General features: G+C 44.6%; 1 protein-coding gene across 1 annotated transcript; it reads left to right on the top strand.

Annotated features, from left to right (window-relative positions):
• Nucleotides 1–18,514: 18,514 nt before the first annotated feature.
• LOC136993761 (ankyrin repeat domain-containing protein 7-like) lies at nucleotides 18,515–46,497 on the top strand. The gene is made up of 10 exons (XM_067308705.1): nucleotides 18,515–18,735; nucleotides 20,057–20,171; nucleotides 20,418–20,591; nucleotides 20,684–20,790; nucleotides 21,537–21,674; nucleotides 23,059–23,131; nucleotides 23,720–23,803; nucleotides 24,298–24,382; nucleotides 24,902–25,074; nucleotides 46,447–46,497. The coding sequence occupies exons 1-10, from the start codon at nucleotides 18,515–18,517 to the stop codon at nucleotides 46,495–46,497; spliced, it is 1,221 nt and encodes a 406-aa protein (XP_067164806.1).
• Nucleotides 46,498–71,379: the final 24,882 nt, after the last annotated feature.

Raw genomic sequence — 71,379 nt, 5'->3', positions numbered from 1 at the left:
CAATATTTGCTGTACAGCATCACATACTACTAAGGTCTAGTGGGCCTGTCATTGACCACATCATTTTTTCTCCTTTTCCTAAATGTAGATATTCTGCTTGACGCTCTTCACTCACACTGTCCCACCTTCGGTTTGGAGTCCTAATATTGATGTTCCAATTCAGACCATATAGTTACATGGAATAAAGGCAAATCATGAGGTATTAGAAGATATCCTAGGCAGTGACTAATAAAAATCTGTTTGTATTAGATGCTATCTCATACTTTCTGTTCTGCACAATATGCATTACCTGTGCAGGAGGTCCGACAAAATCTATTGCCCTTATTCTGAGACAACATGGGAGCTTTTTGCCTTCATTCTTCCTGCCAAACAATCCCCAGTGGTGTGTGCATATTTTCCCCCCAAAAAAGTTACTCTCTTTTCCATTAGGAATCATACCTCTGTAACAAGAAATCATTTTGTCCCATTGAGCCCCAAACGTCATATGTTAGCAAAGAGCAAAACCAAAACATTGTCCCTTTTAGTTGTCTCCCTCTTGACTAAAGTGCATAAAGCTTGAGCTGTTTGGATTTGGTTCAGTTTAGTTCATTTAGGTATTCATTAGGCTATGATTTTTTTATTTCCTCATTGAGCTAGACAGATTTTGTTTTCTTCTTAGTTCAGAGAATTTGGAATAGGGCTAGATCAACAAAGTAATCACAGATCTTTCTAGAATTCATTTATCACCATCAAAATAAATGAATACTCCAGTCATTTTGAAATGACACATAATATAGATAATGGGCTTCACAAAATCTGGCACGTAACTAAACCATTATCACTGAACGTACAAGGACTTTACTTTGCTTCCCAACACAAACGAGAACTGCTCCTCAAGAGATTTGCTAATAAATTACTGTGTTGAAAGGAGGTGATTAAGCACAAAGATAGAGCACAGCTATGAATTCCTCTCTGTGTAGTTAAAGAGAGTTTCTAATGAAATACTCTTGCTTGAGTTACTTCTTTAACAACCATATAAATACATTTGAGATTAATACTTTGGATGGAAGGGTTATTTTGGATAAAATAATAACAACAAAAATGTCTAAACTTTTTCAAAAACTCTTAATGAACAAGAAGTTTTAGATGGCTTTTGTTTGTTCGCTTGTATGAAATTTGGATTTTGAGTGAACAAGCTTTTAGATTTGGATGTGTACAGCTCTGATGTAAATCAATTAATTTTTACCATTTTAATCTCTGGGTAAACAGGAGTGTGTCATTAAAGCCAGGCCTGAGTCAGCAAGCGCTTGCGGGAATGCTTATTTCCACAGGGCCACGGGCAAAACAGATGAAGAAATGTGAGTTAAAGATCAAAGAGCGAGTCAGTAGCTGAGCAGTTTGGTGGTGCTGTGTGCATGCTCTCTATCAAAAAAATACAGCTTTCCAGGAAACTGATGCATGAATATATAAAAAGCTGGAGAACCTCTAAGATGAGGTGGCTGAGAAGTCAGGAGGTTAGAGAATCTACATTTTACACCTGTGCAGCTGCACACTGGATAGCTGCGTCCCTATAGGGATCCAGCTGTAAGACCTCTTCTACCTACTAAAGGAAAACACTGCATGTACCTATATAAAAATAGCCAGTGACAGCTATAGCTCCTCATAGCATAATAGCTGTGAGGAACAACATTGCCTTTGTGTCTTCTTCCTCACACTTGACTGTTGATCTTCAATTTGAAACAACCAACATGCTGATTTTCATGAAACTAATCCCAGGAATTAAAGCATGAGAATATGTCTCCTGAGAAGAGAGTTGCTTTTTTGGGTGGGACACTAACCTGGACATTGTACTGCATGTGTAGCCAGAATATCTAGAACTCATGTTTCTGTAGTCCTTCTGATGCTGTCATGAACAAAGACCATCCACCAGATCCTCTCACCCCTCCAGTCTTCATCAGGCTTTTGAGGGCCGTGCTGACAGACTGGGAATCTTCCTTTGCTATTCCTCGTAACATCCGTCTATTCTTCATAAGATCTGTCTATTCCTCATAATATCTGTCTTCATAATGTCTGTGTTCCCTTTTCCCCTCTCCATGATACCACTTGACATTGAAGTCTTATTTGTAGTATTTTGAAGCACACCTTGAATATGCCCTTTTCCTTCTACAATTCTTATCTTCTGCTACCACCACAGCCTTCACTTTGAAACTCACCACTACAGTTAACAACTAAAGCTTCAGCAATTACTCCAGTTCTTCCCTTCACATGGCCCTGTCAGTTAGCTTCAGCACAAACAGCACTTTGTATTGCAACAAGTATTCTGGCCTCTTTTTTTTTTTTCTGAAATTTAAGAAATGTTGTTAAAATTACAAAAAGAAGAGAAACTCTGGAAAAGCCTTTTTTCCACATTTCTGTAAAAGTAACAGTATAGTTTTTCAAAACAGTCTAGGGAATTTTGACACATCTTAATAGTATCTCACTGATTCTTAATAATTTAGACATATTTCTAAATTCCCAAGACTGATCTGAAAAATGTCAGCTTAAGAAAACCTGCAAATGAGTAAACAAAATTATAATGCCTCTTGCCTTTATTCTATATGACAAAATAATCAACTTCAGTCATTACACAGGCATTAAACAGAAGGATAATGATTTCTCAACTATCCCATCATTTCCACAGACTGCAATTTCCTTTGTTCCACTGTAATATTTTCATTAAACAGCAGAACAAAAGTGTTCTGTTTTTACATAAAAGAGTGACCATTTCTGTAATGACGGTCAAACTCCATTAATTCTTTAGAAATTTTTTTAGCTTAATTTTTTCCAAGCAAATAAGATATTTCCCAATGAGGTCATCATGCACTGAGGCAGACAGAAGCATTACAAAACACAGTTCTGCCGAGGCAGCTTTCTTATTGCTATACCTGCCTATGATGTATTTATATGGATGTCTACCATAAGGTGATAAATACATTAAAGATGATGCACCTTTTTAATGTCTTTCCTTTTTTTATCAGGCACCCAAACATCATACACACACACACACACACACACACACACACACACGCACCCCTATACACACACACAAATATATACGTACATGGAGGATAAGACAGTCCTCTTGGCAATGGGGAAACCAGCTGAGCAGCACATACCTGCTGCAAAACAGCACAGTGCGGATCTTGGAAAGGAGAAGGGAAAGTCAGTGAAGTGCCCTAGTCAAAACAGCCTTGCTCGAGTTCTAGCATAAAGGTGATGCCTAAAGCTCCCATCCCTACCCTTTACGCCATGGACTGGCTTGCTTCATCCGCTGGAGCATGGGTGACTGCCAATCCACCCTCTGTACTCAAAGTCACTAAGATCAAAATCCCTGGCAATAACAGCGTTAGCAGCAAAAGGCAGCACAGCTGCTGTAAATCAAATGTAAAGCAGGAGCTGAAGGTATTATTGAGTATGGTATATTTCATGGGTAGAGAAATATTAGGGATGCTAGATGAGTACAAGTGGTACAAGTGAGGTTGTCTCATCTGACCCTGGAACTACAGGCTTTCTGACCTGCCTTCACAGATTATATTGATGTGGCTTTGATGTTCTTGAACCTGATTTCCTCTGTATAGAAGATATTACAGCACTTCCCAACCTGAAAGGATTTTTGAGGAGAAACGCACTACAGATGCGGTAGTGATTTGGAGCTCTCCTTGACTGTAGATCTGTCTGCTTGCAGTTCCTGCTGGCCAGACTCTAACAAGGTGAGGGCTGAAGCTGGATGGGTCTCACCAAGACAGCCTGGGTAATATCTCACACTCTGCGCTGTGCCAAGAGGGGCTTCCAAAGCACACTGGGTGTTCGGCTGGCTAACCTGGAGCCTGGTTAGAGCATTTACAGGACAACATGCCCTTCAATGATTTATATACATCGAAGAAGCGAGGATTAGTGTCAAGATACCATGATGAATTATTTAATTTCCCTACTGTGCTAATGTCTTCTCTTTGCTCCCTCTTCTCTCTACTGACTGAAGTTAGCTGTGACTATATAACTACTATATGCTCTGTTAATGTTGGTGGGTGCTACTGTAAGAAAAAATAACAATTGTGCTGTATCTTCGGAATATATTTCATATTTTCTTTTTCCTTCTAAATGCAGCTAATCTATCTATCACAGCTTACCTGAGAAAGCCTGACATATCTTGGAGTGTTTTTATTGTATGCAAAATGCACAGGAGAAAGGTATTTGAGGGTCTGAACACTAAAATCAAACACAGAAAAAGATGAAGAATGTTGATAGTGTCTCTTGTAGATTGAGAAGACAAGAACACTTACAGCAGCTGAATTGGTTGCAAAACCCAAGAGCTGCAAAGAATGGAAAAGCACAGGTGTATTGGGGCAGAATTCAAGTGGAAAGAGTTTTAAGAATACCCTGAGATCAAAGTTCAAATACATGCTCCAGAGAATAAACTACATTCAAATACAGGAATGGGCATTTTGTCCAGGGGCAGATATAACAGCATTTCCATTCACACTATCCACAGGGACCTGTCCTCCCCGGTTACCTGTACGGTGATGGATTTGCTCAATCACTGTCATACAAATGGTGTCTGAGTGCAGTCATCTGCATCCAGCCTAGATGTGCAACTACTGTGTAAGTCAGATTTATATCTAAAATCTGCTATATTCACAAGTGAAACATGAAGACTGACTAATCACTGCAGCTGACTGAAGCAGAGGAAAGCATTCAATTGCACTAGTCTGAATCTAGTATCTCCCTTTAGCTAATATTTAGTTTTAAATTAGTGTAAATCTAGAACAATTCCTCCTGACTTACTCTGAAATCACAGTGATATAACCCAGAGAGAATTTGGCCAAGGGAAAAAAAACAACAAAACAGAACTAAATAAAGATTTTCTACTGAAAACACTGAGTTAAGAACTGAAACTAGCAAGCAATGGGAGAAAAAGGGTGGGAAAAAAAATGAAATAAATTAAATATTGAAAAGGCACTTTAAAGTAGGCTAACATTCTTTTTTCTTGTTGAAAGTCAAACATCTGATTTGGTTCCATTCCAGCAGTAATGTTTGAAAACAGTGGTACTGCATTCTGCAACAGTCCCATGACTGCAGAGGTACTAACCTTATGTGACTGCACTGCTTAATCTTTATTCAGGAGATGTAAAAGAATGTGTAATCTCTGGTGCTTTCCTGTGATCCCAGCCTTCTCTTGAATATATACAGTATGTCCTATGACAATATAAGTCATGACCTTCCTCCATGAGGAGGACTGAAGGAAGACAGGTCAAGAAAACTGCGGTAGCCCACATTGGGGAATTCTTTTGCTAGGTACAGCCGTAGAAGGAAACAGTGCTTGTCTGGCATGCCGGTCAGGTCTAGAGAGTCTGAACTGGACAAAACAAGAATGAAATATGAATTTCCACTTACTTTCTGATCCAAAACCATTGCTGAGACAGAAAGAGTAGTCAGTGTCTGGTCGGTGATTTTAAAAAACAAACTTCCTGTCAGCACCCATAATTTACAACCTAGCATAGCCTGATGACAGAAACTATTTGCTGATGTAAATGGAGAGGCGCTGCTTGTGCTCCAGATTGACTTGGACACAAGCCCACTCTGAACTGAAAACTCGGCACTCCCGGTGGTGCAGCAGCATACCCAGGCTCCTACACCTTGCTGAAGGGCTCATCTGCTTTGCTCAAGCACAGCCCCACACGAATCGAGCTGTGAGGCTCCTTAGGAGGGACCTTAGCTCTCAGTAGCTCTGAAGTCAGGCAGAGGTTCAGGTCTGCTTCTGTCTGGGTAGCTAGGCCTATAATCTAATCCAAGGAGAAATTACACTCTGTTATTAAGTAACTGTTTTGTCTTGGTAGGCGTGTTCTGACACTTTGCCTGTACCCACTGTATGGTGGATACACAGTTTTCAGTTTACATCCTGTTTACACGTGTTAGTTTGCATAGATAGAGAGTTATTAGTTCCACAGCAGCCTATTCTACATGCCTCAATATTCTCATGCAAACCTCCTTTTCAGCAGCACGCAGGAAGCCCAGAGGACAGCACCAACTATCTTTTATACTCCGCATGGCCATGCAGAGTGGGGGGCTCTTGGAGTCTCACGGGAAGCTACATTTACTACATTTTTACAGCACAGTCCAGCATAGGCACCAGTTCTGGTGCTTGCAACATCAGATGTACGTCATGCAAATCTCCCCAAGGAGCTCTTCCATTGGTAGTTTTCCTTTTTCAGTTTCAGATTCATTTATGGATCTCTTAAGCACCTGAATGCTGTGCTTTCCCAAGCAAATGCATACTGATACCACTAGGACACCCTGCCTGAATCTCCTAAAATTTCCTTAGGCAGAAGACAATACTGAAAACAGTGGTCTAAACTGTTTTCTGACTCAAGAGGTTCACGCTGACCCAGCCTTCCCCCCCTCCTCCCCACAGGCTTATTAGACAGATGTATAAGTTTGCCTAGGAGAAGAATTCCCGTGACTTTGAGATAGTTACTTATATCCTGAGTCCACTGTATGTAGTAGGTCACAGGAGAGCATGCTTTGAAACCATTTTTAAAGCCTATGGAATGCACAATTGGAGATACAACTTGAACTCATCAGTGTTTACATATGCGAGTGCCCCTTGCCTCGCCTAGGACGAGATTTGTTGTGTAAACTAAGGGCTTAGCTAACCTTTTCTGATAAATTGATACAGTTGCATGTGCCAAAGGAAACGACTTGGAGAGCTCAGCTATGTTTGAGAACTGAGAAGCAGTTGCAAAGGGCAGAAATTCCCGACGAAATCCTGGATGCTGTAATACCCTTCGTATGGGCCACAGGGAAGCCTGGACAAGCAGTGAATGCAACACCGGTAAAAACTGATTTAAAACCTGGAGCACAACCGGTAAAAATACCCAACATGCTATTAAGTTAGAGACTAGGCAAGGTTTGGAACCTTTGATAAATACCTTTGTCCAAAATGGAGTATTGCAAGAATGTCAATCTGAGTATAAGACCCCTATTTTACCAGTAAAGAGACCCCAAACCCAGGAATATCGATTAGTACAAGATTTAGGAGAAATCAACTGAATAACTGTTGATGTCCAGTCGGTAGTCCCGAATCCATATACTTTGCTGTCCTCAATACCTGAGAACAATCTCTATTTTACAGTGTTGGATTTAAAAGATGCTTTCTTTTGCATACTGTTGGAAAAGGAAAGCCAAAAAATATTTGCCTTCGAATGGGAAAGCCCTACCACAGGTCGGAAAACTCTACTTTGCTGGACTGTGCTACCACAAGGGTTTAAGAGCAGTCCAAGGCTCTTTGGTAATGTACTTGCTAAGGAGCTGGAGGACTGGCAAGGTAGGAATCCTTCTGGGACTTTGTTGCAGTATGTGGACGATATACTATTGGGATGTGAGACAAAACAAGAGTGTAAAATGGCTACTATAGACTCGCTGAATTTCTTGGGATTGGCTGGATATCAGGTGTCTCAGAAAAAGGCTTAGGTGGTGCAGCTTACAGTAACTTATCTAGGTTTTGAAATGTCTCAAGGAAAAAGAAAATTGGGGATGGAAAGAAAAGAAGCTGTATGTAGAATTGCTCCACCCAACTCAAAACGAGAATTGAGAGGCTTCCTAGGAATGGCCGGATGGTGCCGGCTGTGGATACCGAATTTCAGTCTGATTGCTAAACCATGGTATGATGCTATGAAGGGACCTGGAGAGGTCTTAGAATGGACCCCTGAATGGCGTAAAAGTTTTGACACTATAAAGACTGAATTAATGAGAGCACCTGCGCTGGGCTTGCCAAACCTGACTAAACCTTTTTCATTATGTGTGCATGAGCGACAACATGTAGCATTAGGAGTTTTGACACAGGCCTTGGGAGAATGGAAGAGAGCAGTGGCCTACTTTTCTGAACAACTGGATGATGTGAGTAAAGGATGGCCGGCATGCCTCAGAGCAGTTGGTGCAAGTGTTATTGATTAAAGAGGCACGGAAATTGCCCTTAGGACAACCCATCACTGTATAGGTACCTCATGCCGTTTTAGCAGTATTGGAACAAAAAGGACATCCCTGGCTTTCACCAAGTAGATTGATTCAATACCAAGCCGCCTTCATTGAACAGGCTGATGTTTCTTTAAAAGTGTCTTCCGTTTTGAATCCTGCTACATTGCTCCCGATAAACCAGGAAGGAGAATTGGAACATGAGTGTTTGCAGGCTATTGAGGAAGTTTATTCCAGCCGGCCTGACCTGAAAGATGAGCCCCTGACAAATCCTGAATGGGAACTGTTTACGGATGGAAGCAGCTTTACAGTAAGGGGAGAACGGCAGGCCAGATATGCAGTGGTGACTTTGCAAGGAGAGATAGAATCATCCGCTTTCCCCGCAAATACGCCTGCCCAGAAAGCAGAAATTATTGCCTTAACTTGAGCCTTAGAACTGTCTAAAGGGAAAAAGTCAATACTTTTACATATTTATGCATATATATATTTTTATTCACCATTGCACTCCATTGCCCTCCTCAGCCCCCTCTACCCCCGATGACACCCCTCTGCCCCCTTTGCCCCCATGACACCTCTCTGCTCCCCTTGTACTTCCATTGCACCCCATTGCCCCCCAAATCACTCCATTGCACCCCTCTGCCCTCTCTGCCCCCATGGCACCCCACTGCACTCTTCTACCCCCACTGCCTGCCACGGCACCCCTCTGCTCCCATGGCACCACTTTGCAGCCCTCAGCCCCCCATGGCACCCCTCTGCCCCTATGGTACCCCATTGCACGCTTCTGCCCCCACTGCCTCCCATTTCACCCCATTGCACCAAATGGCATCTACTGCCCCCCATGATATCCCTGTGCCCCCTCTGCCCACTTTGCACCCTGTTGCACCCTTGCCCCCCATGGCACTTCCCTGACCTCTCTGCCCCCCATTGCACCCCTCTGCTTCCTTTGCACACCATTGTGTGCTTCCGCCCCCCCAGGGTGCCCCTCTGCCCCTATGGCACCCCAAGGCGCCCCTCTTTCTCTCCTCTCACCTCCCCTCTCAGCAGAAGGGAACCATGTCCATATGTGCATCTACCTGTGCATCCTAACACACAGTAAAACATGGCGCATGCACAAACATTCCCCCCAGCACGCACGTGCATGCCCCGCCAAACACACAGAGCTTCCACGTCTTGCTCAAAAGGACCCTAATGCAGTCAGCATTGCAAACCATCCCACTGCACACACCCCCCGTCTTGCACAGACACATGCACACACACAACGCACTTCTCTCACAACCCCCACCACGATGCACCCACACGACCACTGCACACAAACACTTCCCCCAGACTCTACGTCCTTCCCAGAGCATGCTGTGGCATTGCGCCAAGGTGATGCTGTGCCTGGGTGGGATGTTCACTAACTTAAGGGGAACCGTACCAGAGCAAGGACTCCAGGTACAGCACGGCTCTCCATTATATGTATTTTATTGCTCACTCCTACATTGCAATCATGCAGTGCAATTTGCTATAGCCAAACACTAAAATATTATTCTGCACATGCTTTGGGTTCGCAACCAAGTTGCTGTGTTAGGGATCCTGATCCTTCGCTGTCCCGTCAGTCATGGAGGAATCGCGGTGCAGGCGTGGTGCCTCAGGCCGTGGACACCCGAGGCGATAGCCGACTATCAGAAATCTCAACCATTTGAAACATTTCGTATTCATTTTTGCACAAACCATTTTTTTGTGGTTCAAATGTCGGATACACTGGGGTGGGAGAGTCACATGACACAGGCTCGGTGTGTTTGAGTCATGACAATTGTTTACTACATGACAAGCAACAGCATATTAGCACAATTAACAACAATTAGCATATTAGCACAACTATTAAACACACTAACAGAGCAGAATGATGATAACAAACATACTTTGTAAAACAAGAGAAGTTCCATATCCAAGTATTCCCGAAAACCACAAGGACCAATTGTCACTTTGATGTCATGGGTTTATTCCGACAAGTATTTTCTGAATATCATGGCACACTTCCTCGTCATTTGGCGGTAGATAGGTACTACATTCCTTACCAATCAGGGTACAAAAAATGCCTTTGACAGCTCGGATGGTCATGATCTTCCTTTTTCATGAGCTACTTAGCCGAGTTATGTATGTATATATGCATGTGGGGAAGTTTTCAGAAGAAAGCAGCCTACAGATGGTCAGCTGCTGTTGGTCCATTCCCAGGCTTTGTGGCTCTGAGAGTTTTCGCGGGTTTGAGTCTTTCTTAACACTGTGTGAGGTAAGGGTTTGCCTCTCGCGTGCTGGTTTGAATGTTTGCTGCTTGATACCCGTCGTGGTGCTTAAGGCATCGGGCAGCAGCACTTCAGATGTTCCTGCCTGAAAGGCGTTCTGCGGGTTAGCTTGTGGAATTGTCTCGGTGCCAAGCGCTTTGTCACCAAGCCCTGGCTGGCATCCTCAGACTGTGGCAAGAATTCCATTCCCCAGCCTCCGAGCACCTTCCCTGTTTAGTGACTGTGGATTCCTTGGCTTGAAGGTGTAAATCCATAAAGTACCTGGAAGGAGTCCCAAGATGCCAAGGTGCGACTAATAAAGGAATCCTACGTCCGTAGGCAGTATTGTTTTGGTGTGCTTGGCCTGACTTGGTGGAGAAAGTCTTCAGTGAGGGGAAACTGCTGGATCACTGGAACAGGGGGTAGACAGTAAAGGAGTAGGGAGATGGAGGAATGTTTGTGGCATTTCTTTTTGGTAATACCCCTTAAATGAGGTGTGAGCTTCAGTCTGGAAAGTGTCAGTGTGGCTTTTTTGCTTCTTTTAATGCTTCCGCAGGTTCAGAATCGCCTGGAGGACCTGATCACTGGCTTATGGACAAGATGCGTGCCTTCGGAAGAAGACCAAAATCAGCACATGCATCAATGGTTGCTGTGAATTTCTTCTTCCAGTCTTTGATTTTTTTTATTATTATTGTGTGCGTGTGTGTGTGTGTGTGTGTGTGTGTGCGTGCAGGCAGCTAAACTGTCCAGGAATTCCGTAACAGTGACCTCTTCCAAGGGCCGTTGCCCACTGATGGCTGAAGATCCCCCTGAAGCTTTAAATTAAACTCTGCTTTCCACTGATGTGGACGCATAAGTACCCCTTGCTAGTAGCAGAGGGACTGAGGAAGCTGTTCTTCAGGGTCTTTTCCACCTTTCCCCCATGGGCCCCTAGTAGCAGGTGGCCTTCACTTTTGGTGGTGGTGGGGAATGGGTCTGGCAGGCAACTGTTTCTGTCCCTCGGTATTGGCCTGTCTGGTGGGAGAACTGAAGCGCCGACCTTTATGTGGGAATTCTGTCCCCTGGAGTTCTGCGGCCCTTGGCTAGCAGAGAGAGACGTCCTGCAACATCTTTGTGAGGAACGCCATCTGCGCCCAGTGCTTATGGATGCCATTACTGAGTTGTGTGTGCCATTTCTTCTTTCTGTTTGGGAAGTGTGAGAGCAAAAGAAAGCCAGCGAAGGAGTTGGTGGAGGGGAAACAGCCAGCAGAAGCCCGACTGGAGCAAGAAATGAGAAGAAACATGGAACTGCAGAGAGAATGCGACAGGTACGTATGGGTTTTTAGTACTTGTAAGAAATATCAGCTGGGCTGGGAGTCAAGCTTCATTTAACTTGACCCTAAGACTATGAGTACGTAACAGTTTGTGAGCAACTTCAAGCCTTGCTTTAGATCTTGCAAGTGGCTTCTGTACGTGAGCGTACAGTTTTAGGTATGTGGAAGAGCAGGCTGCCCTGCAGTTGTCGTGGGGAGGGAGGGTGAGTGGGCGGGCGGGCAGGCAGGCAGAAGTCCCTTCCCTCTGTTTTCAGGCAGAGGGAGTACCTTCATGGGAGCAGCTGAAATTTTGAGCCTGCAAGTGATCTGTGGGAGGGGAATGATTTTTTTTTGCTTGGTTGGTTGGTTTGGTGTTTGGTTTGTTTTTTGGGCCCATAAGTCCTGGTCTATCAGTCAGGTTACAAATGAAGTAAGCCCCGTCCCTGGTGCTCACATAAGTGTGTACGCAAAGGCTGACTGTCCTTGGGCTTCCTATCTTACTTACTAATTTGCTGTGCAGGTCCAAGAGGCTTCTGGAAACAGCTATGAAGAAACTGAGGGCGTATGAGAGGCGAGAGAGTGAGTCCCAGTTGGATTTCCAGGGCAAAATGGAGGACATGCGTTGTGGAAGGGGCAGCGAAGTTGGTAGATTAAGAGCAAAGGTGAGCTTTGGTTGGTTTGGGTTTTTTGCTTTTTTTGGAGGTCTGTATGATTTCTTTTCCTGACTTCTGTTTCGTATTGTTAATTATGTGGTGGCTGTGTTTTGAAATGAAGGGATTTCCCTTATGGTCCCTGAAAATGTCTAACTAATCCTTCCTGAAGTGAAGAAGTGTTGCGATACCAGGGTGCTGGTGTGGAAAAGGTAAATTTCTGAGGAGAGAAGAAGACAACAGAGTTTTAGTTGACCTTTGGGGCCTACCAAAAACCTGGTACTTCCTAAAAGTTCTTGAAAACAAACTACCGCTTTGATCTAGAAGAGAATATGCCTTCTTTCTCCACTGCTTGAAAAGCTACTTTCTGGAGCACTGCTGACGAAGCTTTCGGTGTCACGGAAAGAAGAGGATGTGTTTCTTGTGATTTCTGCCTTGAAGTAATCTGACTGTGTGACAAACCTGCCACAGCCCTCGCACCCCCCTCATCCATCCAAAACACCCCGCGTGATCTATGTTGTTCCTGATGAAAGGAGAAGGTGGCTAGCTCTGTGGATGTTTGATTTCCTGTGAGCGTATGAGGCGCTCACTGTAGAATAGCCCTAGTGCTTTTCAACCCGCCCACAGGGGTGGGTGGAAAGCTGCTAGTTTGTGCTGTCTAGGTGAAGCTTCTGTTGGTTTGTGAACTGTTGGAGAAGAGCTGAGAAGGGCGGGAAACTTGAGGAAGCCTCCTGGAAATCATTTAAAAGATGTGCTTATTTTAGCAGAGGAGCATGGCTCTCATTTGGTTTAAATACTGAGTCAGCTGGTGACAAACACAGTCTCAATGGACACTCTTCACGGATTGTCACAGAACTGCGTACGGTTAGACCTCTCTGTCTGGTTAAGGGAGTCTGTCCTTTCCCTGTCTACAGGTCCGTGAACTTTCCCACTGGCTGGAGACAGAGCGGAGAAAATCGAGGCAGCTAGAAAAAGCAAATGAAGGCTTGCGAGAAGAGTTGGCTTGGATGCATGGGAGCCGTGAAAAACTGTGGAAGAGGAAGCGGCAGCTGGAAGAAGAGGTGGTTGTCCTCAGGTGTCATTTAGAGGCCAAGATGATGGATCGTAACCACGCAGAAGAACGTAAGAGGGAGATTGAACAAAAGACTGGGTAAGAGCTAAGGCAAAGACTGCAGGAAGTCAATCTCTTTCTGCAGGTAAACTTACTTCCCACTTCCCCCACTTGTGCCTTGTCATTCATTCCTTCTTTACTGTTGCCATTTTTCAGTACTTCGTGCTTCTGCCGGTCAGGGCTGTGGGGTCATGGGCTCTTGATATCTTCAGGAGGCTGTTGAAGGGTGTGAGCTGGTTGGATGGTTGTCCTCAACCATTCTGAGATTCTGTGAATAATCTTCTCTACGCACATAGGTCACTGGGGAATCTGGTAACAGCGCTAAGAGAAGAATTGCAAGGAGACTAGTGTCTTGCTGGGACAGAGGTTGCTTAGTCCTAGCTTTGATTTAAAAAAAATAAAAGTTGCGCTAAGAGCAGGTTTCTTTCTGAACAAAAAGGATTATGTAACGTGGTGCTTCTGGGTTTTGCCCTTGATTGTTGAGGGCAGTGAGGGGGCACAGTTGCCTCCCTGCGTGAGGCTGTGCTCTTCAAACTGGGTGTGTGGAAGCTGACTGCGGGGAAAGTTCTCTTCTTCTTTCCTGGGGGTTGAAATTGCATGATCTGCTTCAGACACAGGCAGCCACCCAGCACCGAGTGGAACAAATAAGAGCCGCTACTGAAGCTTCCACAGTCGGCCGACTGCAGCAGCGAATTAGGGATTTAGAATGTGAATTGGCTCTCACAAAACGCCTGCGGCGAGACTGAGCTAATGAGAGGCTTGCGGAAGCCGGCACCGCACATCGTCACGAGCGCTACAGAAGCCACTCTGCTGACGGACCCAGTGGGCAACGCTTCCTCTGTGACAGACAGAGTGGAAGCTCATATGGCTGAGGTAAGGCTCTGTAAATCCATGTTATTCTCAAATTACCTTTGAAGAATATGAATAAGCTAGGTTCAGCTTTTAAGCTGAAAATGAGCATCCATTCCTAGCTCCAGGACACCCAATCTAGTAGTCTAAACGTGATTGCTGACCCTCACAGTTCCCCAAGGACGGTCATCTGCATCACACTGTGAGACTCCATGAGACAATGCTCAGAGCCTGCTGCAACCTCAGCAATAGCTCTGGTCCGAGTGTGCCCCGGAATTAGCAGTCTGTGTGACAGCAGAATAACAGAATATTATGCAGTTGCTTTTAAAAAACAGAGAGAAAAAACAATGTACACGCACATACACCACCCCCCCCACTCCCCCCCCCCCCCCCCCCGGAGCCCTGAATAATCCCACGTCTTTGTGATAATTGTTCCTCCAGAGTCACGGCTTTGCAGTGGCTGGGCCTGTTTCAAAGCAGGTAGCCCCTGAGAGCAATTCCTTCTGTTCCAGTAGTCTTTAATCTCCTAGCGAGTGGCCGCCTCTTGCTTTCTAGCTCTTTGCATTTGCTTGGACGGACACCAGTCCGTTGCATTGAATCCGTCTGCACTGTGAATGGAGTTGCCTGTCTACTAGGAGTAATATGGTTTGTTTGGTCTGGGGACTTGTTAGCTTTTCCTACTGTAACACTAACAAAAGGCATTTTCTTCCCCCTCCCCCTCCCCCGGCTTCCTCAGCAATGGCTGAACTGAAAATTGGATCGGCTGGAGCTTCTGCCTGGGCATCTACTGAAGGATCTTCAGAAAACGTAGACCCAGGAGCCACTTCCCAGGGCAATACATGAGTGCTGCGATGTTTTGACCACAAATGATGGGATCTGATTTGAACAAAAGTGCTAGGGAGCCGCCGCTCTGGCAGAGCTGCGTTTGTCATTTCATACCCGCAAAAGTCGTTAGCGATCAGAAGATGCTGGAGCAGAGGAAGTCCCCATTCCAGAAAGCTAAGAGTGGATACGCTGAGACGAATGAAGCTTGGGGAAACGTGCCTTCTACCTCTTAATGGAGTGGTGTGGAGATAACAACGTGCTGTATTTAACTGAAAGTATCTGTTCCAACTTTGTATTTCATAAATTTTGTTGTCTAGGACGTCTCTCTGTTTTATTCCGTTCCCCTTCCTGCCTTTGCCTGCCCTGACCATACGATTGTACCCTCTTACTCCCTCTGCTCGTCTCTCTCCCAGAGTAGTGCCTGTCGGATTGCTGCCAAAGGGGTGAGTGGCAGCAAGGTTGCGGGATGATTCCAAGGGATCCAATGATACTAGCACTAGAGAAAGAGGGAAAGGGTCGAAATTTGAAAAGGTGTTGTTCCGCTTGTAGTATGGGAAAAAGGTGTTTGAAGTGTGGACGGGAGGAGGAAGAAGATTTGGAATCGGTGGTCGCTCCCCGACAGAGGTTGGGGGGGGATTTCGAGGCTATCGGTGGAGCTGGAGGTGCAGAGGGACCAGGGGAGGGGAGTTATGAACAGGGAGGAGGATTTAGAGGGGCGGAAGGATTTAGCCCGCTTGCGGGGAGAACAAGGGGACGACAAGGGGAAGCGGGGGAGGCTTTACAGGCTCCCCTTCGGCAGGCGGTTGGAAATAACGGACCAGTAACAGTTAAAGTAGCTTTTTCAATAACGGAGTTAAGGTCCTGGAAGGAAATAGCAGGGAACTCTAGAGAGGATCCAGAGAGAGTGGCTAAAGCGTTTGAAACTGTAATTAGGACTCAGGATCCAGATTGGAATGGTTCACAGGTCATATTAGACACACCGCTAGGTGATACTGAAAAGAAGATGGTATTAAACGCTGCTCGGAAACAAGCAGAAGGAGCACGTGCTGGTGGGGATTTGCAGGGAACAATAGACCAGAATTTTCCTGCTGCAGAGCCGGGGTGGGATCCTAAGCAGCCGGGACCCCGGGGACTCTTAGCAAGATAGCAGAGATGGATAAGGTTTGGCATAAGACATGCCATGCCAAAAGCGATTAATTGGTCTAAGCTCTATGAGGTCAGACAAGAGCCAAATGAATCCCCGTCTGCTTTTATGGAACGATTAAAGGCTACTGCCGGGAAATCTACCACCCTGGATCCTGAAAAAGCAGAGGAAGCCCAGCAGTTCACTTCAATGTTTATGGGACAATCAGCCCCAGACATAAGAAGAAAACCTTCAGAAATTAGAAGAGGCGGATTCGAAAGATTTAGGAAAATGTTAGAAGTGGCATGGACGGCTTTTAATAATAGGGAAAAGGAAAAAGAGATGCAAGAGGTTCGAAGGGAAACCCTAACAGAAGGCAGATTGACTGCTGCTTTAACCAGGGCTCCTGGAGGAGCCTACAGAGAAAGGGAAGGCCCAGGAGGGGGTTACCGAGGCGTGAAAGGGAGTAGGGGAAAGGGAACATCACCTCCTTTTGTGCAGCCCCGTCTGGCGAAAGATCAGTGCTCAATCTGCAAAGAAAGGGGGCATTGGAAAAGAAAGGGCTGGCAACCTCAGGCTGGGAACCGACCCAGCCCTGCAAGCCATTAAGCTACTGGCATTAAAGGAGGAATCCGGAAGGGGACCGGAGGAAGCATCCCCAGCCGAACCCCTGGTTACACTAAGGCTGGGAAATGATGGAGTAGAAGTTTTAGTTGATACAGGAGCCGCTTACTCTGTACTTAATACTTGTAAAGGAAACTTTAGCCATGAAACTGTAAGCGTTGTTGGCGCTACAGGCAAACGAGAGGATCGGCCCTTCTTGCAGCCCTTACAACTTAAACTGGGAAAACGGGGTGACTCATCGATTTTTATATATGCCTGAATGTCCCATACCCTTGATGGGAAGGGATTTATTGAATAAGTTGAACGCGCAGATAACCTTTAAGAATGGAGAGGTGCAGCTACTAACACCTGAATCAAAAGCTGTGGAAGCGAGAATTTTTATGTTACAGAGCACGCAAAAACCGGAGGAAGAGATTCCTGCCGAAGCAGACGATGCAGTAATAGCCTTGGTATGGGCTAGCAGAATTCCAGGTTGGTCTAAATTGGCGAAACCAGTGAAGGTTGTTCTAAAATCTGGGACTAAACCGGTAAGACAAAAGCAGTATCCTGTTAAGTGGGAGGCTAGAAAAGGGTTGGAAGAATTAACAACTACATTTTTGAATTATGGGTTATTGATAGAGCGTGAAGCAGAATATAACACCCCAGGATTATCAGTAAAGAAACAAAATGGCAAAGAATATAGGTTGGTTCAGGATTTAAGAGCCGTGAATGGGCTCTTCAGCGACCGCCAGGGACCCCCATAGAAGCCCCCCGGAGACTCAGACTCAGACCGCATGCGTAATGACTCTGTAAATATGATAATTAGTTCCAGGAAATAGAATGAATATGTACAATCATTCCGGGAAATTTAATGCATGGGTATGTAACAAAGCAATAGAAGCTTTGGCTAATGCAACACGCGGCATGCACGTTGGGCGGAGCGATCCCCCGTGCACCCGGCGCCGTAATAAAGAGAACGCCTGCTTCTCAGTGCTACACTGGCGCTAAGGAGTTTTTCTCCCCATTTCGGTGACAACGGGGTGGACGGGAGCGAGTGACTTAGGTGGCAGCCCCCGGAGGCAGCCCTTGGGCCATAGCGGCCCCCGTGTCTGTGGTGCGGGCACCAGCGCCTTTCTGTTTCCCCTGAGCTGCTGGTGCCCGCGGGGGTGCGCGCAGTTCGCTAGCGAACGGCAAGCTGGGCTAGCCGGCGCGTAGGAGGCGCCTGGGCACGGACGGCGGGCAGGCTGAGAGGCCGAGCTGATATTCGAGGGAGCCGCGAGTGCGCGGGGGCTTGGGAGGCTGCGGAGTCTCATGAGGGAGGGCGTTTTCGCTGGTGAACTTCCACCTCCCTGAAAGGAGGCTGCATCTCCTCTCCTCCTGGCGAGTCGCCTGGATGCAAGCAAAGGCGCTGCCTTTGGGGAGGGAAGCCCCGGCCCCGGCCCCGGCCCCGGCCCCGGCGGTACTGCGCAGGCGCGCAGCGGCCCCCCCGCTCCGCTCTGTGACGCTGCTGCGCGACCTTGCCGCGGCCGTTGCGCATCGCGGCGCCCGCGCGGCCTCTGGAGGCGGTTGCTCTCAGTGCTGTGGCCGCCGCTGCCGGAGCGACGGCGCGTGCCTTGCTGGGAGCCTTGCTGCGTCCCTGCTCTCGGCCCGCGCCTCTGCCCCCGGCCCGGGGGCTCCGAGCCCGCAGCCCCGCAGCAGCTGTTCCGGGCCGCGGCCACTGGCCGGCGCTCGGCTCCTCTGCCCCCGCGCGAGGCGGGGCCGTGTCCGCGGGGCCGTGCCCATGCCGGGCCGCGTCCCGTCCCCGCCGCAGCATGAAGAGGCTCTTCGGGCTCTTCAGCAAGGGGCAGGGGCCGCGGCCGCCGCCGTCGCCGTCCGGCGGTGCTTCCCTGCCCTGCGTCGGCGCCGCCTCCGAGCTCCGCGAGAAGGAGCTGGGCAAGCTGTACCGCGCGGCCGCCAGCGGCGACCTGGCGCGGGTGCGGCGGCCGTGGTGGCTGCAGAGACTCGGCATCAACAGGCGGGACAAGGCGAAGCGGTGAGGGGGGCGGCGCCGCGCGCGCCCGCGCGCGCCCGGCCGGGCTCTGGGCCGCGCCGCGAGCGTGGGGGGAGGCGCGAGGGGCGGCCGCGAGGGCCGGGCGGCGGCGGCTGCGTCTGTGGCTGCGGCGCGGCCCCGCAGAGGCGGGCGGAGGGGGCGGCGGTGGCGCAGCTGGGAGGCTCCAGCGGGCCCTTGCTGCGAGCAGAGAGGTCTCCTTGCCTGGTGGCAGCCCGCGAGGCTCGGCTCGGCTCGGCCTGGCTCGGCTGAGGAGGGCGAAACGAGGGGCAGGTTTTGTGAGCGGCTTCTCCCGCAGTGTCACCTGTACTGCGTGCGTGGCAGCAGCCCTTCGGAGGTGGTCGCGTGTTCCTTCGTAGCCGCATCGGCTGCGGTGGTTTGATTGGAGATGCTGGGCAGTTTGAAGGGCCGCCTTTCTTCCAGGCGCGGCGCGGCGCGGCAGGGCAGGGCAGGGCAGGGCCCTTCCTGGAAGGGAGGGAGGAAGGAAGGGAGTGCCGTTTCCTTCAGCTGGCGAGGGCTGGTGGAAAGGCAGCTCTGCTGCCTTGGAGAGGGCTTCCTCCGTGGTTGAGCTTGTAGGAGAAGGGTAGCTACAACTGCCGGCAAGACAGAGCGCTGCTTTGTTGCTGTGGGCGTGGCAGTGTTGTGGGGGAAGGTTTCTGCTGGCTGGTTTGCTAGGTGTTACCGAGGGCGCTTTGGAGCGAGCGTGTCCTCGTGTTTGCTGCAGTAGTGAGCTCAGGGAAAGGACAGAAGGCACGAATTCCCGAAAAGCACAGCACAAAGCTGATGCGATGGTGTTCTAAAAGCCACCTCCTTAGCCTCTGGCACGCTGTTGTCACGTGAGCGATGCTGGCGAAAGCTAGAGGGTCCCTTGCCGTAGGCTTAAGGTGCCCAAGGCTTGGTCGTCCTTGCTGGGCTGTGTGTGTCGTGCTGTTGGAGGCAGTGGCCAGTTGCCTGGGCAGAGGCGTGGAGGGCAGCAGTTTCCCACCGGAAGCCTGAGGCTGTGCGGGAAGAGTCCTGTGGCTGGGCGCAGGAATCCATTTGAAGGGAACGAGGCGGGGAGCTGAGTGACCGTCGTCTTCATAAATGGGTGCTGGGGTGGGGTGGGGTGGTGTGGGGGGCATTTTTCCTAGCCCGCCCCAGGCTTTGGGTGTGCAACTGCTGTCATGGCTGAAGGAATGAGAAACTTTTTCTAAGCTTGTTTTTTGGAACCGGAAACGGGTGGCCCTACCCACATGCCATAGGCAGGAGCGGTGTCTTCAGCTGTGTGCGTGTCTGTCGGTGTTAACGTCGTATATTTAAATTTTAGGACCCCTCTGCATCTTGCTTGTGCTAACGGGCATTCGGAGGTTGTTTCCTATTTAGTAGGAAACAAGTGCAAGCTGGATCCTCGTGACAATTTCAAGAGATCGCCGCTGATGAAGGTACGTGGAGTATGTGATGCTGCTGTAGGTAGGGCTTATAAGTTATGCACTGAGCGATCCCTCCCTTGGGTGATTCTTGACCTAGGTGTGGGTGGCGATTGTGTCGTGCTTGGTGCCGAATAGGCGCCTAACGTTACCTAATCTTTGAACACGTTATTGTTTTCCGAGGTTGGCAAGCTGTGGGAGTTGTGGCAGAGGGAAACGTAGTTGCTGGAAAGGTTTCCTTTTTTCCTGTGTTGTTTCCAGGCAGTACAGTGCCAGCAAGAAGAATGCGTTGCCATTCTGCTAGCGCACGGTGCCGACCCTAATCTGGCCGATGTTAACGGCAGCACTGCCCTTCACCTCGCTGCCATTGCTCCTAACACCTCTCTAGCAGGGCAGTTACTGGAGCACAATGCCCGTATTGATGCACGGAATGAGGTAAGCGCGGAGTTTGGGTAAGGCCGCTCTTGGAAAGAAAAGGTTGCTTCACTTCTCTGTGTTTTTCTAACTGAGGGGATTCATGCTTTCAGATGGGATACACTCCCCTTGCTCTTGCCGTGTCCGAACATCACGAAGAGATGGTGGAGTTCCTGCTTAAAAAGGGAGCTGACGTGCACGCTCGAGATCAGTCTGAAAGGTGAAGGGCTTGTCCAAACAGGGCGTGGGTCTCCTGAGTATTCTTAAAGCTTGACTGATGAGAGGCGTGGGCGTGAGCCTCTAAAAGGCCTAAGTAAGTAGCCACACGGAAGCAGTTGCTTCTGCGTGACTTTGGAAAAGTGATCTGCACTTGGCTGCTGTTGCGCCTCGCTGGCTGGCTTCTGCCTTCAGGACTGCCAGAAAGCATTGTGTCTGGTCACCGCAAGGCAGGGGAGTTGCCGCTAGTTCTCCAGCATTGCTGCTGGGCAGGAGCGGGTTTTTAGAACTCAGGCATGGTTGGTAGGTAAGTGTTGTCTCGCGGGCAGCGTTGTCTCTCTGTCCTGACACTTGCTTTGACAACGGGCACGCGTTGAAACGAGAGAGGTTCCAGCTGGATGTGAGGAGAACCTTGCTGGCTGCGAGGACAGTGACGCGTGGGAACGGGTTGCCCGAGGAGGTTGTGCAGCCTCCCTCCTTGGCGGCTTTGAAGAACCGACCGAGTAAAGCCGTGAGCAACCCGGTCTGGCCTCGTAGCTGAGCGTGCTTTGGGGAGGTGTTAGGCGGAGAGACCTCCTGAGGCCCCTTCCGACCTGAGTTCTCCTGTGCTTCCGTGTAGTTGGCTCTGCTTTCCTTCTGCCTGTGGGAAGGGGGGAAGTAATTGTTTTGGGAGCAAATAGGGCTGCAAATAATGCCAGTGAGATGTCTGTATCGGCCGATAGATTTCCTGTCGTCTTTTGGATGCTCTAGGACCCCTCTTATGCTTGCTGCTTCTGCTGGGGACATGAGCATGATAGAAGTTCTTCTTCGCTATGGTGCTGATCTTTCCCAGGAAGACGTTCTTGGATGGACAGCGGAGGATTGCGCTAGAACTTCCGGACGTGCTCGGTAGGTGCTTTGGGTCACCGTTAGAGTTGCTAAGTTGTCCGAACGTCCGTGTTGGTTTATGGGCATGCTTGGTAACAGCAGCAAGGTTTAATGGTGTGTGGAGACCTTTGTTGCAGCTGGGCGAAAAGGACTCTTCTGGTACGTATTGTTCCCGTGTCAAGTGCGACTTGGGAAATTGTCCTCGACTTCCACCCAAATGCTCCGTTAGGTTTCACGTTTGTGGTGCTGAGCTCGCATCAAATTGCTCGCAATGCAAAGTCTGAAAATCAGTGTGTTTCCTTTCTTTCTGTATACAGTGTTAGTCAACACCTGGTAGACTCTGCAGTCGGGAAAAGGCGGGAGAAGCTTCTGCAGGCGGCGCAAAGGGCGTGCCAGCGCTTAGCACGCCTCCTGGAGCAGGAGCTGCTGGCTTTGCATTGGGTGCCTGCGCTCTGGCCAGCAGAGGTAGGATCCTTAACCGTGGAGGAGCTGATGAGGAAAATCCCTACGGCCTTTTCTTTTGGTGGCTTGTATTGTTGAAGCTTACCGTGTTCACCACTGACTTCAGTGGAGGTCTCGGATGGAGTAGCGCACACAGTTTTGTAAAATGCGCTTCTGTGTTGCCGACTGGACACGTGTCTTGCAAGGCCGTGAGGGTGCTTCTGTAATTAGCGTGTTAGCCGTCCGTTCGGAGGGTTGTTGCCTATTGGATCCCCCATGTTTATAGATGGGGGCTTTCCTTTTTTCTTAAAAAAAAAAAAGAAAAAAAAAAAGGAAAGAAAAGAAAAGAAAAAGAAAAAAAATTACAAATACTGTGCAGTACCTGGCATTTTCAACCACAGGTTGGTGGAGGGGGACGGGACAAAGAGAGAATGAGAGAGAGAGAGAACAATCTCTGCCTGTGGCGTATGCTCGCCTGTGTGGTATGAAGAGTTCAGCAGTTGAGTCACTTCTTATCCTGTTCAGCCCGCGCCAGCATTTGCTAACTGTCTGCTCACATAGCATCTTGGCGCCATGCTAGTTTTTCGGTTAGGAACGTTAGAAGGAAATATGAGGACAGTGTTGAATTTGCTTGCTTACTTAGTTTGGGGGGGAGAATTCAGTATGATGAGAAAAACCAGTGGTTTGGGGCATGCTTTTGTTCGTGCTGTCTCGCCTGAATGTTCCACTCCAGTGTGGCCTGTAGAACTGTCCGTGTTACACGCTTGTAGGCATTGTTGACGTTGGAAGGTCTGACATGCTAAGAATTAATCATGTCAATTAATATTTGAACAGTGAGAGACGACGTTTCCCACGGATACTTTGCAAGGTGAGACTTGAACAATACCTTTTCCCAAATCCTTTAACCTGCCTAAAAAGAGGAAAGATTGGAGAGACAGGGTCCTTCTTGCCTTTGCTTTTCAAGAATGTTGGAGGAAGAGGAGAGTGATGACAGCTGTCCTGCTTCTGAGGAAGAAAACCGCAGTTCAGCTGCCAAGGTAAAGTGCCTCAACAGGCAACACTTGCCATGGGACGACTCATTTGCAGGGAAGACCTGTCTGGACTTCAGTCTCCAGGCAGGTGGTTTTCTCCGGCAGAGCGGTCTCCTGCCTGCCACCCTTTCTGCTGCTGTGAGCTGTTTCCTCAAAGACTTGTAGCCGTGGCAGAGCATGCAGCAGCCTTGTGGTCGGGGGGGGGTGAAAGAGCAGTAGGTGACAAGATAAATGGCCACGTGGTTTTCTTCCTGTGAGTCAGATCTCGAGACCATAAAAGTTGATCAGCTCCTGGGTTGCCTATTCTTTTGTCCTCCAGAGCTTGCTCTTTGTTTCCAGTGACTTTGGCAATAGAATTCTGACTGATATGGAGGAAGGGCATTTATTGTTCAAAATCTGCTGAAATGCTTCATCCCCTGGCTCTCCTTTCCTCCTTGTCAGGTTCCTCAAGTGTGCTTGGCGGGGAGTTGCTCAGGCGGGTCTTTTTCTCTCGTGCCGGATGCGGATGACATTCCAGGCTTGCATGTGATCTCACGCTGCCTGTTTCAACTCTGTGGGGTTTTTTTGTTTGTTTTTTTGTTTTTTTTCCCCCAGTTGCGGTGTATGGCGTTGGGACTGCGCTGTGATGAAGACTCCGAGTGTGGTGCTGGAACCCAGGCTGTACTGCTGGAGATGCAGGCATGTTTGATTTTTAAGCTGGTTCCGTTTTTTTTTCAGTGACCTTTGAGAGATTGTCGCAAATGTTGCTGCAGTAGCTCTTCAGAGACATAGTAAGATGTGATTGTGGTTTGAAGAGTGAAAGTGAGGAAAGAGAAGGAGGTTTGACTAAGGTTGTTTGAGAAGCAGGCAGCTGTTGGTTTTCCTTGGCGCAAAGGAGGGGGAAAGGGTGCGTGCGCTCCTGGATGTTGTAACGTAGGTGAAGCCAGGGTCAGCCTGTGTGCAGGCAGTGCTTCTCAGGAGCTTTGCAGAAGCAGAGCCGGGCGTTTGTGACGTTAGGTATTGCTGTCTGCTCAAAGACGTTCCCGAGGAAAAACTGCAGGCCTGGTAGAGGAGAAGTGAGAACGTTTCCCTGTGTGGGTACAGAGGAGAGAAGTACTTTGCAAGGTGTCGCCTGCCTGTGCAGAGGCTGCTTGTTTCTGTTCTTTCCAACGCTTTTGGCTGGCCTCTTTTAGGAAGAATCACCTGAACGTCAGGGAGAGGAGGCTACTGGTGGTCCTCAAGTTGCGGATGCTGCAGAAGCCCCTGCTGGTGTGAGAGGTGAGTTAATAAACATTGATCCGCTTTGTTTCTTTGCTAGTTGTGCCGAGTCAATGACCGGAAATGGTGATCTGCATGTGAGACGGTACGGCACCCCCTTTTGCCCTTGCCAGCAAATGCCAGGGGGGAAGGTTGAGGGTAGCGAGTGTCAGTTGAGGGAGCTGTTTTGGGGTAGTGCTAGGTAAGGAGCGTTGTTTCTTGGTGACTTGCTGCGCGTGTGAGGATGTTTTGGCTAGCACTTTGAGGGTTCCTCCTCTACCGTGCAAAGTGCTTGTGAGTGCCAAACTCTGGAGCCCTAGTTTGGAGGGGAGATGCCCCCGAAACCTCCCTACTCCGTGACTCCGGCCTGCCTGAGCCTGGTTTGCATGCTACCCGACCATCTGTTGGGCGTTTGTTGTAGCCGTGTGAGCTGCCGTGCTGGGCTTGGGCATCTTCTGCTGCAGAGAAGGCCACGGGAAGTGGCGAGAACACGGCGGTGCGGCTGGGGCTGAATGACACGGCTTTGTTTTTCCTCTGTAGTTGAACCGTTCTCCGTCTCTTGGCTGCAGGGCTTGCCTGATGGAGGAGAGCAGCAGAGTGAAAGAAGGACTCATGGCGTGTCGTTTCTTACTTCCTTTGTAGGTGTTACGTCGGCAGCAGGAGTGGAGCGGGAGGAAGACAGCAACTCTCCCTGGGACTCCGAGGTGCTTTCAGTGAGGGGCGCAGTGGGGTCCCCGTGGGGGGGAGCGCTCGGGAGCTTGCTTTGGACATGGGCCCCATCAGTGGCCCTTCCAAGGCCCCAAGGCCCCAGGGCCCGGGACACAGCACGGGCCGTCATGCAGCTACAGGTTTTGAGGGATGCTGCTGAGGAAAGAATCCATCTCTCGGGCACCCAACAGGACAAGAAGAGTTACTTTGCCTTGAAAAATGCCTGTTAGTTATTCTCGTGCACTTGCAGTGACTGGCCCCACACCACACTCATTTTTCCTTTCCAAAATGCAGGTGTGGGCAGCAAGCAGCACGACACCCACGCATGATGACCCCAGCGCTGGGGGGCTTCTGCCACGTCAGCATGAGCAGGACACAAAAGGCATCTCCGGGAGTCACCGTGGCCCTCGCCACCTGCCTCCCAGGTCCAGGAGAGCTGCAGAGCTCCTCCAAGCCCTCCCCGCAGACTCCCCCAGACAGCCGGGTGCTGCCTGGCACAAAGCCTTCCTGGCGGTGGGCGAGGGGAGGCAGCTGCTGGCGCCCAGCTCTGGGCTCCAGGGAACAGGCCAGGGCTCGGAGCGGGGAGCTGGCAGCAGGCTCCCGCGAGGCTGCTGCTGGCAGCGCAGCCGCAGCCTGGTCCTTGCCCTGGGGACGTGTGCTGGTGGGAAGGGCCTGGCCAGGAGGGAGCCACGTGCCTGGGGAGGCAGCAGCAGCATTGCCCAGCTTGGTGCAGGAGGGCAGAGCAGGGGCTGCTCTTGCGCTGACTTCAGGAAGGCACCACGCTGTCTCCCGCAAGGTCTTTTTATTGTTTTTATTATTTCTTTTTTTAGGGAAAGCTGATTGAGTGTTTTCAACTGTAACTGTTTGCCCTCTTCCGAGTATGTTGTTGAGTAAAGAATGCTCTGTGGTGCCAGTTGTTTTTCCCAGGGGAAGGGGGGCCTTCTTCAACAAACGGTGCTTTGACAGAGGTCTCCTGCTGTCGTTTCTTTTGTGGCTGTGCCATTCAGAGCACTCCACTCTATGCTGTTTTCATTCTTTCCCTCTTGCCTGTGGGGTAATGCTTGAAAGCGCACAGTGCACCAGCTTAGTTGACTTCCAGTACAAGGTTGCAACACATGTTTAGTCTGCTCTTCCGTGTGTTGTGAGATATGTGGTGCATCTCTTGGATTTTCAGCTGTGATAAGGACTGAGATGAGAAATACAAGCTTAACCATGGAAATGAGAACTATCATGAGAACTCAATCTCAGCTGAAGAGCTATATAGGAGGCTTTGCTGAGCTTCTTAATGCTTGTGTAAACTCAGCCAACGCTGTGGCTTTCTTGGATCTATTTGGCTTTGGATTCAGTAGCAGACGGGTGCACAGTTTGAAAGCGGCCTTCCCTAAAAAGGCACTTGGGAGTTTGGAAAGGGAGGAATTGGCTGGTTGATTGGTTGTGTGTACAAAATATCCTTCTTGCACTTTTATGCATGAGCAAGACTTTTGTCGTTGTGTGCTAGTCGAGCAGTCTGTCCTTACTTGCTCCAATCTGGCTTGGAAAGGACTAGCAAAACAAGGGTTTACTGAAGCCTGCAGAGTAATGCTACAATCTGAGGGAAAACGGTGGTTTCTGAATTTTGTGAACCCAGCCTCAAGCAAGAAGGAGGTGCTATTGCAGATCAGAGTATTTTATGCTAACAGGCCCATGGTTTCTTTGCCTTCCTTAAGCAGACTTGGATGCCAGCAGCCCTACTGCAGCGAGTCAAACGCCCGGCGTGGACTTCTGATTGCCTGAACTCCCGTGTAGTGACGTCCATTTGCCCTTGTGTTGTCAGCTCCATTCCCTTTGAAGCTCACCACCTTCAAGTTCTTCCAGGCTCCTGTGTTAGGTGCCTTAGTGTGGAGAATGCCTGCTGCGGTGAGCTTAAAGCTCAGTGTTGTGAGGGCTGCAGCCTGATGTGGGAGAGGAGGCTCTTGCTGTTCTTGTGTTCGTTCCTCAGCCGTTTCCTTGTGTTTGCTAGCGCTCATGTTTTCTGTCAGCTTCCTCTCTTGCACCTGTCAGCACTGATATGAAAACAGATTGAAACAACCCTGCCCTTCCAAATTAGGACTCTGAAAGGAAAAAAAATCCCAGGCTGCTGTTGCTAACTGAGCAGCAAACTGAGGAAGCCAGTGATCCGATGCTCCGAAGCACTCCTGCTGTTTCCAAGCTGTAGCTTGACAGGCTTTGCAAGGCCTTGTTTCAGCTGACTGCTGCACACAGGTGGTTGTGCTGAGGACTTTGTCTCCTGAGCCCTTTCCCCTGTACCTGTGCTTTTTGCAGGAATGGCGAGAGGGGTCCTTGCTGCATTGGAGGAAGGCAAACCAGAGGAGATGATGAGCAGTGCTGTCAACCTCAGGGTCACCTGTGAGCACATCCACAGGCTAAAGGAGCTTGGCTGGCTGAAGGGTGAGGTAAAACTTGCTGCAGCGCAGTGGTGTTCTCCACCAGTATATATTGAAAAATACCCCTTGAGGGTGTATGTGAGTTTCCTTTTCCCAATTTGTTGCTGACCCCCCCTCCCACTGCAGATCTCCGAAGTATCTGTGTTCAGGTTCTGTTTTTCAGCCTCGAAGGGCGCAGTATTTCTGAAAGCACCTGTCCTTCTTGTCTGGTGCTGCTTCCTGGAGTTTGTCCTACTCAAGTCCAGATTGACTGGAGTGGGTGACAAGTGTTCCTAGCAAACTCTGAAGAGGTAACCATGCGCTAACGTCTGGGAAGAGAAGCTGCGCCTGGAGTTCTCTCAGGCAGCTGCCTGCTGCAGAGTGGCCAGCAGAGAAGTGTTGGTGTACTTTTCCTTTGGTAAAGCAGTGTTGCATTTTTCACCTCAAGCTTTCTTTTTGTTATACAGATCACCAATTGCTACGTGAATCTTGTGGTGTAAAGAAAGAAGAAGGAAGGCTAGCCAGTGGTTCATGCTTTGGGTACTTTGTTCTATCGCAAACTAATTTGTGGGGGCTCCGGAGCAGTAGGAAGATGGAGGGGAGGAGTGTACGTCTTCCAAGAGGACTGCATCTTAGTGCCCATTCACTTGAGAACGCCCTGGGCACTGGTGGTGAGTCAAACTGGCTTTTCTTTAGAGTTGGGTGAGGAGCACCAGCAAGTAAGGATAGTCCATTTTGGTTTTATTGTGTGCAGCCCAAGGCTGTGCTGTGTCTCCTTTAACAAGTGTATCTTAATAACGGGTCAGAAAGAAGGCCAGGAAATGCTTTGATGCAATGGGACCAAAAGGCAGCAAGCTTTGTGAAGCTTTGCTGTAAGTAACTGCTCAGTCAGTGCTTTTCTGCTTTGACTCACCAGAAGGATTTGTCAGGTTCTCTCTGTTTAACACAGGATTAGATGTTGTTGCTTTTCTCTTAGTAGATGCAGACCGTCAATCTTTGTGATTGACTTGTTGCAAGTTGGAGGGAATGGGACCCGAGTTATTGATCTCGTGTGGCATTGTGCCCTCCGTGCGGGGTCTTGGATGCCGAGGTTCTGCCACCTTCCCAGTATATTCAGAGGCAAAACTTTGCTGTCAAATCCATGGTAGCCTCTGGCACAAATGTGCTAACTTTACAGAGCAATCAGTAAAGCTAGGCTTTTGAGCAGAGGGAAGAATGTCAAGGAAGTGCTTCCTAGTAGCAGCCTGAGTGTAAGAGGAAGCGTGCTATCCATGGGAGGCATTGCGTTCTTCCAAGAGCTTTGTAACTGCTCCTGGCCCCCGCTCTCCCCACTTCAAGAGCTTCCAAACTATCACAGCTCTTCAGTGTTAGCAAACATTTCTGCGTGTGTTAGCTGGCATAGCACAAATCTCTAGCTCAGCTGACACCCTTGGACGTCTTGGCCCCTGATGCAGAGGTAGTGAAGATGATTACTCCAACAGCTTTAGAGAGCAGGAGCAGAGGGGCCACTGGGTTGAACGAGATGTTGTTTCAGCCTGATACTCTCTTGGCTAGTGTTGAACAGCAGCTGTCGAGGAAGCAGGACCAGAAGAGGGCAGTATATAGTGACTTTTTTTTTTCTCCTTGGAGTATTCTTCCAGCAGGCTGTGACGGACCTGGGAGCTTCGTCAGGCAGAGGTAGTAGCCCGATGGCCTTGGCTGTATTTGTTCTTCCAGAGGTGCACCCAGTCTTTGGGCTGAAGGCCTACCATGAGTCCTTGGAAGGGCCTAATGCAATTTCTTGCTTGGGTTCTCTGTTCCTTTTCTAATACCGTTTGCTCTGCTTCTTTTGACCTCTGCAGAGCAAGGAGCATGTCTTTTCCTGGCCATCTCTGTTTGAGTGGTTGGGTCTTCTTGACCAATAACCATTAGGTCACAGCCTGTCGCTGTGCATGTAAAGTTAAGATTTGGGGGTTTTCTCCCCCAGATGCTTTGCTTGTCCTGCAGTGACTATCCTCGGACACTTTATTGCCCAGCCAGGCAGTGTCCTTTGATTCTTTCTGTTGGCCTACCATACGGAGATGAGTGAGTGGGGTTTTTTGTGTTTGTGTTTTGTTTTAAGCAGCTGGAGTCACGTGTATGTGAGCATTACTTGGCTTGGGAAGGGGAATGGAATTCCTCCTCGTAAGGCCTGAACCCGTACTAATGAGCGCAAGCCATTAGAGAAAGGCCAAAGGCATCTGGTCCTCTTCTTAATGGACCAGTTGAGAGGGCAAGTGGGCCAGGCAGCCAAGAGAGAGGCAAATTCTCCCTCTCTTTTCCATTCATTAGGAGATTCCACGACACCTGAATGGAAGTGCCTGTGGGGATTTTTCTGTGCATGTAGGCAGATTGTGTGTCCAGGGACAAAGCAGGTGAAGGAAAGCAGAGACTCGCAGAGGTGAGTGCAGCTCCTCATCAGCTGCAGATGTCTTGCCCAAATGGCAGAAGTGGGGAAATGGTGTAGGTGTGAAGTGTCTGGGGCAGGGGCTGGGGTTTTGCAGCTCTCTGCATATTTGGTGTGTAGGACGAGGGCTGGGACTTCCAGAGGCCTCTGCAGGTCAGAGCTGTGTTGTCTGTCTGGATTTCTGACACGTGCTTGCCAGCAGAAGCTGTGCACTTCCTCTTGGGCAAGGGCCTGCAGCCAATGGCTTTGTAATGTATGTGGTCTTTGCGTCTTTTGGGGAGAAATGTGTTTAACCCATTGACCTGTTAAAACAGGAGTTGTTTCGAGGAGCAGCTTTTGCTCAGGGGCTTGCAAGCTGTTGTTAGTGAAGTCGATGTGGTTTTGCTGGGTTGTCCTGTCTTGCACGCATGTAGGAGGGGGATGGGCGAAGCCATGCTGCCCCCAAAGTGGCAGGTGTGGAGTGTTCTTCAGATGAACTTTGTCACCTGAAAGAATTGGCAGCTGAATGCTTAAGTTGATTGGAGAGCTAGGGAGGGAGGAGGAGAGAAAAAAAAAAGCAAAGGCTTTACTGGCCATCTTCCTGCTCTGATTCTGAATGTGTTTAGATTGTATTTCTTTGTTGGGGCAAACATCAAGAGGAGCAGAAAACTGATTTTCACTAATAATTTTTCAGCCTAAGTATTTAAGGCAGCACTCAACTACGTGCCCTGGTTCCCTTTTTAGAAATCATTTTGAAGTGAGAACTCTTGTGGCTGGGCAGATGTAGTGGGGTCCCGAAAGACCCAATCTTCCCTCCCTTTCTTCCCTCTCTGCCCCCTGGTCCTTCACTCATAATCTTCCTGAAGTAAGATCAAGTCACAGAGTAAGATCAAGTCACAGAGTAAGTAAGTCAGGTTATTTCCCTTAAGGTGATTCAAATATGCTGCAAGGAAGGAAGGGCTTGAAAGCCATTTCAGAAGATGACATCTCCAACTACCTCTAACTGCTGAAGGCCAATCCTGGACAAGCAGGACAGGCTTTTCCCTTGCCTTGACTCACAGTTTGATCTTGCGAGGGCAATGATCAGTCATTTCTGTGGACAGGATAAGGGAGGTCTCTCATCACTCCTTTTGAGATGTTAGATGAGAGGGTAGTGACTAGGGTATTCTTCTTTCCGCCCAGTTGTTTCTGCGCTGTCCAGACTGGGAGGAAATACCCACTCATCTTTACAGCACCCGTTCCCTAAAGGAATAGAACACGCCCTAGAAGGTTTGTACAGGACCCTTCTCTTGCTATCACGTGTCTGTCCTGCGGTGTCTGCGTGACAGTCGTGGAGTACAGGCCTCTCTCAAAGCGAGGAGATTCGTTCTTCTTTTTGAATTGCTTTCCCTTCTCCCCGTCTTTGGATCCAGAGCCCAACATTATTCCTGTTCCTTCATATCACTGACTGCAGTGCAGACTGTCTTTTCTCTCTTGACAATACCGACAGTCTGGAAAGCCATCAGAGCCCTCCTCATGGCTGGGGTTTCTGCTTAAGCGTAGAAGGCGGTCAGAAAAGCTGGACTTGTGCTGCAGGAAAGCAGGTTTGAGCGTGTTCCCTGTGAAACCTCGGCCGGGGTGGAAGCAAGCAATGAACAGGCTTCAGTTGTGTCCTCCTGCCACTCTGGGGTACTAGCAAAAATGTTCATGGAGGCCTCTAATCAGAAGGGGAAAATCAGAAAAGAGCAGCACTCCTGACCTTTCTGTGCCGGATAGTTTGTCCTTCCCATGACTTTTTGCCTGCTTTCCGAAATTTAGGGTGTAGAGAGGATGGGGCCAGACTCTTTTCAGTGGTGCCCAGCGATAGGAGGAGAGGCAACGGGCACAAACTGAAACATAGGAAGTTCCAGCTGAACACGAGGAAAAACTTCTTTCCTGTGAGGGTAACAGAGCACTGGAAGAGGTTGCCCAGAGAGGTTTGTGGAGTCTCCTTCCTTGGAGATATTCAGAAGCCGTCTGGACACAATCCTGGGCAGCGTGCTCTAGGGGACCCTGCTTGAGCGGGGAGCTGGACAGGAGGATCTCCAGAGGTCCCTTCCAACCTCGGCCATTCTGCGATTCTGTACTCCAGCGAGAGTGGGTGAGGCTTACGTAGGTTTGCTGCTCTCTGTAAGGGAAGGATGCTTTCTCCTTTCCTGCTGGGCTTGAGGATGATGCTAGTCAGTGAAGCTGCCTGTGCTCTCTCTGCTCCGTGTGGGCAACCTGCAACATGTTTGGTCAGTCACTGCAGAGTCGCACGTAGATGTTCGGGAGCCTGGCGTGTCGGCATCTCTGAAGTACGGATGTGCTTCTTGGCAAGAGCCTGATCTTCCTGGTAGCAGAAAGTCAGCAGGTACTGTGTTACCTTTCAGGGGGATTTCCCCTCAAGTTATGGCAAGGAAGCCTTGTCAGACCTCAGAAATGACAGTGCCATTGCAAGATCCCACAGGGACAAGTTGGCATATACACCTTATGCTGCATTCTCTGAAGGCCCTTTCTGTGATTTTCTTTCTTTTTTTTTTTTTTTTTTGGAATGGACACTCTGTTTACAAACAGCTGTTCCAGGGCCTGCCTTTTTACTCTAAAACTTATCAAAATGATGGCTGGGGTTGAAATGTGCTAAGAGATGGCCTGATGCCTTCCGTTGCATGGGCACAACCAGCTGTTAACGTGTCGTGATTTTCCTCCGCAGTTACTGATTCTTATTGTTCGTCATGCACTGAAGAACGATGTGCGCTTGGGAAGTGTGGTTAGCCTACAGGCTAAAAAGGCAGTGTATTGTTTCCTGTGCTTCTCTCTGAAACTCAGGTTTGGATTCCCGTTTGCCTGTTTTTCCTTGACATCTCATCACCTCCCAAAGAATCTCCTGTGTCCAGTAGTTTAGTCACCTGTTACAGGGCAAATGTATCCTAGAATCATTTTCAGAAATGGACTTAAGCTCCCTCGTGAGATTCCCTTGATTGCGAGCTACTTCCAGAATTTTCTTTTCAGGGATTTGAAGCCTTCTCAAATCCAACTACATTTATTGGTGGCAACTTTATGGATGTTTGTTCTTGTGCCAGCATTTCCCATGAGCTTAAGTGGTTCTCTGTGCCTAGAGCACCTTCGGTTATATGTAACAATCATGTTTCCTCTGTCTTCACTGTGCCCTTCACTGTTAAATTCTCCTAGTGTCCTTTTGAATGACAGGCACTTCATTTCTGGAGCATATTCACAGCCTGCCTTTGTTGCTTTTTGTTTGAATATAAATTCCCTTTTTTTTCCTTCCAGAAGAGACCAGAATTATCCACAATGCTTCATATGATATCTGTCAAGTGCCAGTATGAATACTTCTGTATCCGCTGGTTAAATATGGCTTTTTTTCATGATTCTACTGGTGGATTATTAGTGTGTGATTAGCTGGTGCACTCAGTTTTGTATCTGGATAAGAAATGCATGGTAGCTTCCCCATTTACTGAATGCCAGTTTAGAGCAGAAATTCTTGTGGTCAGTCCTGGATGCCAGAATGATGTTCCTGTTCTCTCCTCCTGGGTGCTCCCTGCGGGGATCACGGCCCTGTTCTTTGAGAACTCTAGGATAAAAAGGAAAGAGAGATTCATATACTCCAGGAATCTCTGTGGATGTCCTGCTTTTTGTTTTGCTAATCATTTCTTTTATTAAAATACGCTTCCAACTTCTCACCACTATTAGATGGAAGGCTACAAGCCTAAATTGGAATTTGCCTACTGTGAAAATAAGTAAAACTAGATGGTTGGTTTCCAGGGATTCTTTCTTGCTTTCTGCATAGTGGAACTGTATGCTAATCTTTTGTGTATATGCAGAGCCTTGATAAAGTTCCTATGTAGGCACCAAGTGTGCGTGTCAGATTTTCTGCATGTTTGTGTCTGAGCCGCCTTGTTTCTTGCAATTAGGAAAACCTTGGTACGTACTCCCGAGGAGGAAAGAACAAGAAAGAAACTTAAAGAACGGATGAGGAAATCGCTGACACTCAGGATGGCAGTGTAGGTTTGTTCCGGCTTTCAGTTTTCTTTACCATGTTCCAGCCAGAACCTCATCTTAAAGAAATGAGCTGAACTACTGGATACTCTTCATCTCTTCATATTTCTGTAGAGCCAAGGAGCTTAAAAGCCATAGTCATGGACTCCAAGGCGCCGCTAGTAAGCTCAGGACCTAGAGTCCTCAAAAGGAACCAGTCCTTTTCCAGAATGCTTACAACCTAACACAAGAGAAAAGGTTTGTTTGAGGGCAGGTGGGAATACAAGGAAATGGAGAGTAGTACCCTGAATGTTAAGCACTGCTCTCACTACAGCAGCAGCCTGACAGTTCTTGTGGGTTGTGAGCAGCCCAGCCAGAATATTCAGGAGGTGAGGTAAACTGCCAGATGCATATGAAAAGCTCCTGTGAAGCGTGAAGATGACAGGGGAGAAGAGAAGGTGCTTCTGCATTTGTGTGTTGAGCAGGCAGGCAGTTGGAGCTGCTGTCAGGGCCGGCTTGGAATTCAGAGCTGTCCTCTGGGTACTCCGTAGGAAATAATGTAGGAATGAGGCTAAATCGTGAAAAGCCTTAGCAAATTTATGTTTGCTGTGAGAGAAGAAACTTGAAGGGTTTGGGGAGAATGCTCTTTGTGATTAAGGCACTAAGCTCAGAATATGAGCTTTGCAGCACCTTTCTGAAAGGATGTGAGTGGGGCAAGGCTGTATTTCAGGAGAGAAGAGCATGTTGCAGTAGCTGAGCTGATCAGGCCTTGAGGGAGAGATGTAATTATGCAATACCTCGTGAAGGCGGTTCCTCGCACATGTTCTGCAGGCTGTGCAAAACTTTGAATGAGGGGAACGAAAACCTACCAAAAAGTTCAAGGCAAACGTGCAGGTATGAGGTCTTAGTTAGCCCTGGGGTAATCTTGTTATTAGTCATTAACAGGCCAGGGAAGAGTGCACAGCCATTTTTTATGCGTTAGTTTAGCCATAGCCTGGGCCACCCAAAGAAGCACGTTGGCATCAGGACTCCTTGTAGAACAGTGAGAGACCATTGAGAGGGGAGGAGGAAGCTAGGGAGGGTGGCGGAAAGAAATGGAGGTAGTAGGGCAAGAGATGCCTAAAAAGAAGCATGGTGAAATGTGCCAAAGGCAGTAGACTAGTAAGGAAGAATGAGAGTTGACTAATGGTCTGGAAGTCTAATTCAGAAAAGTTACCCTATGATTTTAAGCAGAGTGGCTTTAGTACAAGGCCTGGGCGATCCAGAGAGTGGAGCGGTGTGACTTGGTTCAAGTGTGTGGATTTCAGGGAGGTGGACGGGAGAAAGTTGCATAAAGGCACTATAAACAGTGTGTCAAATGGGAGAAAAGAGTAGGGGGCGGCATTCCGTTAAGGTGCAAAGTGAAAACTGTGGAATTTGAAATGGGGAGAAAAACTGAAGTATGCTTTCCTAGTGGGAAGAGTGCCAGAAGAGAATGTATGATTACAGGGAAGCATGTGTGAGTGTTGGTGTAAAGGAAGTTAGATGGCATCACTGGACCAAGTGGAGGGATTCAAGGAACAGGAGAGTAAAGAACAGAAGAGGAGAGAAGTTCATGCCGTTGTGATCAAAGAGAAGAGTGCTGGAGGAGTGAGGCGTGGGCTTGGCAGTGCTCACAGACTCATTTCTCAGTTTTCCATGTGCTCTGTCTCTATACTCCATATCATTTATCTTGCATTCAGAAAGCAGGACCAATTTTCTTTTCTTGAGAAATTTTTTTTTTTTTTTTTTACTGAGAAATAATATGAAATTATTCTTAGTTGGCAGGTAGGTAAACAGAGCATGTATGTTCCTTTGCTGGCATCTGGCTACTTACTTGAGAAGGTATTATTAAAAGCTGGCTAGACAAGTACACTCAGTGTTTTGCATTCTTGGTGTCATTCCTGAAAGAATTTCAAGTTACTTTGCAGAAGCTAATGGCAAAAGCCTTTCCTGTATGCATCATAATTAATTGAAGCTGTCTCAGGAGCTCCCTTCTTTCCTTTTCCTGCTGTTTTTGGTAACCGCTTTGAACATTAAGTTCAGTGGAAATCAGGGGCACTAGATTCGCAAGCACAATACAGTGCCTTTGCACAGCTCTGGCCTACTGTATGCAAAAGTCAGACTGAACAGAAGTGCAATGTTCTTTTCTAATCCCTCAGCTGCCAATCCTAGTTTCTTCTTGGACTGTTTCTCTGTGGAAGCCTACTTAAACAAGAACAAGTCCAAAAAGAAGCGGTAATGGTGAGTGTGGTGACAGAGGTTGTTTTGGATTCTGTAAGCACTTGGAACTTGGAAAATGCTCTCTATTGCATGATATGAGCACTTTGTTTAGCATTCTTGAGAGCAGTCCGTTTAGGAAAGAAGAGGGGCCTCGGTTTTGGAAAACAGACTGGTATGTGCAAGTGGCTTATGTTTCAGAGAGTGGATACTTCATGCTCAGTGAAACTGGGTGCTTTCTGTGTCAGTTGCATTGGAGAAAATGAGCAATTTGTAGCTGAATTTTGGTTGTAAACTAGTTAGGCCTTTTGCCTTCCCAGCAAAGACTGAATTTTGCTCTCACAAGGAAAAACGTAACGCTTTTTGAAATCACATGCCTGAGGAACATAACGGGCTGGACAATTTGTAGATCTCTCTCACAGTGCGTTCCAAGGTAGACTTCTCTTGATTTTTGACATAGTGTATTCTTAATCTTATTTGTGTTGTTGTTCTTGACAAGCTGGCAGATGGAAACATGCAGTCTCCTACAGTGATTCGCCCTCCTCCTCCTCTGAGGATGAGGAAGATTTTGCGAGGCGCAGGAAGCGCAGCCCTAGCAGAGCTTTCAGAAGGTGAGTGCAGTTAGAGAAGAGGGGAGGGAGGAATCTGCTGAAGTGGAGGAGCAACTGCATGGCTGTGAAGTGCTCTCCTCCCTGCTCTTGTACAGATTCTAAATGGTGTCAGCATTGAATCTCTTGGCATAATATTTAATCTCTTGGGACTGGTGACTCTAGCTGGGCTGTCTACACCTGGCCTTTTAGAAGTGATTCTTTAAGAGCAATTGGACTTTGTTGGAGGGGCTGGGAGTAAACTCTAAATGTTTGAATGTAAAATTCTACTGCCCCTCTGCTTTACAGTAGTTTATTCAGAAAGAATACTCCCATAACCCCCAAATTATAAATAGAGGCAATGATGGAGTTTCTTTACCTTTCTTTAACCTATGGTATGTGTTCTGTTGAATTGATCTTTAGGTGCGGGTGGCCTCTCTGGCCAAAGTTCAGATGTAAAGAGAGAGATGGTCATTTTTCCGTTGCTTCATCCAGAGGTCCTATGACAGATCCAAAGCGTGGCGTCCAAGGTAACAGAGACTGTATTACCACTATCCATGCAAACTCAGCTGTTTGCAGGAGAATATTAAATTGAGGAATCAGTACATTTGCGTGCTTAGAAAACTTCTGTCAGTATTGAGCTTTTATAGTAGTAATTCCTTAAAGGTGGATAAAAGCTGGAATATATGTAGAATCAAGCCGTATGCAATGCCTTCTCATAGCTAAGGGCTTAGTGTCCTGTGTACTACAAGGAGACTGTACTCCAAAAGTGTCCTGGTTTAAAAAGGTGAGTTTGGCGATGTGGGGATTTTTTGAGCATTTTAGGTACACTTGATTAGTTTATGAGCACGACAGGTTTAACTGTTGGAAGTCAATTCTAATTTGCTGCTTGAAAGACCAGGTGTTTCCTTGTATGGGCACAATATCTGTAGATGTAATGATTACCTGTATCTGTTCTCTGTCAGCAAAACTCACAGTATGATGAAATGTGACTTTAAATTCTTTGCTTTCAGCAAGGTTAAAAGAATTGCAAAGAACAAAACCAAAAGCTTTGAATGATTTTTCTTCTTTATTCCTTGTAATTCTTTTCTAAACACCAGCAGGCTAGCTTTTCTTATTGATACTTAAGTATTATCTGGAGATGCAGAATACCTTTTTCTTTCCCCCAGCTTTAGACTTTCTGCTCAACTCTTGCTGACAAATTCCGGGAGAGAAAATCCAAGAACTTGCATCTTCTTAAAGAGTAACCAAAGGCTTTACTATCAAGTCTTGCCTGTCTGTCTAGAGAGAGATCAGATACGTGGCTGAGGGTTGACTTGTGAATGAGCTCAATGAACGGTTAAAGACAGGAAATAGAAATGGGAGGAGGCAGATGGACCACTAGGGGGAAACAGCGGTAGTTTGGGGAGAAGCTGCAAAGTTTTACATAGCAGGACGGCATTAGTCATGATATTTCATGCTATCATTTGAAGGAACTGCAAGAATGGCTTCCGGTAGAGACTCCAAGATGTCAATGTTTGAGGTAGTGCTACTAGGGCTGAAGTGCTTTGCACTCTTTGAGGAGGCCAATATTAACTGTTGTATCCTAACACCATTTTTTGTCATCGTCTTTGGAAAAATAAGGTAGAAACTTAGCACCCTGGCTGCTGGAGTATTCCATGGGAGAGCGACCTGGCTTCTGCAGTGCTGAGGAAACGGAGGACTGTTTCCAGGGACAGCACTGAGCCCTGACCTGGGGGCTTAGGCCTGAACTGCTGGAGCCTTCTGTGAGAAAAGGGAGCTGCCTTGATGCCAGCAACTGTTGACATGGCTGGAAGTGCAGTGTTCAATTTAGAAGGAATTTATTAACAGTGGGACAAATTTGTAGAAATTCCAAGTTCCGCTCTTTCAAAGTATTGGATGGTAAGCACACCTAGTCGAGATTTTTGTTTCTGTATTCAGGAGGAAATCGTCAGCATGAGAGTGACCTGTTCGATGTTTTTATCGCCTTCCTTGAACGTGAACTCTCAGAAGTCTAGAAGGTGAAGGATGCATTCCTACTGAAGTCTGCTGCTGGGAATTGGTGTAGTTGTCTTGCTAAAGTCCCTGAAACACAAGGTGGAATTGAGCTTCCCAATTTTTCAAGCCTTGGCCTTCATGAAGAAAGAACTGACATCTTGGTTAAGGCGTTGAAATGCTAACTGGATTTCTCTTCTGAGCAGTGTAACAACTATATTTTGCAATGGCAGACTGTCAGAAGGTAGGCTTTTGGTGAACGTACCTTGCTTGCCTTTTACATTGCACATATTACATACACTGGACTCAGGATATAAGTAACTATCTCAAAGTCACGGGAATTCTTCTCCTAGGCAAACTTATACATCTGTCTAATAAGCCTGTGGGGAGGAGGGGGGAAGGCTGGGTCAGCGTGAATCTCTTGAGTCAGAAAACAGTTTAGACCACTGTTTTCAGTATTGTCTTCTGCCTAAGGAAATTTTAGGAGATTCAGGCAGGGTGTCCTAGTGGTATCAGTATGCATTTGCTTGGGAAAGCACAGCATTCAGGTGCTTAAGAGATCCATAAATGAATCTGAAACTGAAAAAGGAAAACTACCAATGGAAGAGCTCCTTGGGGAGATTTGCATGACGTACATCTGATGTTGCAAGCACCAGAACTGGTGCTTATGCTGGACTGTGCTGTAAAAATGTAGTAAATGTAGCTTCCCGTGAGACTCCAAGAGCCCCCCACTCTGCATGGCCATGCGGAGTATAAAAGATAGTTGGTGCTGTCCTCTGGGCTTCCTGCGTGCTGCTGAAAAGGAGGTTTGCATGAGAATATTGAGGCATGTAGAATAGGCTGCTGTGGAACTAATAACTCTCTATCTATGCAAACTAACACGTGTAAACAGGATGTAAACTGAAAACTGTGTATCCACCATACAGTGGGTACAGGCAAAGTGTCAGAACACGCCTACCAAGACAAAACAGTTACTTAATAACAGAGTGTAATTTCTCCTTGGATTAGATTATAGGCCTAGCTACCCAGACAGAAGCAGACCTGAACCTCTGCCTGACTTCAGAGCTACTGAGAGCTAAGGTCCCTCCTAAGGAGCCTCACAGCTCGATTCGTGTGGGGCTGTGCTTGAGCAAAGCAGATGAGCCCTTCAGCAAGGTGTAGGAGCCTGGGTATGCTGCTGCACCACCGGGAGTGCCGAGTTTTCAGTTCAGAGTGGGCTTGTGTCCAAGTCAATCTGGAGCACAAGCAGCGCCTCTCCATTTACATCAGCAAATAGTTTCTGTCATCAGGCTATGCTAGGTTGTAAATTATGGGTGCTGACAGGAAGTTTGTTTTTTAAAATCACCGACCAGACACTGACTACTCTTTCTGTCTCAGCAATGGTTTTGGATCAGAAAGTAAGTGGAAATTCATATTTCATTCTTGTTTTGTCCAGTTCAGACTCTCTAGACCTGACCGGCATGCCAGACAAGCACTGTTTCCTTCTACGGCTGTACCTAGCAAAAGAATTCCCCAATGTGGGCTACCGCAGTTTTCTTGACCTGTCTTCCTTCAGTCCTCCTCATGGAGGAAGGTCATGACTTATATTGTCATAGGACATACTGTATATATTCAAGAGAAGGCTGGGATCACAGGAAAGCACCAGAGATTACACATTCTTTTACATCTCCTGAATAAAGATTAAGCAGTGCAGTCACATAAGGTTAGTACCTCTGCAGTCATGGGACTGTTGCAGAATGCAGTACCACTGTTTTCAAACATTACTGCTGGAATGGAACCAAATCAGATGTTTGACTTTCAACAAGAAAAAAGAATGTTAGCCTACTTTAAAGTGCCTTTTCAATATTTAATTTATTTCATTTTTTTTCCCACCCTTTTTCTCCCATTGCTTGCTAGTTTCAGTTCTTAACTCAGTGTTTTCAGTAGAAAATCTTTATTTAGTTCTGTTTTGTTGTTTTTTTTCCCTTGGCCAAATTCTCTCTGGGTTATATCACTGTGATTTCAGAGTAAGTCAGGAGGAATTGTTCTAGATTTACACTAATTTAAAACTAAATATTAGCTAAAGGGAGATACTAGATTCAGACTAGTGCAATTGAATGCTTTCCTCTGCTTCAGTCAGCTGCAGTGATTAGTCAGTCTTCATGTTTCACTTGTGAATATAGCAGATTTTAGATATAAATCTGACTTACACAGTAGTTGCACATCTAGGCTGGATGCAGATGACTGCACTCAGACACCATTTGTATGACAGTGATTGAGCAAATCCATCACCGTACAGGTAACCGGGGAGGACAGGTCCCTGTGGATAGTGTGAATGGAAATGCTGTTATATCTGCCCCTGGACAAAATGCCCATTCCTGTATTTGAATGTAGTTTATTCTCTGGAGCATGTATTTGAACTTTGATCTCAGGGTATTCTTAAAACTCTTTCCACTTGAATTCTGCCCCAATACACCTGTGCTTTTCCATTCTTTGCAGCTCTTGGGTTTTGCAACCAATTCAGCTGCTGTAAGTGTTCTTGTCTTCTCAATCTACAAGAGACACTATCAACATTCTTCATCTTTTTCTGTGTTTGATTTTAGTGTTCAGACCCTCAAATACCTTTCTCCTGTGCATTTTGCATACAATAAAAACACTCCAAGATATGTCAGGCTTTCTCAGGTAAGCTGTGATAGATAGATTAGCTGCATTTAGAAGGAAAAAGAAAATATGAAATATATTCCGAAGATACAGCACAATTGTTATTTTTTCTTACAGTAGCACCCACCAACATTAACAGAGCATATAGTAGTTATATAGTCACAGCTAACTTCAGTCAGTAGAGAGAAGAGGGAGCAAAGAGAAGACATTAGCACAGTAGGGAAATTAAATAATTCATCATGGTATCTTGACACTAATCCTCGCTTCTTCGATGTATATAAATCATTGAAGGGCATGTTGTCCTGTAAATGCTCTAACCAGGCTCCAGGTTAGCCAGCCGAACACCCAGTGTGCTTTGGAAGCCCCTCTTGGCACAGCGCAGAGTGTGAGATATTACCCAGGCTGTCTTGGTGAGACCCATCCAGCTTCAGCCCTCACCTTGTTAGAGTCTGGCCAGCAGGAACTGCAAGCAGACAGATCTACAGTCAAGGAGAGCTCCAAATCACTACCGCATCTGTAGTGCGTTTCTCCTCAAAAATCCTTTCAGGTTGGGAAGTGCTGTAATATCTTCTATACAGAGGAAATCAGGTTCAAGAACATCAAAGCCACATCAATATAATCTGTGAAGGCAGGTCAGAAAGCCTGTAGTTCCAGGGTCAGATGAGACAACCTCACTTGTACCACTTGTACTCATCTAGCATCCCTAATATTTCTCTACCCATGAAATATACCATACTCAATAATACCTTCAGCTCCTGCTTTACATTTGATTTACAGCAGCTGTGCTGCCTTTTGCTGCTAACGCTGTTATTGCCAGGGATTTTGATCTTAGTGACTTTGAGTACAGAGGGTGGATTGGCAGTCACCCATGCTCCAGCGGATGAAGCAAGCCAGTCCATGGCGTAAAGGGTAGGGATGGGAGCTTTAGGCATCACCTTTATGCTAGAACTCGAGCAAGGCTGTTTTGACTAGGGCACTTCACTGACTTTCCCTTCTCCTTTCCAAGATCCGCACTGTGCTGTTTTGCAGCAGGTATGTGCTGCTCAGCTGGTTTCCCCATTGCCAAGAGGACTGTCTTATCCTCCATGTACGTATATATTTGTGTGTGTGTATAGGGGTGCGTGTGTGTGTGTGTGTGTGTGTGTGTGTGTGTGTATGATGTTTGGGTGCCTGATAAAAAAAGGAAAGACATTAAAAAGGTGCATCATCTTTAATGTATTTATCACCTTATGGTAGACATCCATATAAATACATCATAGGCAGGTATAGCAATAAGAAAGCTGCCTCGGCAGAACTGTGTTTTGTAATGCTTCTGTCTGCCTCAGAGCATGATGACCTCATTGGGAAATATCTTATTTGCTTGGAAAAAATTAAGCTAAAAAAATTTCTAAAGAATTAATGGAGTTTGACCGTCATTACAGAAATGGTCACTCTTTTATGTAAAAACAGAACACTTTTGTTCTGCTGTTTAATGAAAATATTACAGTGGAACAAAGGAAATTGCAGTCTGTGGAAATGATGGGATAGTTGAGAAATCATTATCCTTCTGTTTAATGCCTGTGTAATGACTGAAGTTGATTATTTTGTCATATAGAATAAAGGCAAGAGGCATTATAATTTTGTTTACTCATTTGCAGGTTTTCTTAAGCTGACATTTTTCAGATCAGTCTTGGGAATTTAGAAATATGTCTAAATTATTAAGAATCAGTGAGATACTATTAAGATGTGTCAAAATTCCCTAGACTGTTTTGAAAAACTATACTGTTACTTTTACAGAAATGTGGAAAAAAGGCTTTTCCAGAGTTTCTCTTCTTTTTGTAATTTTAACAACATTTCTTAAATTTCAGAAAAAAAAAAAAGAGGCCAGAATACTTGTTGCAATACAAAGTGCTGTTTGTGCTGAAGCTAACTGACAGGGCCATGTGAAGGGAAGAACTGGAGTAATTGCTGAAGCTTTAGTTGTTAACTGTAGTGGTGAGTTTCAAAGTGAAGGCTGTGGTGGTAGCAGAAGATAAGAATTGTAGAAGGAAAAGGGCATATTCAAGGTGTGCTTCAAAATACTACAAATAAGACTTCAATGTCAAGTGGTATCATGGAGAGGGGAAAAGGGAACACAGACATTATGAAGACAGATATTATGAGGAATAGACAGATCTTATGAAGAATAGACGGATGTTACGAGGAATAGCAAAGGAAGATTCCCAGTCTGTCAGCACGGCCCTCAAAAGCCTGATGAAGACTGGAGGGGTGAGAGGATCTGGTGGATGGTCTTTGTTCATGACAGCATCAGAAGGACTACAGAAACATGAGTTCTAGATATTCTGGCTACACATGCAGTACAATGTCCAGGTTAGTGTCCCACCCAAAAAAGCAACTCTCTTCTCAGGAGACATATTCTCATGCTTTAATTCCTGGGATTAGTTTCATGAAAATCAGCATGTTGGTTGTTTCAAATTGAAGATCAACAGTCAAGTGTGAGGAAGAAGACACAAAGGCAATGTTGTTCCTCACAGCTATTATGCTATGAGGAGCTATAGCTGTCACTGGCTATTTTTATATAGGTACATGCAGTGTTTTCCTTTAGTAGGTAGAAGAGGTCTTACAGCTGGATCCCTATAGGGACGCAGCTATCCAGTGTGCAGCTGCACAGGTGTAAAATGTAGATTCTCTAACCTCCTGACTTCTCAGCCACCTCATCTTAGAGGTTCTCCAGCTTTTTATATATTCATGCATCAGTTTCCTGGAAAGCTGTATTTTTTTGATAGAGAGCATGCACACAGCACCACCAAACTGCTCAGCTACTGACTCGCTCTTTGATCTTTAACTCACATTTCTTCATCTGTTTTGCCCGTGGCCCTGTGGAAATAAGCATTCCCGCAAGCGCTTGCTGACTCAGGCCTGGCTTTAATGACACACTCCTGTTTACCCAGAGATTAAAATGGTAAAAATTAATTGATTTACATCAGAGCTGTACACATCCAAATCTAAAAGCTTGTTCACTCAAAATCCAAATTTCATACAAGCGAACAAACAAAAGCCATCTAAAACTTCTCGTTCATTAAGAGTTTTTGAAAAAGTTTAGACATTTTTGTTGTTATTATTTTATCCAAAATAACCCTTCCATCCAAAGTATTAATCTCAAATGTATTTATATGGTTGTTAAAGAAGTAACTCAAGCAAGAGTATTTCATTAGAAACTCTCTTTAACTACACAGAGAGGAATTCATAGCTGTGCTCTATCTTTGTGCTTAATCACCTCCTTTCAACACAGTAATTTATTAGCAAATCTCTTGAGGAGCAGTTCTCGTTTGTGTTGGGAAGCAAAGTAAAGTCCTTGTACGTTCAGTGATAATGGTTTAGTTACGTGCCAGATTTTGTGAAGCCCATTATCTATATTATGTGTCATTTCAAAATGACTGGAGTATTCATTTATTTTGATGGTGATAAATGAATTCTAGAAAGATCTGTGATTACTTTGTTGATCTAGCCCTATTCCAAATTCTCTGAACTAAGAAGAAAACAAAATCTGTCTAGCTCAATGAGGAAATAAAAAAATCATAGCCTAATGAATACCTAAATGAACTAAACTGAACCAAATCCAAACAGCTCAAGCTTTATGCACTTTAGTCAAGAGGGAGACAACTAAAAGGGACAATGTTTTGGTTTTGCTCTTTGCTAACATATGACGTTTGGGGCTCAATGGGACAAAATGATTTCTTGTTACAGAGGTATGATTCCTAATGGAAAAGAGAGTAACTTTTTTGGGGGGAAAATATGCACACACCACTGGGGATTGTTTGGCAGGAAGAATGAAGGCAAAAAGCTCCCATGTTGTCTCAGAATAAGGGCAATAGATTTTGTCGGACCTCCTGCACAGGTAATGCATATTGTGCAGAACAGAAAGTATGAGATAGCATCTAATACAAACAGATTTTTATTAGTCACTGCCTAGGATATCTTCTAATACCTCATGATTTGCCTTTATTCCATGTAACTATATGGTCTGAATTGGAACATCAATATTAGGACTCCAAACCGAAGGTGGGACAGTGTGAGTGAAGAGCGTCAAGCAGAATATCTACATTTAGGAAAAGGAGAAAAAATGATGTGGTCAATGACAGGCCCACTAGACCTTAGTAGTATGTGATGCTGTACAGCAAATATTGAAGGAAAGAATAAATGAAGAGAGGGGACATAAATGGAAAAGATGGTTTTTTAAAATTAAACACAGTTTTTCAGGGACAGACTGTCTGAAAAAGAAACAGGTAGTTGTTCTGTAAGCAAAAAATGATTTTTTTTACAGAAGAGAAGAACCTTAGGTTCAGACTACGCAGAATTTATTGAAGTATTTGACACAGTGCCACATAAAGACATTTTTAGGTAAGCAGGAGAAGAGGAGAGCACTATAAGAAATGTTGTGTCTTCTTCCAATCCTCCTCCCACCCAGTGTTTAACTGGGCAGCAGCATCCATCCATGCCACAAGCCAGCCAGGCTCTGGAAGGCTGGATACAGCCTGCATGACTGCCACATAACATCTGGACAAGAACTGGCCTTCATCCAGCCAGCTGAGATGTCAGGCAGAGTGAAGCTACAGTCGTCTGTCTCCCTCTGGGTATAAGAGAGTCATCTTTGCCTCATCTCCTCCATGGTACTCCAGAGCAGAGCCGTTAGATGCTGCTGGAACTGGCACCCTGAGTAAATGCAAGTCTCACTGCCGCAAACATGCTATAAAGCTTTGTGACAGCAACAGAAATTAGGGTTTCAAACACCAATTTTCCACACTCAGATAGCTAAATGCTCACATCACAGTTGTTGTAACCCTCACATTACCATATTCTCCTTGACATTCGTCACCATTAGTTGTTGTCCCACATCTAACATTTAGTGGTAATCTCTGAGATGAGGATGCAAAGGTGCATTTTTATTGCATTTATAGCATGCTTTTGAGTGCTATGAATATTTTAGAAATGGAAATCCCTCTTTGCCATTTTTCTTCGTTCTGCCCACTCTAGCATGCCGTTTTTTTGTTTATGCTAATGGAAGCAATAAGCTCTGCAGAGAAGCGCATTAGAGGAGACTTCTGAGCGTCTCTGAGACGTCTGCTTCCCTCTGGGCAGGTCTTCCGTAAAGAACGTGAGGCCTACAGAAATGGACCATCCCCTGGATAACCGGCTGCTGTTTTAGCTTGTAGGCTAGAATGACAGCTTCTCAGAAGTTGTGCAGCAGCACCACAGTCTGGATTCACTTTCGTGTTTGCACACAGAAGTTTGGTTCTAAGTTCCTAACATGACCCTTCATTAAGCAATGTGTCCACCTATGGCTACCCTGGGAGTCTTCAGGAAAGGATTTGTATGAAGCTCTTGTGAAAGAGATGTGCAGGTTGCTGCAGACCCTATTTGCAGTGTGGGGTTTTGACGGGAAGGAGAATTCAAGGCAGATTTGCCCTGATCTTTACAAACACACATACACATACGCATACACAGAAAAATAGGATTGGAAGAGGCTTTGAGAGGTCATTTCATCAGTTCTACTAACCTTAGGCAGATTAACTACACCTGTGTGGTTCCTGACTAATAATGATCTCTTCTTAAAGCCTCTAATGATGGATAATCTACCTTCTCCCTAGGCAATCTCTTAGACTGTTTAACAGGTACAAACATGTCCTATCATACTCTTTGCATTGCATTTCGCAGACCTCTGAACACTTTGAGGACAGTGAGTTCTCTTAAAGAAGCAACCATATCATTTTCACAGACCTCCGTCATGCAATCAGGAATGGTGGGGACAGAATCTACTAATTGTGGGTGGAGGGAAAATCTATGGAATTTGCATTTCACCATATAGTACCAAGAGAAAAATCTAGCACAGGAACTAATCTTCTGCACACACACACACATACGCACACACCATTTGCCAGAGAGCTATGAAGTACCTATTCTGCTTTGGACTTTTTATTATAATAATACAATTACTTTTGTCAAGAAGTATATCACTTAACCTGATTCTAAGAAAAATGGGCAAGGATTCTTAATAATTAACAAAATGCCATTCCTTTAAAAATGTCACCAACTTTATTAAACTGAAATTGCCATTCACAGTCACTAATCCACCTACAGATTGAAATTTTCTTTAGAAGTTACTAGAACCTGCTCATATTGAAAAGAGGAGAGGCAGGATAGGCCTCTGGCTGGATGACAAGTGCTGAAAGTTTGGCGAAAGAACAAGCAAGGGTTTAGCAAAAGCTGAGCTTTTATCCAGCTGATTAGAGTGAGATAATAGGAGTTAAGTCCAACTGATGAAAGTTATAGCCTCAGATTCTTGTGACATTTGGGAACTCAGCAGCCAATGCTTTATGCTAAATTTGGGAGCCTAAATCCCCTTATGTTCCTGCCTACAGTGCATAACTACAGCAAGGTCTATATTCCTTGCACACAAGCAGGTAAAATTCTTGTTGATGTTGACTAAAATTTTGGAGACTAATATAACGTTTGATGGGCATATAGCAGATAAACATTAGTTACAGGGGCTGCCCTGTCGCATCATGTTGCATTGATTTTTCTTCCATCTGATCTCTTCAGGCAGTCCATCCATGAAGTGAGATTCCAGATCTGAGAGATGTGCTCAGCTGTCAGCTTTTAGCTTGGCTCGGGGTAGATGCTGGTCTGACTCTCAATTTTTCATTAATCTAGAAGACTTGCAAAGTAGGTGGATCTGACCTTTGAATGTAATCCTTTTCCAGAGGCTTGTGGGGATGGAATACAGACTACAGTTGCTTGGCCAGATTTCATTGACAAATACTGATTCATTGAAATGAAAATATTTTGTAGAAAATATATCAGTTTTGATGGAACTTCCACTAATTCACAGGCAGGAGCCTGTGGGAAATGTCTGCTTTTCAACCAGCTCACCTGACAGCTGGGAGGTAATTTGCTGTCTGTTACTTCAATTTGCTGTCTGTTACTGTTACATCCCTGCCCACTGGCTTGGAAGCAACTTCCTCCTCCCAGTTGCAATGGCACTAAGTGCACCAGAGCTCCCAGATTCCTATCTGGTTTTCCAGGTTTTTGCCATGGAGCCAAGAACTCTAGTTCTGGCTGAAAAAACTATTGATCTGTGAAACCTTTCTGCAATGTCAAGGTCCAGCTCCACCACACCTACCTTCCAGCACCTTGCTGAGGACCAGGATATAGGACTGTGGCCATCTTTGTACACTGAAAATTGTCAGCAGCAGGCACGTTTAAGTTCAGGCCACCTAAGATTTGAGTCACTCTGGAATCATCAGCTCTCCCCGCTTACTGTACATGGGTAACTGTGCTCTGAAATAAAGCATAGCACTAGATATCTGAAATTAGGTAGGGTTAACAGAGACCAAATGAACTTCAATGAGATAAAGCTGCCTCTTGGGAGATTCCTTTAATGACAATTTTCCCAACAGCCTTCTCAAGATGGCTACTGCATGATTATTTTAACACTTTCTGTTTAGACTCTTATCCCGAATTCTTATAATAAATGACATGTAACTTGTGTGTACTGCCATGCCAATATATTACCAGAGAATATATTAATGATACTTTATAGGCAAGGAGACATTTGCCATATTGGGCTGTCTGTATATAATAATATATAATAATGTATATAATATTAATAATAATGTCTGTATATAGTACAATGTGCTTCAGTCCAAGTAAATGGCAAGACTGGACCCAAATTCTACCCATATACAAATACAATATATGAGAAATCTAAAATGCATTTGGATATATGCATTGATCTCAAGGAGGCTGAACCCTACAATGATTAAACTGCAATAAACCAGCGATTACTGTGCTGGCCACTTCTTGGAAGAGAAAAAAAGTCTTGGCTGTAAGAGCTGTTTAATGGGTGCGTGGAGCCGCTGCATGTGGAGCGCGCAGGTGTTACAAGGGGGCACCTGAAACTCAGCGGCGCAGCTCTCCCGACCTTTTCTCTGTGCCTTTTAACTAGCTGCCCATGCTGCATTTTCCTGCCTCTCCCCATTTTGTTCCAAAGAGGGATATCAAGGTTGTGAAAGAGCAGAACGTGAATAGTCAGCTAATCAAATCACCGAATGCCAGGAAGGTCAGCGCCGTCGTGGGAGGGTATTGACTTCCACAAGCTGTCACGAAGGAGCACCGCAGCGTTCGAGCCCTGTGCAGGGAAATCAGCCCAAATTTGAAAGGGAAATGTGAGTTGCTTCTCCAGCCTGGGTGCTGGGGGGAAGGAGGACTAGCGGGAACAGCAAACTAGACGCATCTAGTGCTCTTTATTCTGCCTTTTGGCAGCGAAGGGCCCCGATCCCCCTCCTGCTGCACATCAGCGGAGATGCATTACCTCCATGTGCACGATCCTTGCTCACACCAGCAGCCCGCGATTGCTGCCTCGAAACCCCAGTCCCGTTGCCCATCCGCTTACTGGAACAACTCAGTGAGGGCCACGTGGAAGTTACTTATTTGTGCCATTTAGTTTCCCCTGTACAGGCACAACGCTCGGGAACGTCTTCGCGTGCCACTTGCACGTGAAGCTGGGGATGAGGATTTGCCACGATGGACAGAAGCAAAGAATGAGCGCTTGTGTGTTCTTAGTTAATATTTTCTCCCCGGCACTCCTCTGGGCCAGTCCCGGTTGTCGAAAGCCTCTGTTTACCAGTCCGGCTTCCCTATTTCAGTACGATGCATCCCTTCTCATCTGCTTGTGTCTTGGCTGGCAGTTAGTCATTTGATCACTTGATTATCAAGGAATAAAAGGGAAAAAGAAACAGATTGGTAAAAAAAAATTGGACTTCTTCAATAGCTGCAGATCAAAGAGCGCAAAAGCGGACACATTCTGAAACGCCCTGGCTACAGAGCACTGGCGACAGGGTTAAACGAATGCCACCAGGAAGCCGTTACTGGTTTTGTTGCTATTATTTTAATAAAAACCGACATGTTGACTTCTCTGTCTAAATGAAGTAATAACTTATACTGGTAGGCTCTACCATACCGTGTTAATTGCAGCTAACGTAGTTTAGCCAAACGGTTTAGTCTATATTTAAACCAAAGTGAAATAGTTTAGTCTGAACAACTTTGCATTTCCTCAGCTGTTCATAATATTGTGCGTATTGCTTCAAAGCAAAGCAAAGCTTCACCTCAACTAGGCAAAATAATTGGCCCCCTCTTTATCTAAAGCTACAGGGTAATTGTGGATAGATGTGGCTCAGACCCATCAGCTCGTTCAGTCCTTCCCTCTGCCAAGGTAGGGTTGGCACTTTTAGGGTATTCAGCCTCAGTTCTCCCTCCCTTATTTCAACTCATTCTTTCTGAGCTACATTCCTGCGTACGAAACAGCCCCTCTCTTCTTCCTTATTATTAATGGTCTACAGGCAGCCGGACACTATTATGCACTTTCGTAGGTGCTCAGAGGCAGTTCGTTCTTCCATTCTTACCTAATTCATCACTTTCTGTTTCAGACCTATGAAAGGTTCTTTGAGTTGTTTTCAATGCGCGTTTCTCTTAAAGATAAATGCCTGTTAATAAACAGTCTAATATAATATTCAGGGTTGACATTCAGAAGTATTTAAACACTGGAGAAGAAAAATTCTTCAAGAATAAAACAATTTAAAAAAACCCACTCTCTTTATTGACAAATATATCTCCAAACTGAAAAATACAGACCAGTCGAGTATACTTTCCTTCAAAAATAGAGAAGCTCCTGAATTTCATTTAAATGAGGCTTGTGTTTTTGGATAAATTCTGATTCCTTCTGATTCTTTTAAATCAGGATTAGACCACAGAAGAATACTTGATCCAAGATCGGTATCAGACAGAGGATGTGCAGAAATGGTGGTAACGCCCTGCATTTTGGGCAATATAGCCTTCATGTTTCTCTTTTCAATAACCCAACTATGTGCTTCTAGGCCAAAGGAGAGAATCACAGTCCATGTGAAAGGGTAGAGAAATTCCGCAACATTAAAACCTGCTTCCCTGCACATGAATCCAAAAATTTCCAACATTTTAACATGCACTGTGGTTGAGTATTAAAAAAAAACCAAACAAACAAACAAAAAAACTTCCTGAGCAGGTATTAGAGATCTTTCTCTCAGCAACTATTATCACGTAAAAACACATTTCGTACCATGAGATTCTTTGGTCCTCAGTCTAGTTTCATTTACATTGGTGTAAAGCAGTAGTTCAATGCTATTGAAATCAGTGAAAGAAAAAAACAGCATCAGGCCTTAGTAGTGATGCAGAAGAAAGCTAATGTATTATTTTAAGATAACTGGCAAATTTGAGGCAGAACAATAATCCTGACAGCCCTGTAAATTCTGGGTCTTGGCTTAGATTCATTATACTTTTGGCAGGATCCCTCCCTGTGTTACCTAAGATCATTATTGTCTCTGGCCAGGCAATAAAATCCTGTAATCTGACTGTAAAATGCTTTAATTTCCCATTCATTAGTTTTTCCTGAATTTTACTTTGTGTACCCTGGGAGAAAAGAGCTCCCTTCCCTTTTTTTCCCCCTTTCCTCTTTTTCTTACAGGCATTCAGGCAAACACTGAACAAGATATATTTTTTATTGTCTGGTTTAATTTTATCAGATAAACAGCCCCATTCAAGTGCATAAAGGACTCCCTCACACAGATGACATTATCTCCAAATGTTGTTCAACCCAGAATTATGAATTCAATTTGGTAGATGCAGCCTCAATTTGAGTGGAAGGGGCTCTCAAGGCCTGCAAAGTCCCTTCACAATCAGGGGGCTGGGAGCACACCTGCCTTCAGCATAAGTGCAGAAGAAGGGATAACAGACTTTCCAGACCTTCCTCATCCCCAGTAAACTAATGCTTGCAACTGCAGGTGGTTTCTTTAGGGTAGGCTGGTAGCAGGTGATGTAGATTCCTAAGTTAATTCAAAGCAAATTACTGTGGGGGTGCAGGTGCTGCAGCTGTTTACCCAGGCTGAGATGCCACCAAGGTAAGTTTCTCCTATGCCTGGACTAGCTCATTAAGACTGCTCTGCTCTCAATCTACAGTTTGGATGTATAGTGAAATGTTACAACTCTATGGCATGTCATGCAGTTATTTTAATAGTTCTTTTGACCTGATCATCTATGAATCTGTGTAATCAGTGGTCCTCTTGCATTTGTCTGGCTAGTGTTGTCTTCCTTCAGATACCTGTTCTTCTAGCTATCCCAGGTGGGCAAGAGGAATTTTTTTGTTTATGAAAATCGGTGGAAAAGGGCTCTGAAATCAGTGAAAGGGCTTCTTGCAGCCTGAGGCCTGTAAGTTTGCAATCTCCTTCTGCGGGAATCACAGAGCTAGTGGTGTCCTGGGGCAACTGCCCCTGCACAGGCTCCTTTCTTTGCAGTGACCCTGGGCATTCCCAGGAAGAGCTGGCAGCAAGCAGGAAGGATCCCATACCTGCTTTCCATCAACAGATGTCTGTGCCTTCTGTACAGACACCTGGATTTTGTCAAAATGGCATCTTTCAGCAGAGAAAGGGCTCTGCCGAAAGGCTGTGGGTTTCTGGAGCAGCCTGCCCCTTGTTGTGGTGGCCCTCTGTGCTGCCGCAATGCGTACCGCACTGCGTGTGATGGAAGGGCCCCTCTAAAGCTCTCTAGTTTCCCTGTTTAACAATAATAAGTTGCATATCAAATTCTATTCTGTACGACATTAATGCGAGCATGAAGAAACAGCAGGGCTTACTCTTGATTTGCACATGCTTAAATGATGGGAGTGTTTGGGGGTTTTTTTTATTATTATTATTTTTCAGCCTTTTTGAAAACCTAGTTTTAAATAAAACCTATATGCCTTTTCTACAAGCTGGTGTGATCACAGAAAGTCTGTCCCAGGCTACTCTGTCTTCCACTTCTTCAAAGTGTAAGTTTTTAATAGAGAGTGTGTGAATAGGGTTGAGGAGGACAGTGTCTCCTTATGCCTCATTAGCTTGCACTAAAATTTTTCTCCATCAACAGCTTTTTGACTAAGCTGTGGCTTGAATTTTAAACAGTCCGGTGACTGTGCTGTTTGCTTAGCTAAGGTGGTTTTATTAGTGCTGCAGAATAAGAGGTAGGATCTTTGCGGGAATTTTTGCCTTTGACTGAGTATAAGTAGAGCTGGTTGAGGGAAAAGCACTTCTGAAATCCCCAGTTGCTATTCAGACTTTTAAGGTTAAGGTGCATCACACACAAGCAGCAAATACAAATTACCAAAGCTTGTAGTTTCTGTCCTCTATAAAATATAGCATCCATCAAAATGGACAATGTTTCACTATAATGAAGTTCAGTTGCCAAAGAGTCTTGGACCTCTGTGTTTTGGCATCAGTTGTTATTTAAAAACAAACAAACAAAAAAACCACTTTGCACCAACATGGTTTTGAATTTCTTGCAACTACTGATTGGTTTGGCTACCTGTCAAAAATATTTTGCCTGCTCATTTTGTGCTGCAGTGGTTCCAAGCAGGCTTCAGCTTTCGTCCTGCAGAGCCCTTGGAAGAAGGATGCCATCAGGCAGCCTCCGCAGGCTTTCTTGGGGTCTCTCCTGGACCACCACTTCAGTCTGGAAATCAGTCCCTGATGTTCTTCTCTCCTCCTCTCATCAGTGTGATAAGATGACTGGTAGTGCTGGAAAGAAAGCTAGCACAGAAAGAAAGTAGCATGACATAGATCACATTTTTCTCAGGGAAAGGTTTGATTGGTCTGCCTGGTTCCTACAAAACCTTCCTTTTCCTGTTATAGCAGCAGTGCGGGCAGATGTGAAGCTCCTTTTCTGTGTAATCCTTCCAGTACAAGGCATTTTATGATAGTGATAAAAACTTGATTCAAACATTTTCACTTTTTCTATAGTTATGCTTGAAATCTTTGCGTATGAAAGATGGTAATTTCCTTTTCTGGAACACAGTTTTGGATTGGAGAGGGAAGCAAGGGAAGTGGTTCACACTCTAATCTAGGAGATGAAGGCTTTGCACCAGGGGTCGGAGGACAGAGTGATGTTCCCACTTGTGCCACCACCCTCCTGTCTGAGCTCAGACCAGGGACGTGACTCCTCACTACCAGGGTTTCTTCTCGTGCAAAGTGGCGCTGATGACGATTCCTGACTTGATGAGCTATTTACTTGAATGCAAACTAGATGTGTAAACTGTGTAAATGTGTAAGCTAACATTCTAGTTCCCCACTATGCGCTAGGGTGCTAGTATCATAGGCTAAAATACCCAAAATATTAGAAAATGATTGTATATACCCCATGCATCTAATTCTAGCAATTCCTATTCCATGGTAGCAAGAGAGAGGAGCTCTGTGGAGAAAGCTTGCCATGTGGATATGGGATTACTATATTAACTTATTTTAACTGAGCACAAACGCATTTCTTTCCCTGCTTTTTCAAAGCAAAAGAGATTTTATGTGTCTGTTTTCCCAGTATCTCCTACAGAAAAATCAATGAAAATATTCCTTCGTATGTGGAGGCTTTTTCTTCACAGAGAGTTTATGAAAGGAAGAAAGTTCTTCAAATTGTCATGCAAAGGAAGCGTCTCCTGTTATGATTCAGTCTTTCCTAGGCACAGTCCTGTTCTCCTGGGAACTGCATAAATCCAACACTAAAGCAGCAGGGAGGAAAAGACAAGTCGTTTCAGAAATATGAGCTGCCGAATTAGCATTTTCTCCCATTACTGCAGGCCTCACGAAGAATGCTTATAATAGGTCTTCTGGTTTTGCTCACCCAAAAGGAATATACTCAGAGTTGCAGAACATCTGGTGCTTGATGATTTTTCATGTGTTCTGGAAACGTGGCTGTCATACATGCATCCTCACTGGTATTTTTGAAGAATGCATTTCTACAACACATTTTGTTGAACTTGGACTGGATGCTTTATCATGGGGGCAAAGAGCATTCGTCATGAAGTCATTTGCACCTGGCTGGGTGTTTACCACACTGGTGCCCAATGCAGTCACACAGGTAGCTGCCCAAACTTTTTCGGCTTTGTATAAAGCAATCAACTGGGTGAAATTTGGAGCCTATCGAAATCAGTGGGATTATTGCCATTGAGTTCTTAATAGGACCACAATACACTAAACTCCAGCTTAACCTTTCCAGAAATTTCCCTTGCTAATTTTGGCTTGAATTATAAAAATGGACAGATGCTGATGAACCAAAGGAAGAAAATATGACCCTTTCCCTTTTAAATGTGACCTCGTGCAAAGCGCTGTGTTGTTGAGGAGTGACAAAGCAAATCCCGTCTCAATACCTTGTGGATCTGTTTTTATCTTTCTATGCTTAGGTCAGTATTCTGTAACTCTCATTTGCCAATTAAGCTACATAAGAGGCTACAGGATGTAGTTTTGCAGACGCTTCTTCAGGCAACAAAACTGATTTGAGGAGATGAAGACCACCTCCCCTCCCTGTTGTTCCCTCTCTTGCAGTACCCGGTAGTAGCAGTAGTATCAGCAGATAAACAAGATTGGGGAACTACCAACCTGAGATCAGCTTAAACCCAAGAAAAGTGATTAGTATAATCCAGATCTGTCTTGCAGTCCAGTTCATCCTGCAACTGCACAAATAGTTGAGCGTACAGAGGTAAAAGCTGTGCTACCAGCAGAAAGGCTCTGGAAACCAAAGCGGAAGGCAACCTGCCGGGTTCTTCTCTTCCCTCCCCTCTTCCAGGGCCAGGATGGCGGTGGGAAGGCTGAATCCTTCCTCTCAGGGGCAGGGAGCTGGATGTCATCAAGTAAAAAAGATATTTCTGAGGAATATGCTCCACCACCTGTCTTCACGGGAAGTTTTGCTCATAATCAAATGGTTGACCCTCACTTGGGCGCATCCCTTGCCTCATGGCTAGGTTTGGGGAGGATGCCTCATGGCAGGATGGGAGAGTAATGATTTCCCTGCAGAGCTGGGCTGGAAAATGCCACTAGTTGTTAAAGTAATTTCAATGGTTCTGTTCAGTGAAGAGAAACATTAAAACCTGAAACTGTTGCCAAGATTTGGGTTAGCAAATGTGCATCTCTGCTTGTGAGGAAGAATATGCAGAAACAAGTGCTTTATCTCCTGTATTTAAGGATGCAAGTAACCCGGTTCACTGAGATCCTTATTGCCGTCTGGGACTGCTACATGCCACTGTAATCCAAGTAATAATCACCAGCAGTAAAGGCCCAGGTAGTCAGTCTGCTCATAGAAAAGGAGACTCTTTTGAGATTCAAGCTGGAGAAAAAGCAATGCACCATTTAGCTGGAGAAAAAAGACGTGCAGTTTTGGGGAAAAATATAAAACAAAGATATATTCCATCTAGGACAGAAGCAGTAAGCTAACTGTAGGAAAGAGAGCTCTGGATGTTAGAAGTCCAGGCCAGCTAGGATCTGGAGCTTCGTCCAAGTCCCCACACAGGCTCTGCACAGACTGAAATCCATCTCTCATGCCTCAGCGCCTCTCACCCTTGGCACGATCCCGGCCTCCCCGAACCCAGCAGGAGTTCTGTCAATGGTGTCAGCAGAGGCAGGAATTCACCTCAAATAGACCATGGTTTTCTGGAAGGTCTGATGCAGTTCAGCAAAGGTTTGGGACATGCAGTGCCACAGAGTCTGTCTTGTTCTTGCTTGATGCCAGGAATGCCAGGCTGCGTGCTCTGCGGGTGCAGGCTATCAGCTGTGTCTTTGATCTGTCGTTACGTTTGTGTATGATACATGAAGAAAAGGGGTGAAAAAGTGATTTGATATGCATGCCCTGGCTTTGGAAAAAAAAATGCATTTTGGATTTTTAAGTAAACCAAAACATCTGAAATAAATGTAAGGTTCCAAAATTCACTTTGCATGATTAATGCTTTTGAATAATTTGCGGTTAACTTTCCAAGAAATGAGAATCTTTAGTTTCCTGTTAGATAGCTGCTGCTCGATAAAAGATTTTGAAATTGGATGTTACAGGTCATGGAATTGTATTTATATACCCATTTCATGCTTCAGAAAATCAGCTTCTTAAAATGTAATACTTGATTACAGAAAAATGCTGCCTCTCAAAATAAATAAATAAAATGGCTGCTGTTCCTTTTCCTATCAGAGGGAGGATGTGACAGCCTAGGTGAGCTATGAGAAGTAGCATCAAAATGCCAGATGCTCTAATGAAGCTGTTGCGCTTACCCTTTTTAAAAACAACTGGCAAGTTCTGTTTTATCAGAAAATGAGTTCCCCGTCATCTAATAAAGCAGACACCCAGGACTGGCTGTGAACCAACTAGGGGATTTGGAAGTGTGTGTTTGCTGGAGAGGGTAATGTTAATGGGTGCTTTGAATTTGCTCTCGCTCCCACTCGTGCAATAAAGTTTTACGGTGGCTTCCTGAGCTGAGCCGCCCTGGATGTCATTAGGGATACGTGGGCGTGCAGTGCTGGTGAAACGGCTGCACGGGATGATGAGAAACTCTGGCTGAAGAAAATGGCATGGGCTCGTACCTTTGTTCGGTGGGTGCTGGAGCAACCTGCTTTGCTGGATGCTCCTGGAAAATTCCCCGAGGAGCCTCTGGCAGCAAACCTGGAGCAGAGGGATGTCTGGAGGAGCAAGCTCCTCGCCCGGCAAGCATTGCCTGATCGTGATGTTATTGCTCTGAAGGAAATGTTGATGTGCACATACAGATATTTCATGCTACAGGAGCTGTAGCTGGTTGGTTTGTCAGGACCATACGTGTTCCTGCCGTGATCCTTACCTTCTCTGTGTGGTTTGTGGGACGAGCTCTGCCACTCTCCACAAAGAGGATTTGAGGTCCTTCAGAGGGACTAGCCAAAGCAACAAGAACATTCTCCTGAGATTTTTTTCTTTTTTTTTAAATGTATTCTTTCTTGCACATGAAGGAATTACAGCCTAGAAAATACTGTTTAATATTATGTTTTGCCAATTCAGCTGTGATTGTGATCCTCAGCTAGTGAAAAAGGTTTCTAAGGGTTTGTTTCTTGTTTGTTTTAACCAAAACTCTCTGAACAACAATGATCTTCTAGTATGGTAGTCACCTTTTGCTAGGGCCAGAGGTACATAGCTTATTGTAGATCAGTGTGGTATGTGCCACTCTTCCATTTTCTCAGACTCTAAATGTCCATTTTCCCAATTTTGTATGACTTCCTGCTGCTGAAATTGCCTTTTAAGCAAAAATGTCACTCTAAATGGCTATTTCCACATCAAAAGATATTTGCGTAAAAGTATGCCTCTTTTCAAAAATGGTGGTCTTTCCCTTAGAAATTATGTGTACCTTGGTAAAGATGTTTACGGAAATGTTCACATTTAGAGGTTGTAAAGGGAGACAAAAATGAAATACAAAATCCACCTAAAATCTATCAGCACAAATATTTCACAGCGTTCTTGTCAGCATGGGGGTAAGGAGCAACAACGTGTGAAGAGAGTGGCTCATTTGCTTTTAAGGAGAGGCTGGACCTGGAAAGACTCTGCTGCCATCACACAGAATTGCTAATGCAATCAGTGCCTGTCTCGCCTTTCAGCCCAATTCTGGAAATGTAATATATTCTAAAAGTAAGATTTCATCTTTTTTTCTCTGACAGCAGTTTGAAAGACACCTTCAAAGGAATCCCAGCACCATTTAGCATTTGGAAATCAAGTTTTCCTGGATTGCATGTTCCAGCATTCTGCTACGCTCAAGGTTTTGGTTTGCAGGAAGGTACCAATGTTGCTATCAATTCAACTTTTTATACAAAGACAATCCCATACCTTGTAAGGTTTCTGCATTATTAGTATACTTCTGAAGTTGGCAAGAAATCATGAAGGTGGCTTTTGTAGCAAAGTAGCTAGAAATAATGGAGCTTACCACCCAAAGCACTTGTGAGGTCTTGCATGGAGGTAAAATGCCTTAATTTACAGGTATTTCATTCACAATATCCAGAAGTCTGAGCTTACGGTGTGTTGGTTCTCAAAGTACAACATATGCAGAGTGATGGGAGGCAAAAATGACCGATGTGTATAAGTAGGCAATTATTATATGTAAAGTTCTAATAGCAATGTGAGAACTCAGTGTTAGAATTGAAAGGGGTGTGTGACTTCAGACTGCACATGCTACCAGCTCAGCTTTTGATTTGCAGAATTTGCATGATGGTTGGATTTCAGTGCTGGAAGTTAATTTCTGAATGTTCATTTCTCTTCTGAAAATATTAAAGGCTCCAAAGAAAAATGATGCCCCACAGTGTCAGAGCAGGAAGAAGAGTTCTGTTCCTAACCTGGATTATACCTATAATCATATTACTCAATCTCTATCTCATTATGCAACTCCATCACCATCTCATCTTTCCTGCAAAAGATGATCGACCACCCTCTTTTAATTTATTCCCATCTCTTATACTGCTGAATCAGAAATCAGTTTCATATTCTAAATGTCCTCAGTATATCACTTCATGATTTTTTTTTGTTTGTTTTGTTTGTTTTTTTAATAAGTGCTATAATATCTGATGCTTTGCAAGACTCTCTCCTGTAATTTCAGGATCTTGTGAACTTTTGAGAATTCCTCTCTGTTTACATGGCAGGAATGGTCTGGCTCATTTTTCTCCCTGAACCTTTTTCCCAGTGTCTACTTGTATATTATAGTTTTAATCTAAACTTGACTAGGCGAGCAATTTAAATGATGTTAGGAAAACCCTTCCAAATCATAATGGATGTTTCTATGCATAAGGCTGAAGATCTCGTGCTGTGCAAATTCTTTCAGTGAGAGAAAGCAGCTAGAAAATGGAAGGAGGTTAGGGATTAAACATATCATTTCAACCTTAAAGTCAAGGTTTGGAAGGCGAAGACAGTTGTTGTAGGCATCTGTTTTGCAGTGTTTATAGACAGTGTAATTATATGCTAAAATAACAAAGGCGGCAAGTAGCATTAGAAACTGTATACTGTTTTGCAAAATAGGACAAACAGCTGAAATGATCATCTGAAAATAGACATAATCTAATTACAGACCTTAGCACGTGTGTCCAATAACAAACATTAGTCTTAGTTTTAAATTACAGATCAATATTTTGCAGCTCCTGGTGTATCCTGCAAGGAGATTACCTTGTCAGCCAGGAGCTGCAGCAATGCCACGCTGCTGCTGCAAGACCCTGCGCTTCCCTTCTTTGAACTTCTGAGGTTCCTCTCCGCCCACCTCTCCAGCCTGTCCAGGTCCTTCTGAATGGCAGCACAGCCTTCTGGTTTATTGGCCACTCCTCCCTGAGCTTGCCTATGAGGATGTTATGGGAGGCAGTGTCAAAAGCCTGGCTGAAGTCAAGGCAGACAACATCCACTGCTCTCCCCTCATCTACCCAGCCAGTCATTCCACCAGAGAACGCTATCAGATTGGTTAGGCATGATTTCCCCTTGGTGAAGCCATGCTGACTACTCCTGATCACCTTCTTATCCTTCATATACTTGGAAAGGGATGCTGAAATCCGTTCCAGGGTACGACATCTGCAACATCTCTGCACTGTAATGGTAGCTCTGTTTCTCACAAAATATGGGGGTAAACATAATACAGTAGCCTTTAGCAGTATGGGGGCGGGATGAGACTAGAGTCCTTTTACATCTAACTATTTACATCTCGTTTAGGTTTTCAAAGATAGTCTGTTCTGCAAAAAGTGCAGACATCAGAGTTGTGGGTGGGTCTTGAGGAAAAAGCAGGTGGTACTTCCACTTTAAAAAATAGGGGGAAAAGAAAAATAAGACTACCAGTTAGAGAAGCAGAGGAGTTAATTTTCTAACACGGATGTGAGCTGAGGTGAAGTTGTTCAAAGCCTTGAAATGGAAGCTATTTCATTTAGAGATGACAATAGGAGAGCTTAGAGGGTTGAAATATAGAAAGATAATGGACAACACAAAACACACTGGCTCTGTTCTGCCTTCTGGCCTCACACATCTGAGGGTTATTGGGTGTTACAGTGCAGAGATTTGAAACTACTCAACCCTTTTATTCCAGCAACTGAACAGTGCCTTTAATACCCGTTTCTGTATAATGGAGGCATGATGATCCTTTTTCCTTTTTTTTTTTTTTTTTAATTTTTTCTGTTGCAATATCATTGTACATGAGATCATAAATCCTTCTGGTCACTCTGTTTGAATTTTTAACGTCTGCACGTTTGTTCTGGTAAGTGTAATAAATATCTTGAACAAAAGGTAACAGTGAAAGTTAGCAAAAAACCATGTAGATGAAATTCCTGTCCACACAGACAACAATAAAATGTCTTACACAGGCACCACTGAAATCCTTTGCCTGTTGCACTGGAAGCCTGTTGCATCAGAAGACAAGGGCATTGTACAGAGTTAGGTATAATGGGGCCCTGAGCTGCAACTATAAAACAAACCCATAATAACCATGTTTAAGTTCTGTGCAAGTCCTCTCCTCCGGAATGATTTTCCCCTTAGATGCGTTTGCAGAAGCAGCACAAACAAGAGCTATATTGATCAAGAGTTTTTTTTAAAAAAAAGGAAAACCCAAAGCTGCAGTGCTAAAATTGTTTCTCCTAGCTTGAGACTCTGAGAAGAATTCAATATGCTATGTTTCAATATGCTATATTCAATATAATTCAATATGCTATATTCAATCCTGCCTTCCCTCCTCAGCATTTTAAATAACGCAGTCAGCAGCAGCACTTTGGAGGCAATGGGCAGCGGCAGGTGTAGCTTGGCTGAAGACAGCCATAGTGTAGCTATTGGTAGTTTAAACCAATGGTTCCCATTAACTCTTCGCTAAGTGCACACCATTGCTTCCTCTCCTGTCAGGGACATTTCTGCAGTGAAAGCCCAGTCATTATATGACCAGAGCTTTTATATGCACCTGACAGTTCAGCGCTTCACCAGAGCGTCAGGTTCACTTTATGAGCAGTAATTTCTTGCCTAGTTCCCTGCTCACTTAGATTTGAGGAACGTGCAAGAACAAGTGGTCTGGAGCATGCTGCTGCTGCCTCTTCCGGGCTGTCTTCTTCCCTCCGGGCTCTTCAGGCCAGGTAGGGAACAGCCCATGGACTGGATGCACAGTCGCTACCTGCTCCGACTGGCCAGCTTTCCTCCATGCACACATCTCTGTGCGGCTGTTTAAATACACATGAGCAGAATAAAAATGCTGTAGAACCACAATTCATCCCCAAAAGTTTTTTGTGTTGGCAGAAGCATATGTTCAATACTACAAGTGTGGGTGATTAATCCCGAGATGCCTGTTCTTGTAGTAATACAGACATGAGCTTTTTATGGCAGTATTGCCTGACCTTTGCTCAGATCTCCATAGACACCGAGCACAAGTATTAAATATTCTCTTAAACGCCACACTGAAATGAGTATATGACAGAAACTGAGATTCGATTTTGTTCAGTAACAGTAAAAAAAAGCCATACTGCACACTTGTCCTCACTGATGTGCTCGCTCTATGATAGGAGAGAGTATCTCTGCCTTCATTCTCTGTCACTGTTTCCCACTTAGAAATGCACAGCTGCAACCAGTATCTTTTTGTATTTTTGTTACAGCAGCAGTGTAGATAAACACACGGTTGGTATTGTTAACCAAGATCAAATCAATAATTAAAAGAAAAAGTAGTTTTACATAATCAGAATTTTACATAAGTATTTTATGAGTCTAGAGATAAAGCTAAGAAATTTATCCTACTTGTTATGATGCCAACTTTAATGTTAATTAACAAAATCAGACAGCAATTAAACCGTGATCAAATTAGTCTTCATTCATTCATTATATATAACTGCTGTATGGAGAAACTGCCTGGAAATGTAAAAGTTGGGTCTTGTCTCCTGCAATGCCATGAAACAGAACTAACAGCAAAAAGTGACAGACTTAGCACAGGAATATTGATGCACACAGCAGAGGGAAATTACATTCTAGCACAAGCCCTTAAAAAGGGTACTGTAATTCTGTTTAACCAAAATTCATATTTAACAACAAATGATATGGTTTTCTACAAAACATCTCATGCTGCCACATGCAAACTCCTGTTACTTAAGTACATCCTGTTTGGGCGCTTTTAAGTTTTTCCAATGCCTCAAAATTACTTGGTATTCTTCACTTTCAGTCTTGTTAGATATATATTTTTAAGACAACACGCATAACTGCAGCAGTTCCTGTTTCTTTGTCTTCACCTGCTATAAGATCCAGCATGTCACCAATTTTCACCTGGAAACAGAGAGAGAAGATGAACGATCATAAATATTTTCTGGGGAAAGCAAATTCCCACAGTTTTCGTGCAATTTTAATTTTGCTCCTTTCTTTCCATTTATTATTCTTATCTCACAGGAGAGGAGGAAGGAAGGCTCTGCTAGTCCTGTTATGGATCCTCCAGCTAGGATTTTCTAAGAAAGCCCAGGCACTAAGCAATAAAATGTCTCGTCATGACCCTCCCTGCCAAGGTCTTTACCCTTCCTCTCTAAGAACCAAATCCCAACTCTGTGAAAAAGGTGTAATGTAGTAATTTTTAGTTATGATAGATAGTACTGACTGACGTTTCCTACCAACCTCTTTTGTATCAGCACAGACATAAAACAGCAAAATTCAAAATTCTCCCTCCTTGCTTTAAAACAGTTTAAAGTATTTTAAAGAACAGAGTACCGGTCAACTATTTATGCTCCTTTCAAAGTTCACAAAAGACAGCACTATACCTCTCAAAACCTAGCCCCAGCTTGAAGTGATCAGGAATTAAAGCTCCTCTTCCTGCTGCCCTCTGACCACAGGAACTGGATCACCCTCGCACGGAGGGTGTGTAGGACTGCGTTTGTCGCCCTTCTGGGAAGTTCTGCTGAGAAGCAGCATGAGCAGCTGCGTCTCCTACCCTCTGACTCGTCTTCCAAATGCTTCCTTTCCTGCTCTATTACAGATCCAATAACCTTTCCTGAGCAAGCCCAGTTTCCCTTTCTATCACGAAACATTCTTTTTCTTTAATCGTGTGCCTGCTCCACCAGTATCTTTCGTAGATTTAACGATTTCTGCTCCGTCAACCGCAACTATAATTTCCTTCAGCAACTAATAAAGTTCTGTCCTTGCTGCCATCTGCCTTCTCTCCACTTTCACCCTTAGTTTTTACTCTCTAATACCGCATGTCTCCTCTCTTAGGAATAGTGTCTTACCTGGGGAACTACTGTCACTCACACACAGAGCTGGATGTGGTCTTAGCAATGCTAGTCACCTTTGAAGAGCGATTTAGGGGCTAGCTCTTCTGACCCAAGTAAAAGGAGTGAGAAGAGGTCACGCCTTGGCTATTTTCTTGCACTGTATTAGAAGTATTAAAATTTCAAAAAGTCTTACAGTTCTACTTTTCTTCCATAGTTTTTCTCCATTCAGCCGGAGTTCATTATTGTAGAATGCATCTTCTACTTTACTGAAGGAAAACAAGGTTTTATTGCAGCAAAGGAGGTTTTCGAACTATGTTAAGTATAGGGATTTTTCTGTCCATAGGGGTAATGCTTCCAACAACATCTACCGGTTCTTTTAAAAATATTTTTTTCATAGTTTAAAAACTTGTGTTATACATGTGTTTATAGTTGTTACTTGGTTGTAATGTTTTCTAAGTTATTTAGTATTTTGAATATCAATACTGAATATCAAGAATAAATTTTATTCAAAAACTCCATTGCTGGGTCGCTAGCAGCACCCTGCTGTATTAAAATTGATTGATAGAATAGAAAACATGCTTTTTGTGCTATTCTTCGTGCTGTCTTCTTGCATTTTGCTCTTTGTTCAGACAACTGAAGCAACATTCTTATTTCAGAGTTTCTTAAGATGCACAGTCGATTGGAAATCAAATATTATTTTCTCTTCTTTTTTAATTAAGGTGGTTTCAGGTACCAGACTTAACTTCCTTAACCTGCTACCTCAACCTCTCAAGTTCAAGTAACTTCACAACCCTTTTAAAAAATGTTTCTCTAGGGGAAAAAAAAAAATCACAATTTGTAAGGCTATCTGACTGAATATATACAAAGCGGTGAGGTGTACAAAACAAATAATACAGATTTTTTTATTATTATTATTTCTGTGTGTTATAATAGGTTTAGGTGTTACTTTGTAGCATTAGTCGGTGAAGATGTTTCAGGCAGAAGTGCAGTACACTGACAGTGACCCTTTCTAGTTATTTGCTTATTCTAAAGATTGTGAGTATGATCATAATGAGTATGGTGATGAGGTTTTCAACAATAAAAGGATACTTAAATAGAAAATAAGGATGTTAATAACAATACCAGGAAGTCCGGAAAAATTACTTGCATTGTTTGGGGTTTTTTTGAGGAGATCTTCTACAATAATTAAAGTCAAGTCACTATCCCATTGAACTGAGCAGAAAGCAAACATTGGCTCTAATAAATGCATTTTAAGGCTCCGTTTTGGAGTAGTATATATGTAGTAGTTCTGTTGAATTGAATTTGAGTTGCAGTGTTTTTTTACAAATGGGGGGAATCTCATATATCGTAAGGATAAGTGTAATTCTGAAGTTGCCGAATCCGGCACTGAAGCTAGGAAGGAAAAGATCTAAGTTAGTTGGCTCCCAACGGACAACCCAGACTTCTTGGTTCTCTAGGTTCCCTTCTGCCGTCCAGCAGCAGAGCCAGACACCCTGGAAAGCATCGTGTTCCCCGAGCAACGGGCAGCTCCTGGACAGGCTGAAAACAGGGGTGTGCCTATGGTCCGCTCTCCTTCCGGGCCCGAAAGGGCTGGTGGGATCCTCTTGAGAACGGGCATTTGCGCTCATTATTTCAGTGCCTTTATGTGTGGGGGGGTCCTTCTTCTAAAACATCGCGCAGGACAAAGTTTCCCGGCTAGAGGCGCCCCCGCCCGCCGGCACTGCTCCCGCCTGCCCATGGCTGCCCTTGGGCTCCCCCTCGGAACCTGGCTGCTGTGATGCAAAGACATGGGAATTCAGAAGGCTGGAGGGAGTCAGTTACGGCTGGGGAGGCGGAAGGATCGGGCACTCGGTGCTTGGCCCGGCGCATTTCACGTGACGTACGGCGGAGACCTGTAGGCGAGGAGCAGAACCGCGGACACTCTACTGTCCGGTGAGTGTCCTATCTGCTAGATTAATTAGTCGTCGTCCTCTGCTAAAGATTAATAAACAGACAATAATTATGGTTGGCTGAGGGCGGACTATGCTTTAATTATCTAGTGTAATAATCTTGTCATTTTGTTCTGCTAACGTTGTGTTACGGGAGGGCATGTGTAAGAGAAGGAGCGACTTTTTCATGTTATTCTTAAGTATGAAGTAAAATAACAGCAGTTCAATACACAGAGCTTGTGAAATTTAGCCAATATTGTCTCCTTAGAATAGCAGCTTTTTTGGTGTTCTCATCATTTACTTAGCTTTACTAGGTTACCTTTACTTCAAAGAAATTGCTGCGTGTCTTTCACTGCGTGCTGAAAGTGAGGAGATTGAACTTTTTTTCCCCGTACTCTAAGGAATATTTAATGTTACTAGCAAACACACGTATCTTATCTTTTGGCCAAAACGTAGGGAACAGTTCACCTCATCAGACACACAAAAAAATCAAGTAGAATGCTTTTCCCTGAGGCCTGTGATTTTTATATAGGAAGCAATGTACCACCATGAAGCTATAAAAGGAATAAACATCTCATAATGCGTAATGTCTAAAAGCATGTATTTTTAATAGCAGGTTCTTACAGTTGATAATGAAGAATTAGAGACATTTCTTCCAGCCTACATGAACATATTAATATTAAAGTTTTTCGTAGATAATCTGCATTCAAGAAACAGCAGCTACACACTTATCCATGCGTTAATGAACTGAACAATACCATCTTGTGCAAGCGTTTAAATTACTGAATAACAAACCCTTCTATAAAACTGGTAACAGTATTTTTTATTATATTACAGTATATTAGTTAAGATAATGATTCATTTTAATTTGTAATTATAATACGCTTCTGTTGTGAAAATGGAATTGTATTCTGTATGTGGTATGTATGCACTTTTGTACTTTTACAAGTATATAAATATATGTATACTTATATATAATAGTCATATATAAGTAGGTATATATGTATATGAATAGTTGTAACTTGAAAATGATCAGTTGGACTTTCTTAAAGAATGATTGCGGGGGCAGAGAATTGCCTTGATCACAAGATTCTTTTTATTATGTATCATCAGCAAGACCTCTCGTCTTTGTATTGTGTTTTTATTCGGCACCAAATATAAAATCCGGTATTTCGAAGCTTCATTAGTTCTGATGCTCATTGGACCATTTGCTTTTAATTGCATGGCAGTTTTCAAATCAAAAACATAATTCCAAAATAATAACTCTTTGTTTCAAAGGTGTGAAACAAAATGTTTTAATTTCATCTTATTTGACCTGAGTCTGGGATAGCTTTGGTTTTCCTGATGTTGCATCTTTTAGAAAGTTAGCTGTTAACCAAGATATGTGCTGAGCTTCAGTTTTCACTTTTCTCCAGTTTTTATTAAGGAATGATTATTCAGATCTTCATTTATCTTTTCCTTCCAGCTTGCTTGTCTTACCTTAGAGGAATTCTCCTAAAGCATTCTTCCAATCTGAGTAGCAGTAGTAGCACTGAGTAGTGAAAAGGAGGGGAAAAAAAAAATTCTGTTGTATATCCCCACTTAGATATTTTGTGTTGTCCCCTGCTCCCCCTTATTTTCTTCCCTTCTGGCTCTGTGATTACTAGTTTACCAACTTCTAGTGGTTTGCTCCAATTCTGCAGTATAGGAATTGGCTTGAAAACCTAAACATTTTGATTTCCATTTGAAAATATTCTGTAGTAGGATCAGCTGATTTGCTTACTTGCACCTCAGGCGCGAAAGGATTGTGTGTCTTGTGCACGTCCGCATTTTGTGCCACATCCCTTAGAGCTAAGCCTGATACGGTGTAGTAAAGTCTAAGATCCCAAAATTGACTATCAGTGTATATGGGATATCAGGGCAAAATATGACATTTAGTGTTACATACTTTTCTTAAAGTTTAACATAGCTTTCTGATGACGCAGTAGGAAATACACTATCTTCTTGGGATTTTTCGTAAAGAACTGTAATGGCTTAACCTAAGTTCATAAATAGTATTGAGTTAGTAACACTGGGTATTGACCTTCGCCAGTACTTATCGGGTGGTTTACAGGTTGGTGTGGGCCAGTTAGGTTTCACATTGGTATGTCTTTACAGAGTTTGCACAAGTTTAAGTGAAGTGATTTTTAGAACTGTTAAGCTGCCATAATTTATATGTAGATCAATTCATAAATGCAAATCCTGAAGGAAGGAATTATGTGGGATAAAAGGAGTAGATATCTAAGGGGTTTATAGTGGCTCTACGTCCACCTGAAGGAGATTTTCCGGTGGCAAAATGGTGAAGGCAGTTCTCTTAAGGATGCTGTTTACAAGGCTGTGTATCGGGGCTATACTGAAGATGAGTGTGTCAGAGGCTATTTTGGCTCCTCAAATGGTCCAGTATGAGCATCTTTTATAACTCCATCCATGTTTTGTTTTGTCTGGATGTATGTGCTACCTGTCGTGGTGTTGTAGTACAAAATCTTACCCTGAATGTGAAAGAAAAAGTCACAGCTACTCAGTATTCAAGTGTTTGCAGGGTTTTTTAACAATATTTTGAGATTATTTTAAATAAATTTCTATACGACAGTATTAGAAAGGAAGACTAAGACTAAATTTTTTGTTTTTTCCAGTACAGATTCTCTCTCTCTTTTATTTCATCACAATTCCCACGCGGACGCTGTAAGTACAGTTTGGATAGATTAGTTGCCTTATTTTCTAGCTCCGGACAGAACCAGGCCCGTCTTTTTTAGTAACATTGACAAATTTCAGACCTTGGCTAAAGGATAGGCACGAAGAGTTGAACGAAAGCTATTTGAAAAAGGAATGTGACTGTGGAAAATGTAAAATATTCTGGGGCCAAGTAAACATAATGCTGGGTGTAGATGAACATAATCAGCATGTGACAGTTTACCAATTGTAAGCGTCTGTTTGCAGCCGTGTACTCATGATGGCCAGTGAGATCTGATCGGGGTGTTTGCTTTGTAGATCCCCAACAGATTTAAAATATCTTTTTATGGACATGTCCACAGATGTTTATCTCAAGTAATTTGCAAAATCAGTTTTCAGGGAAACAGAAATACAACTCGGTCTTTTATAGGAGAGGTAAGGCTAAAATCATGCTCTAATAAAACAAATATTTGTTTTTTTCCTTACAAAAAGCATGTTTCTGTTGTTTAGAGGCTATTGGCTGCCAGTAAGAAAAAATGAGTGTTAATGCAGATTCCTCTGTTTTGAATTAATGCAATCCATATCAAAAGACAGGGTTTTTAACTGAAAATTTATTCCAGCACGTATATTGCACTTTACAGTGAGTTCTGCTTCTGTGATGACTTTAGATTATGACCCACAATGATAATATAAAAGCATTTGACTGTAATAAGAAGTAGGCACTTAGTACAGGGTGGAGAATTTAATGCAGATAACTTCCATCTATATCTTGCCAAGGTAGTTTATTATTCTAGAGAAGGTTAAATGACTTTTATTTTTTCTCCTTATCAGAAAAAGACGTGCAGTTTTAAACAAGTTCCTGGCTATCGTACATTGTTCGCAGTATAGTTTACATGCTTGATAGGTCTATAGATGGCCAAGAAAGTCATTAAAATAGCTGGCTAGTACAAAAGTTCAGGCTGGAAATCACCGGTGGGCTGTTAATGACCAGTGGCTGTAGATTAAAAATAGTTATAAAAATATACGTCCTGATTCCAGAAGGTGCTGATACCACTTTGTTTTTGTTTTGTTCTTTAGTGAGATAGAAGATGAACTCAGCTGAAATCACTGATGATGATGAAGGTAAAATGTTACACTTTGTGTAATTTATAATCAGGCAAAAATATATATTGAATGAAAACTTTCATAACCTGATGAAGAATGCAGCTGCATCAAGGAAAATTGGATTAGTGATTCTTGAAAAGCTATCTAAAACATCCTACTATTTTTTTTTTGTTCATGGTATTTTCTCCTCTATTTCCTTCCTCCCACTCCAAAAAACCCTTCTTCCTACCGTAACTTTATTTATTTATACTTTCAGCTCTTATTCGGGGAAGAAAATAGCATTTGCTAGATGTTTGTATGGTTCCTTGCATAATAAAAAATTGACTTTGGGGTGGCCTTAACATGCACTTATTATATAAGTGATAAAAAAGAGTTATGTTGTTCAAAATACATTTTCATAAAAAGAAACAAAGCACAAAATATATTGTTTTAAGGGTATCATGGTTTTCTGGAGAGAGTGCTTTATCATTCTAAACCTTCTCTTTTTCCAGTAGAAATTCCTAGAAAAGATATTGTGAAAGTAGAAACAGAAAATGAAGATGAAGCTCTAGACTTCTCGGTAACATCCAGATCTTCTGAGGAACACTCACTGGATGGCGCAGTTGCTTGCCTACAGGAATCCAACAAACGGAAACAGACCTCGCTTGGTTGTGATGGTTCAGGGAGCCAGCAAGATGTCTTACCCGGTGTGAAGAAAAGACGCTTTGCACAAGAGGTGACTTCTCTATACACAGCTCTGATTTTTCTGTTCGCATCTTGTAGGCTAAATTTAGTGCTGTTACAGGCAAAATGCAAGTCACTTAACTAGTTTTACATTAGTAATGAGTTAGAGGCAAGTATAGCTAATCTTGACACAATCTGCACACATTACTTGTCTGGCTATTTCTTTCAATGATGTGGGAGCTGTCATATTTATGAAACACATTTATAGGTTCATTTACTCATTTGGAAGTTTTTTTGTTGTTTTTCATAGAACATAGGAACAGGTAGTGGTTTGGATTAACTAAGTTTGACTGATTATAGCCCCTCTCATGTCACACAGTCCTTGGCTATTCAGTGGGAGAAATAGGGCTGTAACTTTGCCATCTATGAACGGATTTTGATGTCAGTGAGGCAGGTAGGAATGTACATATTGACTGAAAGATAAAAATGCAGGGATGCAGAAGATTTCAACAGATAAGAATGGAAGGTATTACAACTTCTGAACTGGTGCAACATCCCAGCTGTGACAATCCAGACATTTGTCTAACCAGTGAAGGAGAGTCCATAATCTTTTCAGTTATCCTATTCTAGTG

This window comes from Apteryx mantelli, chromosome 20, assembly GCF_036417845.1.
Source record: "Apteryx mantelli isolate bAptMan1 chromosome 20, bAptMan1.hap1, whole genome shotgun sequence".
Classification (NCBI taxonomy): domain Eukaryota; kingdom Metazoa; phylum Chordata; class Aves; order Apterygiformes; family Apterygidae; genus Apteryx; species Apteryx mantelli.
The sequence above is the reverse complement of the archived record's forward strand: the minus strand, read 5'-3'. Positions and strand labels throughout refer to the sequence as shown.

What these genes read in the sequence shown, in the direction of transcription:
- LOC136993761 (XM_067308705.1), top strand. Translation starts at nt 18,515, where the DNA reads ATGAAGAGGCTCTTCGGGCTCTTCAGCAAGGGGCAGGGGCCGCGGCCG. An exon ending in CTGTACTGCTGGAGATGCAG is followed by an intron (nt 23,804 to 24,297) that starts GCATGTTTGATT and finishes GGCCTCTTTTAG; the next exon opens with GAAGAATCACCTGAACGTCA. An exon ending in AGCCCCTGCTGGTGTGAGAG is followed by an intron (nt 24,383 to 24,901) that starts GTGAGTTAATAA and finishes TTTCCTCTGTAG; the next exon opens with TTGAACCGTTCTCCGTCTCT.